Genomic DNA, 71,812 nt, shown 5'->3' on the forward strand with positions numbered 1-71,812 from the left:
TAACAGAGTATCAACTGGGAGGCTCAAACCACAGAAATTTATCTTCTCAGTTCTGGAGGCTAGATTCCAAGATGAAGGTGCCGGGAGGGTTGGCTCCTGGTGAGAGCTCTCTCTTGGCTTGTGGATGGCCACCTACTCCTTGTGTCTGCATGTGACCTTGCCTTGTGTGTGGAGAGGGAGAGGGAGAGGGTGAGAGAGAGGGAGACAGAGACAGAGACAGAGACAGAGACAGACAGAGAAAAAGAGAGAGGGAGAGGGAGAAGGAGAGGGAGAGAGAGATCACTGGTGTTTCTTCCTTTTCTTACAAGGACACTTTTAGAGCCCCACCCTTATAACCACATTTAACCTTAATTACTCCTAAAAAGTCCTGTCTGTAAATACAGTCTCACGTGTGTGTGTATGTATGTGTGTGTGTGGGGTGGTGGTGGTGGTTAGGGCTTCAACCTATGAATTTTGGGGGGATATGATTCAATCCACAAAACTGTGTGTTATTTAATATCTAGGAAAAAATAAATTTTAATGAAGAAAAGATATCCTGGTTTCTCCCTAACTTCTGAAGGATTTTTTTTTTTTTATGGATATAAGATTCTGGACTGACTCTAATCTTTTCTCTCGATACCTGAAAGATGTACTACGTTCCATTGGCACCCATGATTTCTGATAAGAAATGAGCAGATATCTGAAATGTTTGTTCCCTTAGGGATGAGGTATCATTATCTCTCATTGCTTTCAAGGATTTTTTCTTTGCCTTTAGTTATCAAGAATTTGATCGTGATGTATCTTGGCCCTAATTTGTTTGAGTTGATACTGTTTGGAGTTTCCTCAGCTGCTTCTTCTTTTTTTAAGTTTATTTCTTTATTTTGAGAGACAGAGCAAAAACAGGGGAGGGGCAGAGAGAGGGAGAGACAGAATCGCAAGCAGGCTCCGCACCTCAGCACAGAGGCCCGATGCGGGGCTCGAACTCACAAACTGAGATCATGACCTGAGCAGAGATTGAGAGTCGGACGCCTAACTGATTGAGCCACCAGACACGCCATGGAGTTTCCTCAGCTTCTTGAACTCATATGTTCTTGTCTTTTCGAAATTTGAGAAATTTTAGCCATTTTTTCCCCTCTGAATAATTTTTCAGTTCCGTATTCTCTATCTCCCTCTGGAATTTAGTGACAGATATCTTAAACTTTTTTTTTTTTTTTTTTTTTTTTTGTGCTCCCATAGGTCCCTGAGACTCTGCTAATTGTTTTGTAGTTTATTTTGTCTGTTTTGTTCAGATTGGGTAAATCATATTGTTTTGTCTTCGGTTCACTGATTTTTTCCCCCCTTTCTTCTTTCTCTATCCTGCTAGTAAGCCCATCCAGTAGAGTTTTTATTTCAGGTTTTGTATTTTTCAGGCCTCAAGTTTCTGTTATCTTTATATCATGTTTCTTTTTTTCCCCCGTTTGATGGATAGTGCTGTCATTTCATTTTTTAAAAATTTAAATTCAAGTTAGTGAACATGCAGTGTACTCTTGGCTTCAGGAGTAGAACCCAGGGATTCATCTCTTATGTATGGACACCCAGTGCTCATCCCAACAAGTGCCTTCCTTAATTCCCGTCGCCTCCCACCCAACACCTCTCCAGAAACCCTTAGTTTGTGCTCTGTAGTATTCCATTGTACACACACACACACACACACACACACACATGTCCACATCGATGGCCATTTGGGCTCCTTCCATACTTTGGCTATTGTTGCTAGTGCTGCTATAAACATAGGGGTGCATGTGCCCCTTCGAAATAGCACACCTGTATCCCTTGGGTAAATGCCTAGTAGTGCAATTGCTGGGTCATGGGGTAGTTCTATTTGTAGTTTTTTGAGGAATCTCCGCACTGTTTTCCAGAGTGGCTGCACCAGTTTGCATTCCCGCCAACAATGCAAAAGAGATCCTCTTTCTCCGCATCCTCGCCAACATCTCTTGTTTCCTGAGATGTTAATTTTAGCATTCGGATAGATGTGGGGTATATATCATCTGTTTCTTCATCAAAGTTCTCTGTTTCTTTGCTAAGACTTTCCAGTTTTTCATTTGCTTCAGAAAAGTTTGTCATTGCTCATTAGAGCATTTCTTTATGATGGTTGCTTTAAAATATTTGTCAGATAATTCTAACCTTTGTGTCATCTCGAGTTGAGGTGTTCCTGGTTCTTGGGAGGACAGTGATTTTTAAAACGGTGTCCTTGATATTTGTGATATGTTTTGAAACTGGATTTTGTTAAAGTCTTCTGTTTGGGCAGACTTCTCTGATATCATGCGAGGAGTCAAGGGAAGATTTGCTGGCAAGTGAGGGTGGAAATCCAAGGTGCCAGTGCAGAGCCTGACGTGGGGCTCGAACCCAAGAGCATGAGATCGTGATCCGAGCTGAAGTTGGACGCTTAACCACCTGAGCCACCCGGCCACCCCAGCTGTGTTTTGTTTTAACATAAAGCTTTTCCTACCATGTACTTTGCTCTCAACTTATTCTTCAGTCAGTGATGTTTTGGGAGAGTTTTTGGATGTCACTGAATAAAGATCCACGCCTTTCTTTTTGGCCACTGTTCCAAATATAGAGATTACAAAATACATTATATTTTGCCTTTCTCCTTTTTTAATGCACATGTAGATGGCCTCTCCTTTCCCATTGCTACAATAATGCTGCTGTGAGTGTCTCAGAAATACCTGAAGGAGAACTTTTGTAAATTTCTTTAGCAGACCTATCGGGTGGTTTACACACTGGGTTGCCAGAGCATATACATTTTACATTGTAATGAATTTTGCAACTCTTCTATTCAATGAGACTGTATCAAATTACCCAGGTGCTATAGGAGAGGATCAACTTTCCACATGCAATCAAACCTACCCCTGTCATATCTTTTTTTTTTATTTTTCATTTTTAACATGAAAAATTTGCTGATTGGTGGCTTACATGACCTCTCTGCTCATTTAGAAGGAAATTAACAGAAGAAAGTCACAGGAACTTAAAATTGTCATGTCCATTATACACTTGTGGATAGGGGAAAAGTCAAAGACATCCAGAATATAAGCTAGTCTCTCTGAAGGATACACAGTTTCTTTCATTGATAGAAGGACATGGCCAGTCTGGGCGATCTGTAAAGGACACTTCAATTTTACAATTCTGTTTCTACGTAACCATTAGGAGGCTTAGGGTTTACAGACGTCTTGAAATCTTTAAAAAATTTTTTATTTAAATTTTAATTGGCCAAAATACAGTGCAGTGGTTTCGGGAGTAGAATTCAGTGATTCATCACTTTACATATAACACTCAGTGCTCATCACAACAAGTGCCCTCCTTGGTACCTGTCAGCCATTTAGCTCATTCCTCACTCACCCCCATCCATCAACCCTCAGTTTGTGCTTTATCGTTAAGAATCTTTTGTGGTTTGTTTCCCTCTCTTCTCCCCCTCTGTATATTCATCTATTTTGTTTCTTTTAAAAAATTTTTAAAAAATGTTTATTTTTGAGAGACAGAGCGTGAGCAGGGGAGGGACAGAGAGACAGGGAGGCACAGAATCTGAAGCAGGATGCGGGCTCTGGGCTGTCAGCACAGAGCCCGACGTGGAGCTCGAACTCACAAGCTGTGAGATCATGACTTGAGTCAAAGTCAGCTGCCCAACCCACTGAGCCACACAGGTGCCCCTGTTTTATTTCTTAAATTCCACATATAAATGAAATCATATGGTGTTTGTCTTTCTCTATTTGACTTATCTTGCTTAGCATAATACATTCTAGTTCCATCCATGTCATTGCAAATGACAAGATTTCATTTTTTCTGATGGCCGAGTAATATTCCGTTGTGTGTGTGTGTGTGTGTGTGCCACATCTTTATTTGTTCATTGGTAGGAATCCTGAAATTATACATTATCAAATGTTTTCATCCCCCTGCTTTGTTGGGTAAACAATTTATCTTAATGCCATATGAATTTGTATCTTCATTAACAGTGTTTTTACAATTTTCACATCTTTGTATTTTCATGGTGCTTTCTGTGAATTATATACTCCTATCTTTTGCACACTCTATTTTAGTTATTGTATTTTTCTTATTGACTTTAAGGCGTTAAGAATATATTGTGTGTATGTTTGTATGTACTCCATCTAGATATCTTTTGTAAAATAATGCAAATGTTTTTATTATATAAAATGAGTTCAGACTCTGAATATGGTGACTTATCAACATAACCTTTCCCCCCCCTGAAAACCTTGTCACCTGCTTTATTTCTGGAGAAGGGTAAAGGAAGAAAATATTCACTTGAATTTCAGGGGCAGTTAAATTGGAAGCAAAACTACCAACAATTTTAGACTTTTAAGGTTATTCTTGTCAAAGGGAATACTGAAACTTCCTAGTTTGAAAACTCAAGATATAAATATTTTCTCAAAGCAAGATCATCCATTTTCACAGGGATACAAGAATAAAGAACAACAAACCCAATAGCACTGGATGGGGTTTTAACACAGAAAATAAGGCCAAGTTTCTCCTTTCAAATGCAGATTGTTTAGAACAAACTGAGGGTTGATGGAACAAGGTGTGTGGGAGATGAGCTAGATGGGTGATGGGTATTAAGGAGGTCACTTGTGATGAGCCCTGGGTGTTGTAAGTGATGAATCACTAATTCTACTCCTGAACAATATTGTACTAACATTCACTAAAATTTAAATAAATTTAGGGGCGCCTGGGTGGCGCAGTCGGTTAAGCGTCCGACTTCAGCCAGGTCACGATCTCGCGGTCCGTGAGTTCGAGCCCCGCGTCGGGCTCTGGGCTGATGGCTCAGAGCCTGGAGCCTGTTTCCGATTCTGTGTCTCCCTCTCTCTCTCTGCCCCTCCCCCGTTCATGCTCTGTCTCTCTCTGTCCCAAAAATAAATAAACGTTGAAAAAAAAAATAAAAAAAAAAAATAAATAAATAAAAAAATTTAAAAAAGAAAAAAAAGCAAAGGCTTTTTTTTTTTTTTTTTTTCTTTTAAGTAGGCTTTAAGTCCAGCACAGAGCCCAGTGCAGGGTTTGATATGCCCACAGTCATGAGATCAAGACCTGAACTGAAATCAAGAGCTGGACACTTAAGCGACTGAGCTGCCCACGTGCCCCTCAAATGCAGATTTTAATTGACATATGCTTATCAATCACAGTTGTATTCCTTCTTTTTTTAAAAATTATTTTTTTTTTTTTTTTTTTTTTTAAATTTTTTTTCAACGTTTATTTATTTTTGGGACAGAGAGAGAGACAGAGCATGAACGGGGGAGGGGCAGAGAGAGAGGGAGACACAGAATCGGAAACAGGCTCCAGGCTCCGAGCCATCAGCCCAGAGCCCGACGCGGGGCTCGAACTCACGGACCGCGAGATCGTGACCTGGCTGAAGTCGGACGCTTAACCGACTGCGCCACCCAGGCGCCCCTAAAAATTATTTTTTTAAGTGATCTCTACATCCAACGTGGGGCTTGGCCTCACCGCCCCAAGATCAAGAGTCATGTACTTCACGGACTGAGCTAGTCAGGTGTCCCTGGAAGTAGTCTCTGCTAATTCAACTCTTCTCTCATCCTTAACAGGAACCCCAGGAACCTGAAGAGCATGCGTGTTATTAACCAGATACAATCTGGCAGCTCCTTCCGAACTGGAATCTGACTGCTAATAGACTGGCATAGCTCAGGACTGCTCCCAGAAGCGGGAATCTGTAGCTAAGTTGGCAGGTGGGACAGATACTGAGGGTGCCACCGGGCAAACAGTTGACCACTGTGTAATGGGTCCAGGAAGATGTGAACTCTGTTTGCCGTATGGTTTTGGGCCACCATGGACAGGGGTACCCTGGAACACCAGCGTCACTTGATGATTCTGTGTGTCCACATTCACCCTGATAACGAACAGTGTAAGTGCCAATCCTATTACAATTGCAATAAAGAAGAAATTGAGAGTGGTGTCACCATAAACTTATAATTTCGTTTTGGTCCAGGTTTTCAATTATTTACTGTATGAGTTTTGCTTTAATCTTGCCTGGGATGTTGTCCTTCATTTTCTAATATTTTAATAATCTTGGTAGATTTTGATGTGCCTGGAATTTGTTCATTCCCAAGTGGATAGCCTGTTGTCCTGACACCATTTATTGAGAGAATTTGTGACTTCCCTGACTTCACATTCAGTGTTTCAAAGGTTGAATTGAAATGCTATTTCTATGGAACGTCACATTGCTGTAGATGATGTATTCTTTACGTTTTTTTTCATTGACTCATTTTCTATTCCTGGAACAACACCACATGTTAAAAACTGCCATGGTTTTGTTTTTATAGATGTTATGACACAAATCCCTGTGTTTTCTTTCAAATAACTTTAAATCTGGGCTTGAATAAGGAGAGACTTTACTTAGAAGGACTATTGTTGTAGGGAGAAGATTCTCAGAAATCCATGACTATCTCAAAATCATATGGAAAAATATTTTTATTTTATAGGGTAAAGGAAGAAGCAGGCGGAGATAAGCAGCGTCTTTGGAGGGGAAGCTGGACAAATAAGAGGAAATTATCAGTGTGTTTTGGCAAAAAGAGGGTCCTGCTGTGGTCAGCCAATTCCCAGGAGAGGCTGATGGCAAGGGTATGTTCCACTTTTTGGGTACTTGCTCAGGCTTGAGGGTAAGCAGAAGTCAGGGGCCTGTAGGAAAGAGAGAAGCCTGATTAAAGTTCAGTCAAGAAAAAGCAAAGAGCAAGAAATGGCCCATTGTGAGCACCTGATTGCTTATTCTTCTTTGTAAGTGGCCTATCTCTTCTGTCACATTTTTTCTTCTAAATACACTTTATAGCCAGTTTACTAAAGTCCATGAAAATGTCTTGGGACTTTGACTGCTATTGCATTGACTGTGTAGATGAACTTGGAGGTAGTAACTTTTTTACAGTATTAAGACTTTTCCATCACTACTAACACAACTCTCTCTCCTTGTGTAGGTTATGATTTCTTTCAGTTACACCTTACAGTTTTCTCCTTGAGAACTTCATGAGTTTCTTATGGGACTGTTCTTAGGTGCTGTTGAGGTTTTATTTTATTTTTTTAATTTTAAGTTTATTTATTCATTTTGAGACAGACAGAGAGAGCAAGGCGGGGAGGGGCAGAGACAGAAGGAGAGAGAGAGAGAGAGAGAGAGAGAGAGAGAGAGAGAGAGAATATCCCAAGCAGGCTCTGCACTGTCAGCACAGAGCCCGATGTGGGGCTTGAACTCATGAAATGCGAGACCATGACCTGAGCCGAAATCAAGAGTCAGATGCTTAACCAACTAAGCCACCCGGGAGCTCCTGTTGAGGTTTTATTTTTAAATTTTATTTATTTATTTATTTATTTAGATGTTTGTTTATTTTGAGAGAGAGACAGACAGAGAGACAGAGAGAGTGTGAGCAGGGGGAGGGGCAGAGAGAGGGAGACACAGAATCTGAAACAGGTTCCAGGCTCCGAGCTGTCAGCACAGAGCCTATCACGGGGCTTGAACCCATGAACCATGAGATCATGACCTGAGCTGAAGTTGGACGCTCAACTGACTGAGCCACCCAGGCTCCCATTATTTTTAAATTTAAACAGCTCTTTGTATTTTTATTTTATTTTTTTATTAAAATTTTTTCTTAATGTTTATTTTTGAGACAGAGAGAGAGAGAGAGAGAGAGAGAGAGAGAGACAGAGCATGAGCAGGGGAGGGGCAGAGAGAGAGGGAGACAGAATCTGAAGCAGGCTCCAGGCGCCGAGCTCTCCACCCTGCGCGGGGCTCAAATTCACAAACTGCGAGATCATGAGCTGAGCCCAAGTCGGACCCTTAACTGACTGAGCCGCCAAGCGCCCCTCAGCTCTTTGTATTTTAAAATTTATTTTTCCTGGGGCGCCTGGGTGGCGCAGTCGGTTAAGCGTCCGACTTCAGCCAGGTCACGATCTCGCGGTCCGGGAGTTCGAGCCCCGCGTCAGGCTCTGGGCTGATGGCTCAGAGCCTGGAGCCTGTTTCGGATCCTGTGTCTCCCTCTCTCTCTGCCCCTCCCCCGTTCATGCTCTGTCTCTCTCTGTCCCCAAAATAAATAAACGTTGAAAAAAAAAAAAAATTTAAAAAATAATAAAAAAAAAAATTTATTTTTCCTTTGGTAGAAAAACCATTGCATTTTGAATGTTGCCCTTGCTTTCAGCATGTTATAAAATACTCAGTATTTTCCAGTGAATTCTCTGAAGCTTTCTTGGCAGACAATTACACACTCTTTCTTTCCGCTCCGTTGGGTTGAACTTGGAGATAGCATAAAGAATTGTGAGCTGGTTCAACTATTGAGTTTCAAAGTAGTTTGAAACGGGGGCACCTGGCTGGCTCGGTAGAACATGCAACTCTTGATCTCAGGGTCGTGAGTTCAAGCCCCACATTGGGTATGAAGCCTCCTTAAAAAAAAAAAAGGTAAAACAAATCATTTTGGAATCAGTAGTTAACATGGGGACCGTGTGATTGGTCCATAAGTCCTGCTTCCTAAGCAAAGGAGAAAGTCCAACGATTCCTCAATCAGAATCTGCAGTTTAACAAAAGATACCAGACGTTCTGTAGACAAAAGCAATTTCAAGCATTGTGGGCAAAACACTAGTTAAGAATTAGGGTTGGGATATGTCATGCCTTATGCTTTGCTTTTCAGCAACTGTATTCTTGCCTTCACCTGGAGTGGGCACCTCATTTAAAACATTAAAACATTTACTTTTGATAATAAGTAAGAACATGAATACAGTTTTGTTGTAAAAATACGACACCACAAAGCACAAGAGAGATCTGACTGATCCTCACCTGACCTAACCTCCCTTAAATAGGTTTTCTCTACTATTACTGAATTATAATTTGTTCCGCCAAACGTAGGATCTATGACTTAATTATGAGAGTTAAACAAGACTCTATCCATGTAAACATTCACATGTTACTACACTTAAGCTTTTAAAGTTATATAGCATGGTACTACAGACACCCAACAACCTGACCTCACTTTTTATAGTATGTGGAGATTTTTCTGTGTCAACATAGGTACCAGTGATTGGGTCTTTGTGTCTGTGGACTGGCATTCCTTAAAACTGAAATAATTTCTCATCTTGCCATGTATTTTATTTTGTTTTATTTTATTTTATTTTATTTTCAGAGAGGGAGAGAGAGAGAGAGAGAGAGCAGGGGAGAGGGGCAGAGGGAGAGAGAATATCTTTAGTAGGCTCTGCACTGACGCTGGGATCATGACCTGAGCCCAAATCAAGAGGTGGAGGCTCAACCAACTGAGCCACCCAGTGCCCCAGCATCTTGCCCCTTCTTATTGACGGTTTATTTGAGTGGTTTGTGTTTTCCCGTCTTCCAATGCCACAGTGAACACGCTGAGGCCATCTTTTCCCTTGAGGTCCCTACTTCAGCGACTTTTAAGAACAGAGAAGACTGTGCTCCACTGGCTGAAGAGGACCTTAGCTGGACTGAGCTCTTTGTGGCCGATTCCTGGAAGTTGGAATCCGCAGAATCTGGAAACGGGAAGTGTGTGCCTAGAGGAGCCTGGACACCAGAAACTCTTGTCTCCTGAATCTGAGACTGTGAATCTGCAGTAAGTAGACTTGAAGTGTCAGTGTTGGGGGGCCAGCAATCCAGGAACATGATCAGGAACTCAAGGCTTGGGCACTGGGGATTCTGTGAAGCCGGGAAGTAGGCGTTCCGAATGTGGGGGATGTGAGGAGTTGGAAGAATGGAGAGCCTGAAAAGGAATTGGGGACAGTCAGACAATGGGAGAGACTGTGGTGGGCCAAAGGGATCGCCCATAGCGGCAGTCTCTGGTGCAGGGGTCCTGATGGGGGAATGCGAACCTGATGGAGGGGACGGGGGTAGGAGTCGGGGTGGAGTGGGAGGGGTGGGCTTCTGGAGGAGCCGGATGGGGAAAATCTGGAGCAGTGCCGGAAAGAGTCAGGGAGGATAGTGAGAGGGTTTTGAAATGAGGAAGCTAAGACGTATGCTATAAAACAGTTGTCTAAAGTGAAAACACCGGCAAATAGCTGAGCCAGCATTTAAACTCAGGTCGGTACAAACTGAATTTCCCAGCTGTAAACACCCTAAGAGTGTGGGAGAAGGTCAATCTGGGATTTCTGCTTGGGACTTTGTTTTGTAGGGTGTTTTGTTTTTGTTTTTGTTTTGAGAGAGAGAGAGCATGACAGCACGAGTGGGGGAGGGGCAAAGAGAGAATCCCAAGCAGGCTCCAGCGAAGAAAGAGCCCATCTCAGGGTTCGATCCCACGACCCTGGGTTCATGTCCTGAGCTGAAATCAAGAGTCAAACACTCAACTGACCACCCGGAGGGAGAGAGAGAATCCCAAGCAGACATCACTTTCAGTGTGGAGCCTTCGGTGGGGTTTGATCCCGCGACTGTGAGATCATAACCTGAGCTGAAATCAAGAGTTGGATGCTCAACAAACTGAGCCACCCAGGAACCCCTAGACGTGAGCACTTTAAAGTGAGAATGAGATAGTTGTACACATCATGTGAATGTCTTTCTTTGTGCTTTATGGCAACTTTGAATTTTCTTTTTCTTTTTCAAATCGCAAGTATGTGGATATTGTCTTTTTTAAAATAATGTTATCAACGTATATATACAGCAACGTAGGGAAAACCTCCCCTACCTCCCATGGCTGCCTCCTCCAATACCTAGGCACATGTGGATGTGCATTTCCCCTCCTTTACAAAGCCACTCATGATCTGCACTTTGAAATGTACCCAATAACTTTGCTAAATGCTAACATATATACATTTATGTATAAATATCTTAAAATCTTGTACCAAACTATGAGAACAGAAGTGTTCTTAGGACCCAGCCCAGTAGAGTGGTTGAAATACAAAGGAGATGGAGCAAGCTCACGTAGAAAGATAGCGATATTCCAGGGAGTGTGGACACATGGAAGCCAGAGGCCAAGAGGAGTATTGTGACACGGAGGAAGCCAACACAGCATCCAGTACACCAAGAGTTCCAAATGCTGCTAAGACCGCTAAGAGGACCAAAAGATGTTCATAAGTAGAGACCATGGGTGGCCTAAGACAGAGGTCTTTTGGTGGAATGATGGAGGCAAAATCCAGGTTTGAACATCGAGAGGAAGAAGAAGAAGGAAGCATAAATAAAACATTACTACCTCTTGGGGCGGCTTGGTGGCTCAGCTGGTTCAGCATCCGACTCTTGATTTCTGAATCAGGTCATGATCCCATGGTCGTGGGATTGAGCCCTGAGTCGGGCTCCACACTGAGCGTGGAGTCTGCTTAAGATTCTCTCCCTCTGCCCCTCTCCCCCAGTCACACACACACACACACACACACACACACACACTCTCTCTCTCTCTCTCTCTCTCTCTAAAATAAAAAAAAAAATTAAAATAGATCAGAGTAAGTGAGACATGTAATGTGTTACAATGCAGCTGTTGAGAACATGAGAACCAATATACCAGAGATAAAATGTGTGAACCGTAATGTTAAGCCACTGGGAAGTCAAGAGGGTCAGGAACCAAAGTACAGGTAGAGGGATTGGCCTTAAAAACTAGGAGGCATATTTTGTCTATGTGCGGTCACAAGAGGGAATGAGGACACAGTGAACTAGATGCCAAATGGCTGCTGTTTTTGAGAGTGCAAAAGTAACCTTGTTTCTTCCTGCTGACTTGTGTTTTCTCTATGAAGAAGTCAGTACGCACATCTGCCGGGAGGAGGAAAGAGTTTGAAGGATGAGATTTTGATGAGTAGACCATTTGGGAAGGAACAGTTTTAGAGGGAGGACAGGCAAGTTGGGGAGAGATGTGTAGACGACTTGCCAGGCAGGGTGAGGATGGGGGGTGGGGAATGAAGTTGGGAGAAAGTAGAATAGGCTGAAGACCTTGCATAATTTATATAAAGCCCGTGAGTCTCTCTGCAATGACCTGGGAGAAAAGATGTGCGTGGCTCTGTGCACTTTGAGCATTAACGATCTGCTCCACACCATTCATTTCTGATTAGTTAGCTGACCAAGCTTCCTTCTCTGCTTACAAGTATCTACATTTGTATCTTCTCACCAAGCACAATTAGAAAACCTATGCAACATTTTGCACAAAGTCGGTGCTCCACAAACGTGGGGAAAGAGGACAGTCATGTGCAAGGGTCACTGTGAACATAGAAGCTCAGCGAGTGAAAGTATAGGAAGAGCTCGTTTCAAGACAGGGAAGTGCCTTCAAGTGAGTCCAGGCATGAGCCTTCCTAGGGCATCGCCTGCTCTCTGCCCAGGTTGTCCAGTGAGGCAGGCATGAGACGCCCAAGCGGATCGGCTAGGGAAGTGCTCTGGGAACACTGCATAATCTTACCGCACTGTGCTTGGAGGCATCAGACACGGTCCCGCTTGAGAGCGTGTAATTCTCAGGCTCAGCTTTGGCTTTCCTGACCCCTCTGAACCATTTCCCGTACTGCTCCCGGACCTGCAGGGGCGAAGCACGCTCTGGGTCAGCTCACTGGGTGGGGTGGGGACAGGAAGAGTCCTGGATGGGGGCCAGACCGTGGTACCTGCTGGCTGAGGAGGCAGTACACCAGGAAGATGAACGCTCCCTGCAGGCTGTTGATGATGGTGAAGAGGTAAGCCATGACGCGGGCAGCTGGCCCCACCTGCAGGAGGCCCAGACACCACGTGCAGCCCAGGATGAGGAGCTGAGCCGTCGCTTTGAATGTCAGCATCCTGGGTAGGAGGCGAGAGGAGGCTCGTGATGCACCGGGAGCAACAGCCCCCTCCCCACCCCACCTGTTTTCAAGTCCACTCCACGGATGCTTCCTACTGAGTAGCGACCAACTTGGATCTTTATCGTCAATGATTCCATAAAAAGAAATGGTGTTTGGGTCAGGGATGACAGTTTGACTAGGACTAGGGATGGTAGTGACACTCCAGAATGTGTTTCAAAAAGGTCACGATGTTTCAGGAAGACCCTAATTTTGCTCAGCTGACATTGTCGAGAACATTCTGTGCCCCTGGCCCTAGGCTGGGGCTTGGGCATTCAGAACAACCAAGACAAGACTTCTGTTTCCACAGCCCTTAGAGTCTGGTGGCAAGACAAAAACAAATGATCACTTATAACATTTGCAAAGTGAGGTACTTCTGCCCAGATCCCATCCAGGGCTGTTCCTGTCCCCACCTTCTCCATGACCTGACCCAGAATGTGCTTTGCCCAGAATAGAGGCCACTGATTCTGTGCAAAGTTGAGGAAAGGAAAGGACATTCCCAAACTCTTAGACGAAGTGACATGTGGTTGATGAACCTGCGTTCACGTGGGGCAAGAGAAGGGGAAGGCAGGGGGCATAAAATGCATGAAGGCATGACCATGAAAGGGTGCGCTGGGTTCTGGGAACTGTTATGTGATGTTTTGAGTGTGTTGTAAGGATAGAAATGTTCTCAGGACCTACTATGTAACGCATGGAAGCAATCCCTGTGTATCAGGGCAAAGTCCATTCTCTCTGGACATCAGATCCTTGGAGCTCTGAGGATAATGCTCTGGATGGGGAATATTCCTGTGACTCATCCTCACCTGGTGTTCTGGAGGGTGGACACATCTCTGTTGAGGGAGGAGAGCTTGTTTCTCACAATCCAGAAGGTCATCAGAAAGAAGGCCAGATTAATCTGCAGAAAGCCCACAGGCGTGTTAAATTCACTCCACATCTGGTAAGCATCCTCCTAGCTCATCCAACACCTAACTCGGCAGGTAAGAAGCTTTGTCTTTTGTAGGAGTCCTAGAAGACTAGACCAACCACCCTGTAACTCAGGCATGTGTTTGCCCTGTGACTCTGGCGAGCACTCCGATGCAGTTCACGTGGAAACTCCAAATTTTAGCACTGAAAGTCCCAGGTCTCAGGAAACATGTTAGTCCTGTTGTTACAATGGAAATTCCTGCATCCTGGGGGGGGGGGGTCTCTCATCAGTCCTGGGCCAACTGGAATGATTGCTCCCGCTGCCTGTAACCCTCCTGGTACACCTGGTCTTTGAATGACCGTCACTTGGGCAGGCAGGAGGCTCTGATGTCACGTGTTACTCACGGAGAAGATGGTGCAGACGGGGCCCAGGAAGGTCCATACAAATCCTTTGTCTGTGTGGAGCCAGCATCTAAGAGAGAGATGAGAAGTGAGTCAAGAGAACATTGGCCTTTGTGGATAAAGAATCACTAGAATGTATAACATATAATGATTGAATACTTCATAATGAACATTTAAAATAATTAAATCCTAAGGACTTAAAAACAGTTCAAGGAACGCAAAATTCCACCAGAGACATGTCTTTGGAGTGGGCACTGACCTTTCCTCTGCCTATCATGTTCGAGGGAAATTAAATCGCTATTGGTTCTATGATGGCCACAGTTGTGCTGGAGAAGATAGGGGCAGTGGGAGTTGGCACTTACCTGGTGGGTGTTCCATAAAGGGAAGGTCTGGATGCAGCAGAAATGGCCACGATTAGAGCCGGGACTCCATAGCCCACAGGGAACATGAGTCTGTTCATGAACCTGCTCACACTGGAGTAGTTGACCACCGTCAGGTTGCGTGCCATGAGGAAGAGGTGTAGACCGTCCAACAGCATCCAGGTGAAGGAGGCCAGGTAGAGATAGTGTAAGGCCCCCGCGATGATGGCGCACAGCAGCTGGGGGAGGAGGAAGGAGTCACCAGGAGGGACTGTCAGGGAGGAGGGTGGCCCCAGGACCCCTCCCATACCTTGCCAGCGGGGAGAACTCATATATATATATATATATATATATATATATATATATATATATAGGGTCGAGTTTTTGAGAGAGGATTGTCTTCTGCTTCATCAGTCAACGTGAAATAGGCTATTTACCCCTCCAGCCTCCCTGTCGCCCAACGATATTGTGTTAAGGTATCAGTGCAGCAGGGCTCCACGAACTGAGCATCCCGTGGCTCGGGGCAGGGGGTCCTCTGGGACAGTGTCAGTACCTTGATCTTGGTCTGGTCGATGGCCGTGAGGAAGAGCAGGTGGGCCAGGAAGAGGCAGATCGAGAGCTGCAGGTGGAGCGAGGTGCTGGTGTTCTGGATGGCTTTGCACAGGAGGAAGGTGAGGGCTGCCAGGAGGAGGCACAGCAGAGAGAGGCCCAGCCCCACGTAGGTGATCACAGCCAGCACGGGATCCTCCTGCTCAGACCCGTGAATGAGATCACAGTCACCTCTTTAAAAGCATAGGCTAGAATGGTAAAACTTAAACACATTGATAGTAAGGTTGCAAAATGGAACTTTTGGAACTCTCATACACTCCTGTGTGAGAATGTAAAAGGTAACAACTACTTTGGAATGGAGTTTGGGAGTTTTTTTTATAAAGTTGAACATACATTAATGTTAAACACACACTTACCATAGGACTCAGCAACTCCATTTCTGGGTATTTACCAAGAGAAATGAAAACGAATGTCCATAAGACCAATGTTTACGCATTTTCATAACAGCTCTATTCATAATAGCCCAAACTGGAAGAAATGCAAATGCCCATTAATTGGAGAACAGTTTTTGGTATAAAACAATCTGTGGTATAGTAATATGTTGGGATGCTATATAGCAATAAAAAGGAATGAATTATGTTTACACTCAGTAATATGAGAGAATCTCATAGAATGTTGAGCCAAAGAGCCAGGAACAAAAGAGAACAATTCCATTCTACTGAATGACTCTAGGACAGTCAAAATAAACTATAGCAACAAAATGAGATCTGTGGTTTCCTGGGGTTTGGGATGGGAGCACTGAGAGACTCCTGAGGGGCTTTCTGAGGTTACGGAAAAGTTCTACCAGCTCAGTGACCTTTAGAGCATGGGTTTTTTTACAACTGTTAAAACTTACAAAGTGTATGCTTATAATCGGATTTCTATTGCAAATATATCGTATGCCAATAACATCAGTTAAAAAAATGAGTCACTTGAGTGTGTGATGCTAGAAGTAAAGCTTGTATAAACGCAGCTGTACCTATGTGATAGGATAATCCTCCTTCAAGACATCAAGCCTTTGAACCTACTAGGGTTGTATTTCGATGCTGAAATTTGTGTATCACTATGTTTATTAGCTTTACAGGTTGCTCTCCTGGAAATGATGCTTCAGTCCTACCCATCCCAGTGACCTGAGAGCACCTTCATGAGTATTTGTACCAGGTCAGCTAGAAAATAATCATATTCTTGGGCTGGGAAAAATAACACAGACCACAAAAACACAGACAATTATCTGTTTCCCCCACTCCCCTCCCATCTCTCCCCATTGCTAAGGATTCATTACAAATTGTAGTACTTATCACGTTTTAAAGGAAATCCTTGTTTGAAAGAAAAAGTCAATTGTTCTGGTATTGAAAATGGTGGCCCAAAGGGTGCATGTGCACATGTGCTCACATGTACATGCATGCACGCACACACACACACACACACACACACACACCTGTTCTTGGAAATAATTCAAATGTCACAAATGTAATAAAACCAAAACTGCCATTTCCACTTTCTCTAAAACTAGGGAATAATTGGAAGAGAAGCTAAAATCCGAGAAGATTGACTAGAAGTATACATTGGAGGAAACCAGAATAATCTGTGTCATGATTACAATAGTGGGAATGATGTAGGCAGGAGTTTCCATCCACCAGTTGGTTTAAAGAAGTTTGGCTCTGGTTGTGGAGGAAAACAGGTTTTGTACATGAAAACCCTACTGCTGACATTTAATTTTGCTTAGATAAATTTTTATTTTTTTTTAATGTTTATTTATTTCTGAGACAGAGAGAGGCAGAGTGTGAGAGGGAGACACAGAATCTGAAACAGACTCCAGGCTCTGAGCTGTCAGCACAGAGTCCAACACGGGGCTTGAACTCACGGACCACGAGATCATAACCTGAGCTGAAGTCGGACGCTCAACCAACTGAGCCACCCAGGCACCCCTAGATAAATTTTTAAAAGTTACATAAAAATCACAAAACCCTGAACATGTTTTTACATAAATATCTTGGAAATAACTCCCCCAGGAAACACCATCTGCCTTAATCATAAGTGATCAAAAGGATCTATATAACATATCACAAAAAAATAAAAAGGAACAAACACAAGATCTATACAAAATATCACAAAAAAATTAAATGGAACAAACACAAAATCTATACAGAATATCACAAAAAAGGAGAAAGAGAGTAAAAAATTTAAGTAAGGAATACTCACCAAATAATTGTTAACATGGGCAGATAAAAGTTGTGACATTATTTACTCTGAATCAAAGCATGTAAGGAAGCTCTTGCCTTTATAAGCAAGAAATGAAAGCAGAGATACAAGGCCTCAGAGAAGAGAGATCTTGTGAAGTTGTGCATTAGAAAAACACAGTAAAGAAGTGGAAGAAAAAAAACCCCTGCAGTAATGAAGACAAAATTTGAAGAGCTCGTATTAAGAATGGACCCTACTGAAGTGCAGTTTAAGAGATAGAACAGGAATGAAAAAAATGGGCTAAATTAATATAAAGAAAGAGGCAAAAGGAAATCAGAAGAACAAGGAATATGAGAGCGAGGTAAATGAGAGCCACAACATGCAGAGTTGGTCTTCAATGAAGAAAATCAAATCAATGAAGAGAACAAATGTTGGAACGTATATTTCAAGGCGTATTTTCAAAAATGAAAGAAGAGTCAAATCTCAACACTTAAAAGAAACACTTTGAATGGTTGGGTGGGGGGATTAGCCAAGAATGACTGTATCGTTACCCAACTTTATTTTTTTTTTTTTAAATTTTTTTTTTTCAACGTTTATTTATTTTTGGGACAGAGAGAGACAGAGCATGAACGGGGGAGGGGCAGAGAGAGAGGGAGACACAGAATCGGAAACAGGCTCCAGGCTCTGAGCCATCAGCCCAGAGCCCGACGCGGGGCTCGAACTCACGGACCGCGAGATCGTGACCTGGCTGAAGTCGGACGCTTAACCGACTGCGCCACCCAGGCGCCCCTACCCAACTTTAAAATGTAAAGGAATCCATTGGGTGGCTACTGATATATGGCAATATTATATGTGTGTATTAAATGTATGTATCTCAAAGTTAGAACTATTACTCTGACATAGCAATGCTATTGCAACTTTGCAGAAACTGAAGCCTGCAAAAAATGTTTGTCGTTGGAGATTTGCTAAAGTATGGAACATCCACAGAATGGAAAGCTGTGTAATTTAAAGATGAATGGTCAAGTTCTTTGTGTACTGATACAGAATCTCTTAAGTATTTGAAATGGAAAAAATGCCTAAGAATGAATATGTAGGCAATGCCTGGAGTGCAAATAAAATTACACATTATATGTATTTGCTTGTTTATACATAAAATATCTCTAAAAGTGCTCAGAAGAAACTGAGATTTCTTCTAAGAAGAACCCTGATCACTGGGGGCCATGGGCGGGAAAGAGACTTTTCAATGTTACTCCTTCAACCATGTGAATATTTTTCATCTCTTCAGAAATGTAACCGGGAAAACTTGTACACCACATTTTATTCCTTGCTGAAATGGCGGGAGGAAACACGCTGTTTTGGGGGTGCTATTTGAATTGGTCTGGATTCCCATGAGGCCTGGCCATTTAGTTAAAAGAGTTCTCATTTTGATCTGCCTGCTGTCACCTGGGAGGATCTCAATTCCTGGTGCCACCACCTACCCCGCCTCCCCCACCCCAGAAGGAGTAACCCTGTCACCCGGCCAGGAAAGGACGATGGTTTGGTCCTCGATGCTGATCTCCCTGGGTCCCTTCTGACCTCTCCCATCACATCCTTTCCTTTCTGGTTGCCTGTAGTCTCTAGCATCCTTGTCTCCATGGCCTCTCTCAGGGATCTCACCTGAATGTGGCCGTGGGCCATGAGGACAGCAAAGCTGCTGAGGTGGGAGCACTGGCAGGTGGTGCTGGCGTCTCCGGTGGCCGCCATCCTGCAGCCCGTGGTGGACCAATGACCACATCCATCCTGACTGTGCTCCCAGAAGACACACAACACCTTCTGCGTTGGCCTGGGCGTCACTGACTGTAGGAAGAGAGCGTCGGTGGGAGCTGGAGACTCTTATCCAAAGCTGGTTTGCAAAGGGCTTTCCTGGGGGAAGGAGGTGCCCACGGAGGAGGCCCCCAGGACACAAAGGGTGTTCTCGACAGTGAGGCTGAGCCCCGGACCCAGACCAGTTCCTTGCCCAGCCACAGCCCCATTCCACCAGGACTCACATGGTGGGAGAAGATGAAGGTGACGGGGGAGCTGAGGTTCTGGGTGTCCTTGTTGCTCACAAAGGCAGAGACGACATCTGAGAGCAGGACAGGGGAGCCTCCTGCCAGGAAGTCCCTGTGTTCACGCAGAACTGTCTGCTGCTTAGAGTCCAGGACCAGGGGCGCCTCAGCCAGTAACTTGCTCATCCCTGGAGTGGAGACGAGGCCCGCCACAGAAGGACCTGCAGGACAAGGCCAAGATTGACATGTCAGGGTCGCTGCCAGGGCCCCTTTCTCCTCAAATGGATTCTCCCCTGTAGCCCCGCCCACCCTACACTTTCCTTTAATCTTTAATTCCGTGTCACATCCTGGCTGTCTGGTCCCATCGCAAGGTCTCAGGGGCCTTCCCTTCCCCACTGCAGTCGTTACCCAAGTCATTGGATTCCTGTGCCACATCCCACTTCAGCTGCATCTTTGCCTGGCTCTGGCCCAAGGTGACATCCCGGATTCCTTGGTCCTGCACCGTCAGAGACAGTCCTGTAGTGGTGGCAATGGCACGAGGGATGGGAGAAGTCAGGCTACAGCTTGCAGTGTTGGAATTAGATCTTTTTGGTATGCTGATAAACCGCATGAATTTTAAGTATGAAATAAGAGTGATGTGGCTGGTTTAATACTGTTATTTGAGAGAGAGAGAGAGAGAGAGCGAGCAGGGGAGGGGCAGAGGAGGAGGGCAGAGAATCCCAAATAGGCTCCATGCTGTTAGCACAGAGAGCAACATGGGGCTTGATCTCACAAGCCGAAAGATCACGACCTGAGCTGAAATCAGAGTCAGACTCTTAACAAGCCACCCAGGCATCCTTTGACTATTTTTAAAAGCTGAAAACCAAAATGTTTCCAAAGATTGCACTTTTTTAGAAAATTTTCTACTGAATTTGCATAATCTCAAGGAAAGGAAGAAACTGCTAACAGACAAGGCAAGGCTTTTGTTGCGATGGCAATTCTAACTCTGTGGGTAGTAAGCTCTGTAGTAGTAAGGAATTCCCTGAACTCGCACCCATGGGTTAACAAGGCAGGGTGAAGTTGCCCAGTGCGGAGCTAATTAGCAAAAGAAAGGTGCCTTGTTGACCCTGAGGTAGCATGCTTTGTCTGTCTTGTCCCCTAGGCAAGTTAAGATAAACAGACTGGCGCCTCATGCCTGCTGTAAACAACTGGCACCAGGACTTTGTTTTTTTTTTTGTTTTTTTTTTTTAATTTTATATATGAAATTTATTGTCAAATTGGTTTCCATACAACACCCAGTGCTCATCCCAAAAGGTTCCCTCCTCAATACCCATCACCCACCCTCCCCTCCCTCCCACCCCCCATCAACCCTCAGTTTGTTCTCAGTTTTTAACAGTCTCTTATGCTTTGGCTCTCTCCCACTCTAACCTCTTTTTTTTTTGTTCCTTCTGACCCAAACCCCTAACACCACATATCTTCAAAACCCCCTTTCCCTCACTCCCATGAGTTAATGTTCACGGTTTCATTGTCTCTTCCTGCACGTCCATCACGCTTGTAAGCCTTCTGATCCTAATAAAAATGGAGCAAGGACCCTTACTCGGTGCTCTTGTCTCCTCCCCGGACACTAGTCTCTCTCACATTTTAATCCTGCATCCGCTTTCTTGCTGGACAAGAGAGAACTCCAGACCCGGAGTCTACGACATAACTCTAAATCACAGATGCTCCAAATTTGAATATAAACAACACTGCTGTTAAATCTGATGTAGGTATTTGCCACTCGAAGTCTGACAAGGTCTGGTGTCCAGACTATATAAAGAGTTCTTGGGGCGCCTGGGTGGCGCAGTCGGTTAAGCGTCCGACTTCAGCCAGGTCACGATCTCGCGGTCCGGGAGTTCGAGCCCCGCGTCAGGCTCTGGGCTGATGGCTCAGAGCCTGGAGCCTGTTTCCGATTCTGTGTCTCCCTCTCTCTCTGCCCCTCCCCCGTTCATGCTCTGTCTCTCTCTGTCCCAAAAATAAATAAACGTTGAAAAAAAAATTTATATAAAGAGTTCTTACAACTCAATAATAAGACAAATAACCCAATTAAAAAACCCAAAGATGAGCTCGAGCCCCACTTGGAGCTCTAAGCTGACAGTGCAGAGCCTGGGTGGGATTCTCTCTCTCTCCCTCTCTTTCTGCCCCTTGCTCACTCACACCCTCTCTCTCTAAAAAAAAGGTTTTAAAAAATAAATAAAATAAAAAACCCAAAGAATGCAAAAATACTAATTCAAAGGGATACATGCACCCTAACGTTTATAGCAGCATTGTCTACAGTAGCCAAAGTACGGAAAGAGTCCAAACATCTACCAACTGATGAATGGATAAAGAATAGGTGTCACACACACACACACACACACACACACACACACACGAACATTAGTCAGCATAAAAAAAGAATGAAATCTTGCCATTTGCAACGAGGTAGATGGAGCTAGAGTGTACTATGCTAAGCAAAATAAGTCAGTCAGAGAAAGACAAATACCATATGGTTTCACTCATAGGTGGAACTTAAGAAACAAAACAGATGTTCATAGGGGAAAAAAAGAGAGAGGCAAACCAAGAAACAGACCCTTAACTATAAAGAACAAACTGGTGGTTACCAGAGGGGAGGTGGAGGAGGGGATGGGTGAAATAGGTGATGAGGGTTCAGGAAGGCACTTGTGATGAGCACCAGACATTGTATGGAAGTGTTGAATAACTAAATGGTACACCTGAAACTAATATTACAATGTAGGTTAAATAACTGGAATTTAAATAAAAGCTTTAAAAAATGGGCAAAAGACTTGAATAGGCATTTCTCTAGAGAAGATATATAAAATGCCAGTAAGTACATGAAAATATCCTTAACATCATTAGTTATTAGGTAAGTGAAAATGAAAACCAGAATGAAATACCATTTCGCACCTGCTAGGATGGCTATAATATCACCTGCCCTCCCAAATAGCAAGTGTTTGCAACGATGTGGAGAAATTAGAATGCTTATCCATTGCTGGAGGGAATGTAAATGGTCCAGCCACTTTGGAAAGCAGCCTGGAAATTTCTCAAAATATTAAATGTAGAGTTACTAGATGACCCAGCAATGCCACCGTCAGATATCTACCCCAAAGAAAGGAAAACATACGTTCGCACGATTTGTCTGTGAGTGTTAATTCATAATAGCCTCAAAGCAGAAAACCTAAATGTCCATCAACTGATAGAAAGATAAATAAAATGTACATAACGTTATGAAGGCATGCCATTTGTCAATCAAGTGGAATGAAATACTGATATAAGCTACAACATGGCTGAACTTCAAGATGTATGCTGAGTGAAAGAATCCAATAACGTAAGGTCATAGATTGTATGATTCCATTTATATGAAATGTCCAGAATAGGCGATCCATAGACACAGAAAGCAGGTTGGTGGCTGCCAGGGGCTGGGGGTTGCGGGGAATGTGGAGTGACCGCTCATGCATATGGGGTTTCTTTTTTGGTGTGATGAAAATGTCTAAGATTATTTCATGGTAATGGTTGCACACCTTTGTGAATATGCCCAAAACATTGAATTATACACTTCAAATGGGTGAATTTATGTTGGGTAAATTACATCTCGGTAACACTGTTGAAAAACACCTGATTGAGGTAAGTCTTCCTGGTAATTGCCATCTACATATGGTGAAATTAGTCTGGAAATGCTTTCTTTGAGCCCCAGATAAAACCATGAATAAAATGATTGCAGTTCTTTCCAAATGCATGCAAAAGGAGTCCACAAAGATGGAAAGATATTAAACAATGACCAGGCTATTTGAGGATGCAGGAATCAGAATCAAATATTTGTGGCCAGCTTTTAATTCTCTTTGCCATCTCCTAGGTAGTATGGATGCTGAAAAATCTGGGAAAAACTGCATAGAAATAAGCATGCGTTTCAACAATGAAACCATTGGTACAATGTTATTTAAGGTTATACTTAAAATTAGATCAGATAATATTATGTAATTTTCAACTTTTCAAGATTAATTGCATTTTTTTCATTTCCAGGTAGTGTTGAGTTTATTTTTGGATACCTTATTTTTATGAACCTCATTGTTGCAATTTTCTGTTGTAATTATATAAACGATGTAATGATAGACTTACTGATATTTGTATATGCTTCTTTTTACTTATCCTTAAAAAAATCTGAAACTTTTGTGCTTAAAACAAATAAAAGACTGAGTTCCACAGGAGTTTATTTTACGATAGGAGAATATTTTCTGAATTATTTTAAATAAAATCCTGAGATGTGAGTGTGGCCACTTGGCTCCAGTAGGACGGTCTCTAGGAAGAGGGGAGAGTGAGAAGGTGAACAGAAGGAGCAGGAGCCTGAAGCATACTCAGATACTTACCTGTGCCTGCAGGAGCATGCGCGGTCAGTGGCCCATTGGGCAGCAACTTGCTCAACACTCTCAGGACATCCTCCAGGCCAACGAGCAGGTGAGTGGCCACACAGTGCTGCTCTGAGGGGGCCAAGGTCTCCAGGTCCCCTGGGGTCTCCAGCAGCTCATCTACTTCCTGCATGAGGTCCTGGGGGATGGGACAAAGAGCCAGTGGGCAATGGATCAAATGGGTTGCATGAAGACCTGGCCATTCAGCCCAAGAGAACGGACCCTAGACATTGGGTATTTGGAGGGTAACAATGGCACTGAATTAGATTCCTTGGATGGTCCTTGTTGCTTAGATCTCAGCCACTTAGAGGTCAACCTGGGTCAGAAAGGCCAAGGATGACATAAGCCCAAAGCCCAGAACCAGCCAATAGGGAAATAAATTAGTGCACCTGGGTGTCTTTAAAAGTGCTTCTAGATAGCCTCTCCACCATGGGTGAGGGACCAGTTGCAGTGCCAACTACATAGGAGCTTGTCTACATCCCTACCAAAGTGACCCAGGTCTCTATGGGATTCCCACACCTGGCCTCTTTCCTGGTTCTGACTTTACCTGGATGGTGTTCTTGGCCAAAGCTGGCTTGAAGTCTTGGGATAACTGCTGGACCTTATCAAAGAAGCGGGAGAGACTCTGGGGAAAGGGGACATGGGGGCAGGTCAGAGAGCCTGAAGTGGGAGTTTGGGGAGAGGGTGGACACAAGATGGTTGCTGAAGATCTTTCTGCTTCTAGTCTTCTGCTGAGGCTCCACTCACCTGGCTGTTGACTCCAGGAGGTGATGTCCATGAGGGGAAGGGGACTTCTGCAGGGAAAAGAGGCAGAAGCACCACTAGTGTGTGTGTGTGTGTGCCTGCATATACATGTGGAATGCATGTATGTGCATGGTTTCTGTTTTGTGAAGGCATGTGTTCACACGGATGTTCATGTGCAAGAGTGTGTGTGCACACACATGCACATGCATCTGTGTGCATCTGTGTGTATGCATGTGTGTATGTTGGACTATATACCTTCACAGATGGTGAAGTTCAGACCATGTAGAGGCCTGGATCTGGCCACCCAGTCATGGTGACAGTAGCATTTGTAGCTGCCCTTCACATTGATGCAGTGGGTGGTGTTGTGGCATTGGTGTTTTCCGGAGCTGCATTCGTCCACATCTAGAGACACAAAAGAGAAGGATCAGTCCCCTGTCCAGGCCTTGATAAGGCCTCTCCTATACTCAATAAGTCCAGCCTTACTACCTTCCATCATCTTCTTCAAGGTCAGGCATCGAAGATTCCATCATAACTTCAATGGACAGATACCATCTGGTGATAGCACTCTCTACTCAACCACCACCTCAGACAGAGCAGGGGTTGGCAAACCATGGCCCACAGACAAATCCAGCTGTTGCCTATTTCTGTAAAGGATTTTTTTAAGTGGCTAGGAAAAAAAAATCAAAGGAAGAGCTGTCTTTTTTGACCCATGAAAATTATATGAAATTAAAATTTTAGTATCCATACATAAAATTTTATTGGAATGTAGCCACTCTTATTCATTTATGTGTTGTCTGTCTGTTTTCACACTATAATGGCAGAGTTGAGTAGTTGTGATAGGGACCTTGTGGCCCAAAAAACTCAAGATATTTATGATGTGGCCCTTCGCATAAGGAGTTGGCTGGCCTCTACATTCAAGCAAGGTTGCCAAGATGAGAACTTTGTGTGTGTATGTGTGATATTCAGATCAGAGCTGCTTGTGGATGGTGAGTGTGGTAGAGAGAATAATGGCCCCTTCAAAGACATCCAAGTCCTTATTCCTGGAGCCTATGATCATGTTATCTTTCATCCAAAAGAAAATTTTGAACTTGGTGATTAAGTCTCTTGTTGGGGAATTATCCGGATGATATGGGTGTACTTAACATAATCACAAAGGTTCTTATAAAAGGGAGGGAGAAGGTCAGAGAGGAGAGGAGATGATGCATATGATGTTGACTTTGAAGAGAGAAAAAGGAGCCTTGAACCAAGGAATGAAGACATTTTCCAGAAGCCAGAAAAGGCAAGGAAACAGATTCTCCCCTAGAGCTTCTAGAAGGAACCACTTAAAACTTCTAACCTTCAACACAGTAAGAGAATATATTATACTGTTTTAAACTACTAAGTTTGTTATATTAGTAATAAGAAATTAATATAGTGATTCACCCAGGAGCCTGGGAATCGCTTCCAGCCAAGTGATGTTGGTATCTGCCCTTCGCGTTGCTGCAGGAGTCTGATGGGTAATCGGGAGGTATGCATAGTCCGCTCAAAAAGCCTCTAACCCCACTGGCTAATGCCACCCCTCACTTTTCTGTGGCGCCAGCTCTACCCTTCAGGGCTCTGGGCGTACACACACCTCAGCATTGCCTATAGCCTGTTGGGTGGGTGGTAGACCTATTCTAAATGCCACACCCAGAAGGAACTTGCTTTGGCCCCAGAATATCTCAGGCATCCCTGCTATCTCCCCACCCAAGGGAAGTTCCTTCTCAGAGCAGTTTGTGGTTGAAAAATGAGGAAGGCATGTGATTGTGGTCACAGCATTGAGTAAATGTGACTGTCCTCAAATCCACTTGGCTGTAAACTTATCTTTCCGTCTTTTCTAATTAGGAGAGAAATTTGATCCTCTTTTGTTAACTTAGAAACCAGGAGAGTGGAGCTAGGACAGTACTTGATACAGCTTTTTCTGTTTGTAACCTAGACAGTGGGGTAGGAGATGCTTCTCTCAATTTAAGGTCAGAGATTTTTCTACTTTAGGGATGGTGAGTAGCTTACAAACAGCATCATGCTCCCAGTAAGGCTGACGTTTAAAAGTGATCCCATTTCATGTAAAAAATTTTTAATTACATATTTTTTTGGAGAAAGAATGAGAAACAGAGAGAGATCACCTATGAGAATGAGTGAGTGGGGGAGGAGCAGAGAAAGACAGAATTTTAAGCAGGTTCCATGCCCAGCACAGAGCCTGATGCGGGGCTTGATCTCACTATTGTGAGATTGTGACCTGAGCCTAAATCAAGAGTTGGACACTTAACTTTACCCAGGCGCCCTGAAAGTTGAACCATTTCAGAGCAAATACATTGCTGTCACATTTTAATATGAAATGATTTGAATCATTGAATATTAAATTCAACGTTGAATTTAGTTTACTTTTCTCTTTGTGGATACTAAACATCCCTTGTCTCTTAGTCATTTCTGATAACTTTCAAACATGGGTCAAACAACTGTGTAAATACAAAATGGCTAGTGTGAAAATTAATAATGGATTGAAAAGTCCTCAGTTAATATAAGTCTATGAAGCTTTTCTTACAGTTTTATAAGATAAACAACTTAATATTCAGGTTTAAAAAAAAAGTTAAAAAAAAAACTTCATCTCTTCAAGGGTAGATAAGGAAACCAAGACCAGAGATTGTAAAAACTTAGCCAAAATCAAGGCCAAGTGACAAGACCAAGGTGTTACCACAACTCACACCTTGTGTGATGATGAACTCTTTCCAGTTTTTCACTTACGTGTTATTTCCAGAACGCCTTCTATGTGCTAGGCACTGGGGTACAGTGGTGAGAAACACATTGTTTTCCCAAGACGTGGATGGTTTGCCAAGAGTGACTATTGACTTATATTGTATTTGTATGTTGATCTGTCTGCTTACTGGAGTAAAAACTCCAGGAGACACAGCCTGTGCTATATTTAGTGTTGGAGTCACAGTGCCTGGCATAGAGCTCAGAGCAATGGTAGGCAATCAAATCACACCGATGATGAAATTATTGTTTAAATACTACCACAAAGTAGTATTTACTTTTTTGGACTACTGCTTGAAAAGTTTTAAGATGAAAATATATGTATGGAAACATGCTTGAAATTAAGAAAAAGGAAGATAGGGGACAAACAAAGCCATTGGCATACTATAAGTACCATCCCGTGGCATATTTTTCTATTTAAAACAACTTGGGAAGAATTCTAGTTTATCAAGAGATATCTCATTTAGCTCTATTTTTAATTATTCCAATTGGAAACAACCCAAATGGGTGAATGGATAAACCAATTCTATACAATAGAATATTACTTAGCAATAAAAAGGAATGAACTAGTCATCATAATTAACATTGGAACTCTGAAGAAATATCTATATCTGAGCTCCATGCCAGGAGTGGTTCAGAACATCTCAGGTAGGGAGGGATACCAGGCATCTCTATTTAAAAAAAATTTTTTTTAAATGTTTATTTTTGACACAGAGAGAGACAGAGCATGAGTGGGGGAGGGGAAGAGAGAGAGAGGGTGACACAGAATCCGAAGCAGGCTCCAGGCTCTGAGCTGTCAGCACAGAGCCCAACGCGGGGCTTGAACTCACAGACTGCGATATCATGACCTGAGCCCAAGTCGGACGCTCAACCGACTGAGCCACCCAGGCGCCCTGGAATCTCTATTTTTTAAAATACAGGGTGATTCTAACAGAAAGCCAGAAATGAAAGTTACTATACGCATCCCTCTAAAACAATGATCTGTGGAGGTGCCTGGGTGTCTCAGTCGGTTAAGCGTCCAACTTCAGCTCAGGTAATAATCTTGCAGTTCATGAGTTTGAGCCCCACATCGGGCTCTGGGCTGACAGCTCAGAGTCTGGAGCCTGCTTCAGATTCTGTGTCTCCCTCTCTCTCTGCCCTACCCCCACTTGCGCTCCGTCTCTCAAAAATGAATAAATGTTAAAAAAATGAAAAAATAATAACACAACGATCTGTGGACTAAACTGTGACATGTGAATCTAGAAGTAACTTTACGCAGTTGTATTATTAGCCAAACTCAAGATCTGGATAAATAGATCCAGATAAAAGAAAACAGTCATTGTAAATGCAAAATAACTGTAGCCAATTTTCTTTCTGGAAAATAGACGTATCAAAAGCGGGGGGAAAAGGAATGTGCTATTGATACACAAAACAATATGGATAAACCTCCAAAAACATGACACTGAGTAGATGAAATCTGACTTACAAGGCTACATATTGTATTACTGCATTTATATGACATTTTCAAAAGACAGTGCTGCAGGTGGAAAAAATATCTGTATGTGAGGGGTTGCCAGGGCAGGTGGCGTAGTGCCTATAAAGAAACAGGATGAAGGAATGTTTTGGAATAATGTAATTAATTGTTTTGGATCCTGAATGTAGTGGTGGTAACCCAGATCTGTACTTATGTTAAAATTCATAGAACTGTCCACCAAAAAGAAAAACAAGTTGATAAAAAAGGGCTCCGAAGCTTATTATTGTATGGCTATCCTGTAATATGTGAAACTCTTCTCCATTAATGGAAGTCATCTGTTTCCAAGCCTTAACTATTGTATACAATGTTGCAATAAAGAATTTTCTAGATATACCTTCACAGGGCATTGTAAGTCTGGACAAGTACAAGAAATGGGAGGAAGGAGCCCATGAGAGACCCAAGAGTGCTCTCTTCTGGACTCTCAGACCTATGGAATAATTGACAGGATGAGGTTGGTCGTGGGCATGGGGGAAATGTGTGACACAGAAGCCACTTACCTTGACAAGTGTTCTCTTTCTCGCTTTGGAATTTGGTGCCTCCTGAAAGGAGCTCGTGCCCAGGGGCACACTCACAGTAGTAACTCCCCTCCACATTGTGACAATGTGCAAGGCTTCCACAAGACATGTATAAAGGTGGGCCACACTCGTTGATATCTGGAACACAAGTGAGAACTTCTAACAACGTCTAAAATTCTGGTAGGATAGGTAGCAACCAGATTCAGATGATTTGACCCCTTGCATTTTCTTTCTGAACAAAATAACGTGTTTATGGGAGAAAACTGGGAAATCAGAAAACTCCAATGACATTTAAATATCCCACCACCGAGACTGCAACAGTTTTTTAAAAATGGAGAATAGTATAATAAGTCCACATGTATCTGTCACCCACCATTACTGATTATGAAAAGAACACTATTACATTTTCATCAATTTCCTGTGGACTCAGAACACAGCTTTTGGAATATACAAATTCTTCCGGGGTTTTAGAATATTTTATGCCTACTTTTCCACATCAAAACAAGAAATAATTTTAATGCCTATAGATGTTCTATAGTAGGGATATTTCATATTTTATCCAACTCTTGACCAACTGGACAGATATCAGAATGCAACAGTTTGAACCATGGGCCCAGCTTCTTCCTCTTCCTTTGGACAAATGGTTTCACCTCTCAAGGCTCAGTTTCCTCATTTATAAAATGGTGCCAACATTGACTTTCTCAAGGGGCTGATTTGAACTTCTTCAGGGACGGCGTTTCTTTGAGAGATTTGTGGAATTCACATAACCCTATCTGAATTCCAGCTCTATGACCATCTGTGTGAGTGTGAACAAAGCACCTCTCAAAGTCTCAGCTTCCTTATCTACAAATCAGAAGTAATAACAGTATCCATTCATCTGGTTATTATGTAGTTCAAATTAATTTTAATTTCGGAAATAGTGCTTTACAAATGGCAAATGGCCATCTGGCTTGAGGTTGCATGTGGATATTTTTGGATGGAGGAACTGAGATTATGGCTTATAGGGAGTTCCCGGCAAGTTAGCTCTAGGGTTGGTGGAACACTCAGAATCTCTGTTGGCTGCATGGTTCTTCCTGACCTCCCCCTTCAACAGGCTGCCTCTGTCTTTGACCAATTAACAGCCAACAACAACCACAACAGCAAATGTATTGGCTTCTTCTCAAGTGCGATGCACTGTTCTAAGTGTTTGACATGTGTTAATTTATCATTTACGTATTTTTTTCTTGAGGTGACATTCACATACCAAAACCAACTGTTTTGAAGTGAACAATTCACTGGCATGTATTGCATTCACAATGTTGTGCAACCACTCCCTCTCTCTAGTTCCAGAACATTTTTATGACACCAAAAGAAAACCCCTTTAGGTAAAGGGGATTAATAGTACAGTTCTCATAATGAGCACTGAATAATGATATATAGACTTGTTGAATCACTAACTTGTACACCTGAAACTAATATCACACTGTCTGTTAACTATGATGGGATTAAAATAAAAAAATTAAAAGTAAAGAACTCCCTTTCCCATTTAAGTGGTCACTTCCCTTTCTTCCCGCCCCCAGCACCTGACAACCACCAATTTGCTTTCTGTCTCTATGGGTTCCATTTATATGTTGATTTAAAACACGTAACTAAATGGGTTGATATTATCATTGTCCCTGATTTACAGAGAAGGAAATTGAGGACCTGCTTGGTCTTGCACAGCTGATCAGTAAAAAAATCTGGAATTCAGATAGTCCAGCTCCAAATCCTCAGCTCTTAACACTGTACTCCTTGACCATGAGGCCTGATTGCCTGTCTCTTGGCTTCTCTCTCCTGCCCTGGACAATGAAATCAAGTGCTGCTTCAAGGGCTGAGGAGTCTGTGATGACTCCTCTAAGGACCCCCTCTGTGATGACCCCCTCTACGATCTCTCAGTCTCTTTACCTGTACAGACCTCCGAGGAGGTGCTAAAGATGACCTTTCCAGAGAGTGAAGTGAATCCAGGATCACAGCGGCAGGAGCTGGCATTGGTACAGTGGGCATTCCGTGGGCACCGAGCACAGGGAGCTGTGGGGGAATGGACATATGGGTTTGAAGGCTCTCAGAAGATGCCAACTCCCAGTGGGGCATAAGGAGTTGGAGGGAGGAGAAGAAAGCAATGCTTGTTTTCATACAAGGAATTGTCCTTGGTAATGGACTGGAAGTCTGGGGGAGAAGCAGGGTCAACTTCTCAAAGCCTAAGAAGAGAACTCCCGAGAAAAAGCCCTTGCTAGTGCAACGTCCCTTCCCTCAGCTTCAGGTAATGGGTAGAGTCTGTTTGAGCACACTCACCTCCATTTTTGTGGGCAATAGCTCCCAGTGGTATTAGCAGGACACAGAGCCCTAGAACACAGAAAGAAGGTAAATATGGCTGAGGAATGAAATCCAAACCTCCCACACAAATAGGTGCTACAACCTGGTTAAGGTGACTCTCTCCTATTGCCCCATGGCTTCTAAAGCATCCCAGTGTTTCCTTCTGGACAGGTTCCTAGACTTTCCCACAGGACCTAGGGGGTGCATGTTTTCCCTTTTATCTTCCAGAAGGCTCCTGAGGAATTGATAGCAGTAAATTTTTAGTATAGGAATCAAAATCTACACAAATGGAAAGTAACAGGCACATCAATTCCCATCAATTTTACGAGATACATCTTATGAGGAAATTTTCAGATCTGCCTGTCTTCATTCAGATATTAATATCTGTTCTTTATAGTCAGGATATTTCTTCTTTTGAAGTGGTTTGAATCCATTTTCACTTCCAGGCTGGCCTGAGATCGCACCACTGTTCTTGGAGTTGATTGCAACTAAATTTGAATGAGTTCTGCCACTCTTTGGCTCTGTGACTTTGTGCAACTTGATCTAGATTAAAAAGTTCTTTTTTCAGTTTAATAGAAAACTCTAAGTAGAAGAATAGTCAACTCAACCCGTGAGGATCAATCATCCTGCTCCAATCATCATCAACTTATGGTTACTTTTATTTCATCCACACCTCTACTCAGCCCCTGCCCCCACTGGATAACTTGGAGGCAAATTTCAGGCACCATATTATTTCACAGGATTTATTCTAAAAACAAAACCATTTGCAGGTAATAATAACAAAAATATGTAGATCATAAATTGAGAAATACCCAAATAAGTCTCACATTTTCCCCCAGCTGCAAATTCAAACCACTTCCTTCTTTGAAAGATTAATAGAATTAAAAAGTGTCCTTTTTTGGGGTTATTATCTTCCCAGAGAATAATGCAAGAGCAAGCTATGAATCAAGCAAAAGACAAAGAAGTTTTTCCAAAGGCATAGAGAACACTAAAATGGTCTTAAGATTCTCACAATTCTACCTACCTGGATGAAATGCAAAGTATCTTCCCTTCATGGTACAGAAACATGAAGCCTGAGCAGTGGGGGAATTCAATCTTGAGCTGTGGGCCAATAATATTTCCTGTTGAAGCAAAAGTATGCCCTAGAAGAACTGACTAGCTAGAAACAGCTAGCCTGAATGCTTTCTTCCCTTTCCCCCACCAATTTAAACTTATCAGATCTCCCTGTTCTCCTTTTTATTTTTTGCCTAGCATTAGTACTCTTTGGATGGCCAGCCTCCTTGCTGATTCTTCTTCATTTCTAATGATGAAAGAGCGAGTGATGGTGAATCTAATTAAAGGGTCTTTCCAAAAGAGTAAATCTGTGGGTCCCCGGCCAATGATGCAGTTCAGCATTGTTGAATAAGACTACTGCCTAGCTAACATTCACCGACTACCTTCTACATCCTGGGATTTGAGCCGTATACGTTACTTTTTTTCATTCTTGCTTTTCCCCATTGTCTTCAGTCCAGTGATGCTGTTTAAACAAGAATGTGTTGAGGTGGGAAGGCTGCAGAATTGATAGCTGCTAGTTTTATATAAGGCACATACACCCCTTAAAATTTTTGTAAGATGGAAATAGTTATTCTTACCAGGGTGTTGGGAGGATTCAATGAGAACAAACAGGTAAAGCACATGACACATTATATGGTCTACTGGAAATACCTAACAAACAACGTTCTTCCTATCCTCCTTTGTGAAAGGCAGCTAATAATGCAAATATTAGTTATACCCATTATTTCACCAACAGGATGTTATCTTTATTAATTTTTTTAATTTTATTTTTTATTTTTTAAAATTTACATCCAAATTAGCATATAGCGAAACAATGATTTCAGGAGTAGATTCCGTAATGCCCCTTCCCCATTTAGCCCCTCCCCCCTCCCACAACCCCTCCCATCACCCTCCGTTTGTCCTCCATATTTATGAGTCTCTTCTGTTTTGTCCCCCTTTCTGTTTTTATTTTCTTTTTGTTTCCCTTCCCTTATGTTCATCTGTTTTGTCTCTTAAAGTCCTCATAGGAGTGGAGTCATAGGATTTTTGTTTTTCTCTGACTCATTTCACTTAGCATAATGCCCTCCAGTTCCATCCACGTAGTTGCAAATGGCAAGATTTCGTTCTTTTTCACTGCCAAGTGATCCTCCGTTGTATATATATACCACATCTTCTTTATCCATTCATCCCTCAATGGACATTTGGGCTCCTTCCATACTTTGGCTATTGTTGATAGTGCTGCTATAAACATGGGGATGCATGTGTCCCTTTGAAACGGCACACCTGTATCCCATGGATAAATGCCTAGTAGTGCGATTGCTGGGTCGTAGGGTAGTTCTATTTTTAGTTTTTTGAAGAACCTCCCTACTGTTTTCCAGAGTGGCTGCACCAGCTTGCGTTGCCACCAACAATGCAAAAGAGATCCTCTTCCTCCGCATCCTCACCAACATCTGTTGTTGTCAGAGCTGTTAATGTTAGCCATTCTGACAGGTGTAAGGTGGTATCTCATTGTGGTTTTGATTTGTATTTCCCTGATGGTGAGTGATGTTGAGCATTTTTTCATGTGTCGGTTGGCCATCTGGATGTCTTCCTTGGAGAAGTGTCTATTCATGTCTTTTGCCCATTTCTTCACTGGATTATTTGTTTTTTGGGTGTTGAATTTGATAAGTTCTTTATAGATTTTGGATTCTAACCCTTTATCTGATATGTCATTTGCAAATATCTTCTCCCATTCTGTCGGTTGCCTTTTAGTTTTGCTGATTGTTTCCTTCACTGTGCAGAAGCTTTTCATTTTGATGAGGTCCCAGTAGTTCATTTTTGCTTTTGTTTCCCTTGCCTCTGGAGACCTATTGAGTAAGAAGTTGCCGTGGCTGAGGTCAAAGAGGTTTTTGCCTGCTTTCTCCTCTAGGATTTTGATGGCTTCCTGTCTTACATTTAGGTCTTTCATCCATTTTGAGTTTATTTTTGTGTATAGTGTAGGAAAGTGGTCCAGGTTCATTTTTCTGCATGTTGCTGTTCAGTTTCCCAGCACCATTCGCTGAAGAGACTGTCTTTATCCCATCGGATATTGTTTCCTGCTTTGTCAAAGATTAGTTTGCCACATATTTGTGGGTCCATTTCTGGGTTCTCTATTCTATTCCATTGATCTGAGTGTCTGTTTTTGTGCCAGTACCATACTGTCTTGATGATTGCAGCTGTGTAATACAGCTTGAAGTCCGGGATTGTGATTTCTCCTGCTTTGGTTTTCTTTTTCAAGATTGCTTTGGCTATTCTGGATCTTTTCTGGGTCCATACAAATTTTAGGGATATTTGTTCTAGTTCTGTGAAGAATGCTGGTGTTATTTTGATAGGGATTGCATTGAATATGTAGATTGCTTTGGGTAGTATCGACATTTTAACAATATTTGTTCTTTCTATCCAGGAGCATGGAATCTTTTTCCATTTTTTTGTGTCTTCTTCAGTTTCTTTCATAAGCTTTCTGCACTTTTCAGTGTATAGGTTTTTCACCTCTTTGTTTAGATTTATTCTTAGGTATTTTATGGGTTTTGGTGCAATTGTAAATGGGATTGATTCCTGATTTCTTTCTGTGGCTTCATTGTTGGTGTATAAGAATGCAATTGATTTCTGTGCATTGATTTTATATCCTGCAACTTTGCTGAATTCCTGTAACATTTCTAGTAGTTTTTTTTTTTGTGTGGAATCTTTTGAGTTTTCCATATAGAGTATCATGTCACCTTCAAAGAGTGAAAGTTTGACCTCCTCCTGGCTGATTTGGATGCCTTTTATTTCTTTGTGTTGTTTGAGTGCTGAGGCTAAGGCTAAGACTTCCAATACTATGTTGAATAACAGTGGCGAGAGTGGACATCCCTGTCTTGTTCCTGACCTTAGGGGGAAAGCTCTGAGTTTTTCCCCATTGAGGATGATATTAACATTGTGTCATTCATATAAGGCTTTTATGATCTCGAGGTGTGCTCCTTCTATCCCTACTTTCTTGAGGGTTTTACTAAGAAAGGATGCTGTATTTTGTCAAATGCTTTCTCTGCATCTATTGAGAGGATCATGTGGTTCTTGTCCTTTCTTTTATTGATGTGATGAATCACATTGATTGTTTTGCAGATATTGAACCAGCCCTGCATCCCAGGTGTAAATCCCACTGGGTTGTGGTGTATAATTTTTTTTTTTTAATTTTTTTTTTTTTTCAATGTTTATTTATTTTTGGGACAGAGAGAGACAGAGCATGAACGGGGGAGGGGCAGAGAGAGAGGGAGACACAGAATCGGAAACAGGCTCCAGGCTCTGAGCCATCAGCCCAGAGCCTGACGCGGGGCTCGAACTCACACACCGCGAGATCGTGACCTGGCTGAAGTCGGACGCTTAACCGACTGCGCCACCCAGGCGCCCCAATTTTTTTAATGTATTGTTGGATCTGGTTGGCTAATATCTTGTTGAGGATTTTTGCATCCATGTTCATCAGGGAAATTGGTCTATAGTTCTCCTTTTTAGTGGGGTCTCTGTCTGGTTTGGGAATCAAGGTGATGCTGGCTTCATAGAGTTTGGAAGTTTTCCTTCCATTTCTGTTGTTTGGAACAGCTTCAGGAGAATAGGTGTTAATTCTTCCTTAAATGTTTGGTAGAATTCCCCTGGAAAACCATCTGGCCCTGGACTCTTGTTTTTTGGCAGATTTTTGATTACTAAGTCGATTTCCTTACTGGTAATGGGTCTGTTCAAATTTTCTATTTCTTCCTGTTTCAGTTTTGGTAATGTATGTTTCTAGGAATTTGTCCATTTCTTCCATACTGCCCATTTTATTGGCATATAATTGCTTATAATATTCTCTTATTATTGTTTTTAGTTTTGGTGTGTTGGTTGTGATCTCTCCTCTTTCATTCTTGATTTTATTTCTTTGGGTCCTTTCCTTTTTCTTTTTGATCAGACTGGCTAGTGGTTTATCAATTTTGTTAATTCTTTCAAAGAACCAGCTTCTGGTTTCATTGATCTGTTCTATTTTTTTTTTTTTTTTTTGGTTTCGATAGCATTGATTTCTGCTCTAATCTTTATTATTTCCTGTCTTCTGCTGGTTTTGGGTTTTATCTGCTGTTATTTTTCCAGATCTTTAAGGTGTAAGGTTAGGTTGTGTATCTGAGACCTTTCTTCCTTCTTTAGGAAGGTCTGTATTGCTATATACTTTCCTCTTATGACTGCCTTTGCTGCGTCCCAGAGGTTTTGGGCTGTGATGTTACCATTTTCATTGGCTTCCATGTACTTTTTAATTTCCTCTTTAACTTCTTTGTTAGCCCATTCACTCTTTAGTAGGATGCTCTTTAGTCTCCAAGTATTTGTTGCCTTTCCAAATTTTTTCTTGTGGTTGATTTTGAGTTTCATAGCCTTGTGGTCTGAAAATATGCACAGTATGATCTTGATCTTTTTGTACTTGTTGAAGGCTGATTTGTGTCCCAATATATGGTCTATTCTGGAGAACGTTCCATGTGCATTGGAGAAGAATATATATTCCACTGCTTTAGGGTGAAATGTTCTGAATATATCTGTTAAGCCCATCTGGTCCAGTGTGTCATTCAAAGCCATTGTTTCCTTGTTGATTTTTTGATTAGATGATCTGTCCATTGTTGTGAGTGGGGTGTTGAAGTCTCCTACTATTATGGTATTATTATCAATTAGTTTCTGTATGTTTGTGTATAATTGATTTATATATTTGGGTGCTATCACATTTGGAGCATAAATGTTTACAATTGTTAGGTCTTCTTAGTGGATAGACCCCTTAACTATGATATAATGCCCTTCTTTGTCTCTTGTTACAGTCTTTATTTTAAAGTCTAAATTGTCTGATATAAGTATGGCTACTCCAGCTTTCTTTTGTCGGCTGTTAGCATGATAGATGGTTCTCCATCCCCTTACTTTCAATCTGAAGGTGTTTTTTGGATCTAAAGTGGGTCTCTTGTAAACAGCATATAGATGGATCCTGTTTTCTTATCCATTCTGTTACCCTATATGTTTTGATTGGAGCATTTAGTCCATTGATGTTTAGAGTGAGTACTGAAAGATATGAGTTTATTGCCATTATGTTTCTTGTAGAGTTGGAGTTTCTGGTGTTCTCTGGTCCTTTTTAGTCTTTGTTGCTTTTGGTATTTATTTATTTATTTATTTATTTATTTATTTTCTCCCCTCAGAGAGTCCCCCTGAAAATTTCTTGCAGACTTGGTTTAGTGGTCAAGGACTCCTTTAGTTTTGTTTGGGAAACTTTTTATTTATTTATTTATTTATTTATTTATTTTTTTTTTTTTTTTAAATTTTTTTTTTCAACGTTTTTATTTGTTTTTGGGACAGAGAGAGACAGAGCATGAACGGGGGAGGGGCAGAGAGAGAGGGAGACACAGAATCGGAAACAGGCTCCAGGCTCCGAGCCATCAGCCCAGAGCCTGACGCGGGGCTCGAACTCACGGACCGCGAGATCGTGACCTGGCTGAAGTCGGACGCTTAACTGACTGCGCCACCCAGGCGCCCCTAATCTCTCCTTCTATGTTGAATAACAGCGTTCCTGGATAAAGAATTCTTGGCTGCATATTTTTCCAATCCAGCACATTGAATGTATCCTGCCACTCCTTTCTGGCCTGCCAAGTTTCTGTGGATAGTTCTGCTGCAAACCTGATCTGTCTTCCCTTGTAGGTTAGGGACTTTTTTTCCCTTGCTGCTTTCATGATTCTCTCCTTGCCTGAGTATTTTGTGAATTTGACTATGATATGCCTTGTTGATGGTTAGTTTTTGTTGAATCTATTGGGAATCCTCTGTGTTTCCTGGATTTTGGTGTCTGTGTTTCCCCTGGTTAGGAGTGTTTTCCACTATGATTTGCTCACATAACCCTTCTACTCCTATTTCTCTCTCTTCCTCCTCTGGGACCCCGATGATTCTGATGTTGTTCCTTTTTAATGAGTCACTGATTTCTCTAATTCTTAAATCATGCTCTTTTGCCTTAGTCTCCCTCTTTTTTTTTTTTTTTTTTTTGCTTTCTTATTCTCCATAAGTTTGTCCTCTATGTTGTTGATTCCCTGCTCTGCCTCATCCATTCTTGCCACCACGGCCACCATTCGACATTGCAGCTCTGTTATAGAATTTTGTATTTCATCCTGATTAGCTTTTACTTCTTTTATCTCCATAGAAAGGGATAAATGGAGATATCTATTTTTGATCCCAGCTAGTATACTTATTATTGTGATTTTAAATTCTGGTTAAGACACCTTGCTTGTATCTGTGTTGCTTATGTCCCTGGCTGTCGTTTCTTCCTGCTTTTTCTTTTGGGATGAATTCCTTCATTTCATCATTTTGAAGAAAGAAAAGGAATTAATGAGCTAAAAAAATTAAAATTAAAAGATTGAAAACAACACACACCACACACACACACACAAATCAAATAAATGATGCTAGATCCTAGGTCTTTTTTGGTCTGGGTGTTCAAAGGTGCTTGATAGATTAGAGAAAAAAGGGGAAAAAAAGGAAAATGTTGGAAAATTTGAAAAAATGAGTACAATGAAATAGAATAAAATGAAATGATGGAAGCAAAATTGAATTTGAAAAATTTACAAAAAAGTAAAAAACACAGTGGAAAAAATTAAAGAAAAAGTTTTTAATAAAAATTGAAAGTAAAAATATTTTTTTTCTCTTTCTTCATTCAAGAAAAAGAAAAGAAATGAAAAAGAAAAAAAAATAAAATTGAATAGATGGGTCAGCAAACAGACTGAAATACGATTGAAGTTACACCGGTTACATTACGTCGTTACGTTCTCCTGGAAGTGGAACTATGAAGCGCTTTACAGTCTGTAAACTAAGCAGGAAGAGAGATTTGTGTTGTTCCTGAACAGCGAGGTTGGCCCAGTTGGGCGGGGCTTAGTGTAACGGCTCTGTTCTCCACTAGATGGCGCTGCTTAGCTTACGGGGTGGGTTGTTCTGAGGCATGTAGGTGCATATGCGCATGCGCGGGAAGGGTGAAAATGGCGTCATCCAGCTATCCAATCTCCAGTATGAGAACTGTGTTCTCCCGGATCAGCAATCACCCACCCGTCCTTTGTCTCCGGCTTCCGTCCACTCCCTGCCTTTACACTGTCTGTGAATAAGCCGTCAGGTTGCCAGGCGGCACCTGCCTCCTGATTTTTATCTCAGATGTGGCTGTTTTTCCCGATCCCTTATTTCTGAGGGACTGCGGCTTTGACCCGCTCAGACTTTCTGTGTGAGGGGCTCACCGAGCACTGGCTGGGTGCCGGCCGCCCCCAGGAACATTCGCGGGACCGTGCTGCTGCCGACGCCCAGAGACCGCGGCCGGGTGCCAGCCTGTCCCAGAGAAAGTTCACGCGATCACGTAGCAGCAGCGTTTCAGGGATTATGGCAAATCACAACACACATCCGGCACCAGGCTTCACCCCCAGTGACCTTGTTCCAGCACCAGCGAATGTGGCTGTCTCCGCTGTCTGCTGGCACTTTGCCTGTGCGGGGGCTACACAACCTCTACCAGATGTCCTCCCAGCAGGGGAACCGCCTCTGCCATGTGGCCTGAAGACCCCTGACTCCACTCTGCCCTGGGGATTCGCCCTTCCCACCAGGTATGAGCTGCGGAGTTTCAGACTCTGTGCTCCCCCTGTTTACAGAGTCTCAATAGAATTTTACCCCTCTCCTTTCTCCTTTCTCCCTTTTTGGTTCAGTCCCTGTGGCTGTTTCCACTTTTCCACTGTCTCTCCAGCTGCTTTGGGTGGGGGGCGCTTTTCCCATACTCTCCCCCCTCCATCTCTGTCCTCTCTGCACAAGCAAAAACAGCCCCCTGCCCTCTGCGGCTTCTCTCTCCCCTAGTTCACCTCTCCGCGCCGTGTACCTGCTGAATTCTGTGGTTCAGGTTGTGCAGATTGTGGTGTTAACCCTCAAATCAGTTTTCTAGGTGTGCAGGATGGTTTAGTGTTGGTCTGGGTGTATTTCATGGACGCGAGACACACAAGAAACTTCCATGCTCGTCCACCATCTTGGTTCCTCCTGAATTATGGTTTCCAAAAAATTTGTCCATTATCTCTAATTGTTTTTTTTTCACAAAAGTCACCACTACTTTGATTTCTAAAGGCATAGATAATGTTGCCTTTTAAAAACCTTTTATAATTGAATGCAAGCAACATGTTTCTTCTTTCATTCTGTTATGTTTGTGAGATTCAGCCGTGTATTAGCCTGTAACTGTAGGTTATTCTTTTTTATTGCTGGGTAGTATTCCATTGTATAAAAACACTATAACTTATTTATTCATTTTACTGTTCATGATCACTTGGGTCATTTCCAGTTTTTATTTTTTTGTTATTATAAATGAAGCTTCCATGAACATTTTTGTATACTTTTGATGCACTTATGAATATGATTTTGGGGTGTTCATAAGAGTGAAATGTTGGGTCACAGAGTAGATAATAATTTTGTTAGACATTGCTAAGCACTTTTCTAAAGTGGTCCTACCAGTTTATATTTCCATAATCACTGTGAGAGTTCCAGTGTCCACATTTTCTGTAATCCTTCCTTTCTTCCTTCCTTCCTTCCTTCCTTCCTTCCTTCCTTATTTATTTTTTATTTTGATGGAGAGCACAAGCAGGGGAGAGGGGCGGAGGGAGGGAGGGAGAGGGAGAGGGAGAGAGAGAGAATGAATCCTAAGCAGACTCTTTGTTCAGCATGGAGCCCGACACAGAGCTTAATCCCTTGACCTTGGGATCACGACCTCAGCTGAAACCGAGTCTGAGGCTCAACTGACCGAGCCACCCAGGCACCCCTTATTTTTCTTCTTTTAAATTTTCGCTATTCCAGCAGGCATGTAGTGGGTGTGTAGGGTAGTGTTTTCTCATTTTTACAAGTTCTAAAAAACAAAAATTGTTTTGGACTAGCGTTAGATTTCTAGAAAAGTTGCACAGGCAGTATAAGGAATTCCCACATACCCTTCACTCAGCGCTTTCTGTGTTAAGCATCTCACGTAACTATTACACATTCATCAAGAATAGAAAGTTAACATTGATTAAAACCATAAGAAGTATGTTACTATTAAATGCACTACAGACTCTATCTGGATTTCACCATTTTTTCCCCATTAGTGGCCTTTTTCTCTTTCAAGATTAAATACAGGAGACTTCTTTGCATTTGTTTTTTTTTGTGTGTGTGTTTTATTTGCACTCTTCTGATGACTAAAGATGTTGCATAGCTTTTCATGCACGTACCGATCATTTGCATATCCTCCTTGGTGAACCTCAAGCCTTTTCCCTGTTCTCCTTTTTGTTGTGTTTCTTTTCTGTTTGTGGGAGTCTTTGTATATCCTGGAGTCCTTTGTAGGAGATTGGTATTGTGAACTATCTCATTCTCATTCTCTCGATGCTGTTTTTTGATGAACAGAAGAAATTCTCCATCTTATTGAGTAACATTTCCTTTTGCGGTTGTATCTTTTTAGAGCAGCTTTATTGCGGTGTAATTGACATATAGTACACAACATTTATTTTTATTAAAGATTTTTAATGTTTATTAATTTTTTTTTGAGAGAGAGAGAGAGAGAGACAGAGCACGAATCGGGGAGAGGTAGAGAAAGAGGGAGGCACAGAATCGGAAGCAGGCTCCACCCTCTGAGCTGATTGTGGGGCTCAAACCCACAAACTGCAAAATCATGACCTGAGCTGGAGTCGGATGTTCAACTGACTGAGCCACCCAAGTGCCCCTAACCTTCACACGTTTAAGTACAATTTGATAAATTTTTCTTACCTTCTTAACCTTTTTGAAGTGTACAGTTCATTAGTGTTATATATATTTACAGTGTTGTGTAATGAATCTCCAGAACTTTTTCATCTTGCAAAATTGAACCTCTCTACCCATTAAACCTCAATTCCCCGTTACTCCCTCTTCCAGCCCCTGGAAATCACCATTCTACTTTCTCTTTCTATGACTTTGACAATTTTAGATACCACACGTAAGGGTGATCATGCACTCTTTGTCTTTTTATAACTGGCTTATTTCACTTAAGATAGTATCTCAAGATTCATCCGTGCTATAGCATCTCACAGAATTTTTCTTCCTTTTTAAGGCTGAGTAATATTACGTTGTATTTGTGTACCTCATTTTGTTTAAGCATCAATGGACACTTGGATTGCTTCCAACTCTAAGCTACTGTGAATCATATTACTGTGAACACGGGCACGCAGAAATCTCTTCAAAAATTCTGCATTCAATTCTTTTGGATATATATCCAGAATTAGGATTTTCAGATCATATGATAATTCCATTTTTAATATTTTGAGAAATTGCCAGGAATTACTGTTTTCTGTATGGCTGCTTTTATGTTTCCAGGAACAAGGTTTCTCTACATCCTCACGAAGGATGTATAAGGTGATATCGCTTTGCAGTTAAAAACATTTTTTTAATGTTTATTCATTTTTGAGAGATGGGGGGAGGGGCAGAGAGAGGGGGAGACACAGAATCCGAAGCAGGCTCCAGACTCTGAGCTGTCAGCACAGAGCCTAATGTGGGGCTCGAGCCCATGAGCCATGAGATCATGACCTGAGCCAAAGTCGGATGCTTAACTGACTGAGCCTCCCAGGCGCCCCTCTCTGGTAGGATTTTGGTGGTCTCACATTTAGGCCTTTCATAATTTTGAATTTATTTTTGTGTACGGTGTAAGAAAGTCGTCCAGTTTCATTCTTCTGCATGTTGCCGTCCAGTTCTCTCAGCACCATTTGCTAAAGAGACTGTCTTTTTTCCATTGGATACTCCTTCTTGCTTTGTTGAAGATCCATTGGCCACATATTTGTGGGTCAAGTTCTAGGTTCTCTCTTCTATTCCATTGATCTGTGTGTCTGTTTTTGTACCAATACCATACTGTCTTGATGATTACTGCTTTTTAAGACAGGTGAAAGTCTGGGGTTGTGATGTCTCCAGCTTTAGTTTTCTTTTTCAACATTACTTTGACTATTTGGGGTCTTTTGTGGTTCCATGCAAATTTTAGGGTTGTGTGTTCTAGCTCTGTGAAGAATGCTGGTGTTATTTTGATAGGGATTGCATTGAATATGTAGATTGCTTTGGGTAGTATTGGCATTTTAACAATATTTGTTCTTCCTATCCAGGAGCATGGGATTTCTTTTTTCACCCAATTTCTTTTTCCAATGAGTTTTTCCATTTCTTTGTGTCTTATTAAATTTCTTTCATAAACTTTGTATAGTTTTCAGTTTTATTTATTTTATTTATTTTATTTATTTATATTTATTTATTTATTATATTTATATTTATATAATTATATATATTATATTATATATATTTATTTATATTCAGTTTATTTATTACCTCTTTTGTTAGGTTTATTACTAGGTATTTATGGGTTTTGGTGCGATTGTAAATGGGATTAATTCCTTGATATTTCTTTCTGTTGCTTCATTATTGGTGTATAGAAATGCAACTAATTTCTGTACATTGGTTTTATATCCTGAGACTTTGCTGAATTCCTGTAACAGCTCTAGCAGTTTTTTTGGGTGGAGTCGTTCAGGTTTTTCATATAGAGTATTATGTCATCTGCGAAGAATGAAAGTTTGACTTCTTCTTTGCCAATTTGGATGCCTTTTATTTCATTTTGTTGTCTGATGGCTTAGGCTAGGACTTCCAACATTATGTTGAACAACAGTGGTGAGAGTGGACATCCCTGTCATGTTCTTGATCTCAGGAGGAAAGTTCTCAGTTTTTCACCATTGAGGGTGATATTAGCTGTGGGCCTTTCATGTATGGCTTTTATGATTTCAAGGTATGTTCCTTCCAAACCTACTTTCTTGAGGATTTTTATTAAGAAAGTATGCTATCTTTTGTCAAGTGCTTTTTCTGCATCTATTGCCTGGATCATATGGCTCTTATCCTTTCTTCTATTAATGTGGTGTATCACACAGTTTGATTTGTGAATACTTAACCAGCCCTGCAGCCCAGGAATGAATCCTACTCGATCATGGTGAAAAATTCTCTTAATGTACTGTTGGCTTCGGTTTGTAGTATCTCGTTGAGAATTTTTGCTTCCAGGTTCATCGCTGGTCTGTAATTCTCCTTTTTAGTGGGGTCTCTGTCTGGTTTGGGAATCAAGTAATGTCGGCTTCAAAGAATGAGTTTGGAAGCTTTCCTTCTGTTTCTATTTTTTGCAACAGCTTGAGAAGAATAGGTATTAACTCTGCTTTAAATATCTGGTAGAATTCCCCAGGGAAGCCATCTGGCCCAGGACTCTTATTTGTTGGGAGCTTTTTGATAACCAGTTCAATTTCTTTGCTGGTTATGGGCCTGTTAAAATTTTATATTTCTTCCCATTTGAGTTTTGGTATGTGTGGATGTCTAGGAATTTCCCCATTTCTTCCAGATTGTCCAGTTTGTTGGCATATACCTTTTCATAGCGTTCTATTAAAATTGTATTTCTCTGGTGTTGGTTATGATCTCTTCTTTTTCACTCGTGATTTTATCTCTTTGGGTCATTTCTCTTTTCTTTTTGAGAATTCTGGTGAGGGGTTTATCAATTTTGTGTATTCTTTCAAAAAACCAGGTCTTAGATTTATTTATCTCTTCTACTTTTTTTTGGATTCTATATCATTTATTTCTGCTCTAATCTTTAGTGTTTCCCCTCTTCTGCTGGCTTTGGGATTTATTTGCTGATGCTTTATAGCTCCTTTAGGTGGAAGGTTTGGTTGTATATTTGGGACCTTTCTTGCTTCTTGAGATCGGCCTGAAATGCATTGTATTTTCCTCTTAGGACTGCCTTTGCTGCATCACAAATGGTTTGGACTGTCATGTTTTCATTCTCATTTGCTTCCATGTATTTTTAAATTTCTTCTTTAATTTCCTGGTTAAGTCATTCATTCTTTAGGAGGGTGTTATTTAACCTCCACGTATTTGGGGACTTTCCAAATTTTTTCTTGTGGTTGATTTTCAAGTTTTATAGTGTTGTGATCTGAAAATATGCATGATATGATCTCAATATTTTTGTTGAGGGCTGTTTTGTGACCAGTATGTGATCTGTTTTGGAGAATGTTCCACGTGCACTCAAGAAGAAAGTGTATTCTGCTGCTTTAGGGTGAAAAGTTTTAAATATATCTGTTAAGTCCATCTGGTCCATATGTCATTCAGAGGCATTGTTTCCTTATTGATTTTCTGCCTAGATGATCTGTCCATTGTTGGAAGTGGAGTATTAAAGTTACCTACAATTACAGTATTATTATCAATAAATTTGCTTATGTTTGTAATTAATTGATTTATATATTAGGGTGCCTCCATGTTGGGGGAACAGATATTTACAATTGTTAGTTCTTCTTGAGGGACAGACTCCTTAATTATGATATAATGCCCTTATTCATTGCTTGTTACAGTCTTTATTTTAAAATCTAGTTTGTCTGATGTAAGTATGGCTACTCCACCTTTCCTTTGACGTCCGTTGGCATGATAGATTCTTCTTCATCCTCTCACTTTCAATCTGCAGGTGTCTTCATGTCTAAAATGAGTCTCCTTTAGGCAACATATAGATGGATTTAAAAAAAATTTTTTTTTCCAACGTTTATTTATTTTTAAGACAGAGAGAGACAGAGCATGAACGAGGGAGGGGCAGAGAGAGAGGGAGACACAGAATCGGAAGCAGGCTCCAGGCTCTGAGCCATCAGCCCAGAGCCCGTAGATGGATTTTTTAAAATCCATTCTGATACCCTATATCTTTTGATTGGGGCATTTAGTCCATTTACATTCAGAGTGATGATTGAAAGATATGGATTTAGAGTCATTGTGTTATCTGTACATTTCATGTTCGTGGTGATGTCTCTGGTCCTTTGTAGTCTTTGCTGCTTTCCACTCACAGAGTCCCCTTTAGGATCTCTTGCAGGGCTGGTTTAGTGGTTATGAGCTCCTTCAGTTTTTGTTTGTCTGGGAAAGACTTTATCTCTCCTTCTAGTCTGAATGACAACCTTGCTAGATAAAGAATTCTTGGCTGCATGTTTTTCCTATTCAGCACATCGGCTATTTCCTGCCACTCCCTTCTGGTCTGCTAAGTTTCAGTGGACAGATCTGCTACTACCCTTATGTGTCTACTCTTGTAGGTTAAGGACCGTTTGTCCCTAATTCCTTTCAGAATTCTCTCTTTATCTTTGTATTTTGCCAGTTTCACTATGATATGTTGTGGTGTTGTCCTTTTTGTTGATTTTGAAGGGAATTCTCTGTGTCTCTTGGACTTGGATGCCTGCCTGTTTCCTCCCCCAGATTGGGGAAGTTATCAACTATAATTTGTCCAAACAAACCTTCTGCCCTTTCTCTCATTCTTCTTCTTCTGGAACGCCTATGATACCAACATTGTTTCGTTTCATGGAATCACTTAGTTCTCTAATTCTCTTCTCGTGATCTAGTAATTTCTTTTCCCCTTTTTTTCAGCTTAATCATTTCCATAGTTTTACCCTCTATGTCGCCTATTCTCTTTCCTGCTTCTTCCATCCTTGCTGTCGCTGTATCTAGTTTATTTTGCATCTCAACTACAGCATTTCTAAATTCATTGTGAGTAGTTCTTAGGTCTTTGATCTCTGTAGCAAGAGTTACTCAGGTGTCTTCTATGCTTTTTCAAGTCCAACTATTTGTCTTATGGCTGTTAGTATTCTAAATTCTTGTTCAAATATATTGTTTGTATCTGCTTTGAGCAATTCTCTGGTTGATTTCTTCTTGAATTTTCTTTTGGGGAGAATTCCTCCATTTTGTCATTTTGGCTAAATTTCTATCTTTTGTGTATTTAAAAAAATTTTTAATGTTTATTTATTTTTCCAAGATAGAGAGACAAAGAGCATGAGTGTGGAAGGGGCAGAGAGAGGGAGATACAGAATCTTAAGCAGGCTCCAGGCTTTGAGCTGTCATCACAGAGCCCGACGTGGGGCTTGAACTCACAAACTGTGAGATCATGACCTGAGCTGAAGCCAGATGCTTAACCGACTGAGCCATCCAGGCGCCCCATCTTTTGCATGTTTGAAAAGCTTGTTATGTGTCCTGCACCTGAAAGTACTCCTATATTAAAAAGTGCCCAGGGCCTGGCACTTTAGGAAGTGTTTTTGGTGAATGTTGCATGAACTCTGTTGTTGCATTTTGGCTGCTCTATCTCACTGGTTAGTCCCCTGCAGAGCTCCCCCTTGCTTATAGTGGTGGAGTGTTTGGACCTTCAACCAGGTGTGCTTTGATTGATTTATTGAAGTAACCCTTGGGGCGCCTGGGTGGCGCAGTCGGTTAAGCGTCTGACTTCAGCCAGGTCACGATCTCGCGGTCCGTGAGTTCGAGCCCCGCGTCAGGCTCTGGGCTGATGGCTCGGAGCCTGGAGCCTGTTTCCGATTCTGTGTCTCCCTCTCTCTCTGCCCCTCCCCTGTTCATGCTCTGTCTCTCTCTATCCCAAAAATAAATAAACGTTGAAAAAAAAATTGAAGTAACCCTTGAAAAAGAAAGGAAAGGGGGGTGGGGGAAGCCTGATCCCATAAAAAGAGAAAAATAAAAAGAGAGAAAATACCAAACAGAGAATCAAAAACTGTAAGGCTAAATCCAGAGAAAGAGAAGGGAAAATAAAGAAGAAGAAAGAGAAAAGATGGAAATGAATAGAATAAAAATGCCTGGTCCACACACACACACACACACTAGATATATATATATATATATATATATATATATATATATATATAATGAGAATTGACTAGAAACAAATCAGAAACTATGAGCCTGATTCTAAAAGAAAAAAACAAAAGGGAAGAAAGAAAAATAATAAAATAAAATAAAATAAAATAAAACAACAAAACAAAACAAAACACAGTTGTCTATTGGTGCCTGGGATTGGCGGCTGTGCTGGTCTGGAGGAGAGGCCGGCTGCCTTGGGTCAGTCAGTCTTGCTCCAGTAAGCAAGCAGTTGTGAAGCATGCAGGTATGGGGTTTGGTGTAAGTGAGTCCTGCCTCCACTGGAGGCTGTTGTGCTGCTCCCTGAAGCCCCACTGTGTTGGTGATGGGGGGGCGTGGAAAATGACAACACCCTCCCTGGACCAGGTGTCTCAAACCACACTGTTCAGGCGGTCTTCAGATAATGGTGAGGGAAGTCAGCTTGCCCTGCTCCACAGTCTCCCATTCCTCCTAGGTGCTCGGGCTGGGATTCAAAACCCAATGTCTTAAAGGACCCTGCACTGTGATGACCCTGTTCTGAAGCTGATTAAAGGCCTTTGGATGGCACCAGGGTCTTTTGTCCTTGGGGAGGCAATAAACCTTCCCAAAATTCTCCAAGAAGGGGGCTGTTCTCTCCCAGTGTGCCCCTGAGATCGCCACACTGTACTATGTGTTCAGGGGCTGGCTCCCTCCTCGCTAGGAGTGTGCAAGGCTTCCAGCTCTGTTCCAGAGAGAGTCGCACACCTTTGTACCTCCAAGTTTCAGCTCCAGAGGCTTGATCCTGTTGAGCTATCTCCCTCCAACCGTGGAGATCCTTCTGCCACTCCTCAGATAAATTTCCTGGGAGTTCCAAGTGATTTGATCTCAATACAACTGTGTTTTAAAAAAAAAAAATTTTAGTGTTTATTTATTTTTGAGAGACAGAGAGAGACGGCATGAGTGGGAGAGGGCAGAGAGAGAGAGAGAGGGAGACCCAGAATATGAAGCAGGCTCCAGGCTCTGAGCCCAGAGCCCGGAGCCTGACGCAGGGCTCGAACTCACAGACCACGAGATCATGACCTGAGCCGAAGTTGGACGCTCAACCGACTGAGCCACCCAGGCACCCCTCAATACAACTGTGTTTGAGGGACAAGAAAATCCTGGTCCCTCTACTTCTTTGTGATCTTAACCTGACCTCCTCAATTTCTTTTAATGTTAAGCAATATTCCATTGCCTGGGTGTGCCATAGTTTATTTATCCATTCACCTACTGAAGGGCATCTTGGTTGCTTCTAAGTGCTTCATTGGCAATGATCAATAAAGATGTTATAAATATGTATGTACAGTTTTTTTTTTGTGTGGACATGTTTTAAATTCATTTGGGTATTTACCAAGGAGCAGATTGCTGGGTCATATAGTAAGAGTATGTTAAGTTTTGTACCATTTTGCATTCCTGTCAACAATGAATCAGAGGTGTTATTTTTCTACATCTTCACCAGTACTTGATGTTGTCAGTGTTTTAATTTCTGCCACTCCAATAGGTTTGTAGTGATGTCTCATTTTTCTTTACATTTTATTAATAATTTATTTACTTTTTAAATTTACATCCAAGTTAGTTAGCATGTAGTGCAACAATGATTTCATGAGTAGATTCATTAATGCCTCTTACTCATTTAGCTCATCCCCCTCCCACAACCCCTCCAGCAACCCTCTGTTTCTTCTCTGTACTTGAGTCTCTTATGTGTTGTCCCTCTCTCTGTTTTTATATTATTTTTGCTTCCCTTTCCTTATATTCATCTGTTTTGTATCTTAAAGTCCTCATATGAGTGAAGTCATATGATATTTGTCTTTCTCTGACTAATTTTGCTCTTTGCTCTAATACCCTCTAGTTCCATCCACATAGTTGCAAATGGCAAGATTTCATTCTTTTTGATTGCTGAGTAATACTCCATTGTATATGTATACCACATCTTCTTTATCCTTTCATCCCTTGATGGACATTTGGGCTCCTTCCATGCTTTGGCTATCGTTGATAATGCTGCTATAAACATTGGGGTGCATGTGCCGCTTCGAAACAGCACACCTGTATCGCTTGGATAAATGCCTAGTAGTGCAATTGCTGGGTCATAGGGTAGTTCTATTTTTTGAGGAAGTTCTACTTTTTTGAGGAATCTCCATACTGTTTTCCAGAATGGCTGCACCGGTTTGCATTTCCACTAGCAGTGCATAAGAGATCCTCTCTCTCCACATCCTCGCCAACATCTGTTGTTGCCTGAGTTGTTAATATTAGCCATTCTGACAGGTGGAAGGTGGTATCTCATTGTGGTTTTGATTTGTATTTCCCTGATGATGAGTGATGTGGAGCAGTTTTTCATGTGTCAGTTGGCCATCTGGATGTCTTCTTTGGAAAAGTGTCTATTCATATCTTTTGTCCATTTCTTCACTGGATTATTTGTTATTTGGGTGTTGAGTTTGATAAGTTCTTTATAGATTTTGGATACTAACCCTTCTCCCATTATCTACTCCCATTATCCCAAATATCTATCCCCATTCTGTCAGTTGCCTTTTAGTTTTGTTGATTGTTTCCTTCACTGTGTAGAAGCTTTTTATTTTGATGAGGTCCCAATAGTTCATTTTTGCTTTTGTTCTTTCTTTTGGGGTGAATTCCTTCCTTTCATCATTTTGGAGGAAGAAAAGGAATAAGGCAAAAAAAAATTCACATTAAAAAATTAAAAACAACACACAAACAAGTCAAACAAAGGATGCTAGATCCTAGTTGTGTGTTGGTATGGTTGTTTAAAGGAGATTGATAGATTAGAGAAAAAAGGGAAATATAAGAAAAAAAGGAAAATGTTTGAAAATTTGACAAAATGAATATGATGAAATAGAATAAAATGAAATGATGGAAGTAAAATAGAATTTGAAAAATTTACAAAAAAGTAAAAAACATAGTAGAAAAATATTAAAGAAAAACAATATTATAGTAGTAATCAGAAAAGATTCAACACATTGTGCACCCATCAAAACATCAACTCTTGCAATGAATTTTTTTTAAAAACCCAACTCCTTTTAAAAACTGTAAAAACATAGGATGAACAATTTATGTAATATCTAGTGTGTGTGTGTGTGTGTGTGTGTGTGTGTGAAAGAGAGAGGGAGAGAGGGAGAGAGAGAGAGAGAGAGAAGAAGAGAGTGGTAAAGAGAGAGGGAGACACTCTCAGGAATTTCTTTTACCAGAGAGTCACTTGAAAAACTAAACACATATCAGAAAACGACTTGGTGAACGTTCAAAGAGGAAGTACTGACTTTATAGAAAACTATTATTCAAATACGAAAGCCTTGTGAACCTTCTTTACTGTGAACTAATAATATGGAGTGCTATCAGAGTATGTCAGGAAGGAGAAATACCTTTGAAGTCTATTAAGCAGAGCCTTGAGGGCTGAGTGGGCATGAGCCAGAGAACTCCATGGACTGGCTTTGTCTCATGGTAGGCTCTCATCAAGGAGGCCCTCATCACACGTGTCCTTCTTCCTGTCCATCGACAACTACTCCCTTCTCTTATCTCATTAGGCCTGTGGTTGATAATGCTCACCACTGTTACCAATCTCAAAATTCTGTGTGATCTCTAGTACTTTACATACACCATGCTCAAGATTTCATAATTAATTCCCCTATTAAATTCTCCTCAAATTATCCAAAATAAACACACCCATTTGTGGGGCACCTGGGTGGCTCAGTCAGTTAAGCTCTGACTCTTGATTTTGGCTCAGCTCATAATCTCATAGTCTCTTTGAGCCCTGCCTGCATTAGGCTCTGTGCTGACGATACCGAGCCTGCTTGGGATTTTCTCTCTTTCCCTCTCTTTCTGCCCTTCCCCCTCTCAAAGTAAATAAGCAAACAATGAATAAAAGGATTTTAGGGGTGCTTGGGTGGCTCAGTCAGTTAAGTGTCAGACTTCAGCTTAGGTCATGATATTACAGTTCATGGGTTTGAGCCCCACATGGGGCTCTCTGCTCTCAGCACAGAACCCACGCCAGAATCTCAGTCTCTCTCTCTCCCTTCCTCCCTGGTGCTCTCTCTCTCAAAAATAAATAAACATTTATTATTATATATATATTTAAAACATTTTTTGAGAGTGGGGAGGGGTCAGACAGAGAGGGAGATACAGAATCCGAAGCAGGCTCCAGGCTCTGAGCTGTCAGCACAGAGCCTGATGTGGGGCTTGAACTCACAGACTGTGAGATCCTGGCCTGAGCCGAAGTCGGACGCTTAACCGATTGAGCCACTCAGTCGCCCCAAAAAATAAATAAACATTAAAAAAAAGCTTTTAAACACACCCATTTGTGGTTTATATATACAATGGAATCCTACTAGGCAATGAGAAGGAATGAAATCCTGCCATTTGCAGCAACGTGGATGGAACTGGAGGGTATTATGCTAAGTGAAATAAGCGAGGCAGAGAAAGACAGATACCATATGTTTTCACTCATATGTGGATCTTGAGAAACTTAACAGAAGACCATGGGGAGGGGAAGGGGACAAAGAGTTACAGAGAGGGAGGGAGGCAAACCATAAGAGACTCTTAAGGACTGAGAACAAACTAACGGTAGATGGGGGGGTGGTGAGGGAGTGGGGAAAGTGAGTGATGGGCAGGGAGGAGGGCACTTGTTGGGATGAGCATGGGGTGTTGTATGGAAACCAGTTCAATGATAAATTATATTAAAAAAACCAACCAACCAAACCAAAAAGAATAAATTATGATGACATGTTAAAAAAATCCTTATTGATATGGGGGAAAGACAACGAGCATTTGAAAAAATGAAAATGGTGATTTTGAGTATGTACAACACAGCTATCTGAAGAGGTTAAGTCTCTGTCTACATAAATGGGAAGAGAGATCGGGGCAATGATATAAATGGGGATGTATCAGAATATAGGCAATTGGGAGGCAGCAGAGCCGGGGGTTCATGATGACCGTAACAGAGAGGATGATAGATGGCCACAAACTGGTCATACGCCATTACAGTCAGAAAAAAGTTGTCCAGCTCTCCAAAAGGCAAGAAAGAATATACTGGGATGATGCAGTCTACATAAGTAAAGACATCGTTCCATGTCTGGAAGTTGAGCAGCATCTTTGGGACAGTGGTGAAGGGGAAGCAAATGTCTGTTGAGGGCAAGTTGGCAAGGAAGAAGCACATCGGAATGTAGAGGTGAGAATCTGAGGTGATGGCCAAGATGATGAGCAGGTTCCCAAAGACAGTGACCAGGTACATTGATAGGAACAGTCTGAAGAGCAGAGGCTGCAGCTCTGCCTTTTCTGAAAATCCAAGGAGGATAAATTCTGAGACTCGTGTTTGGTTTCCTGGTTCCATGTAGCTGGTATGACTGCCAGGAAGGGGGGGAAACAATTATTTAGCGAAACAGGCAGTTATTAACAACTTAAGACACCATAGTTTGTATGTGACACCCGATTAATTCATTAATTCCCATATTTTATCTATGGATCTGCTGTTTTTTTTTAACCTTTATTTATTGTTGAGAGAGACAGAGAGAGTGTGAGCAGGGGAGGAACAGAGAGAGAGGTAGACATGGATTCTGAAGCAGGCTCCAGGCTCTGAGCTGTCAGCACAGCCTGACGTGGGGCTCGAACCCATGAACTGTGAGATCATGACCTGAGCTGATCAGCTTACTCAACTGAGTACTCAGTTGAGACACCCAAGCACCCCTTGGTCTATTGTTATTTAGTCTGATTATCAAAAGGACCCCCCATGTGCCCCATCTTTTCTTCTGTGCTTTGGCCAACAAATATTTTTAAGTATTTATTATGTACCAAGCATTATTAATGGCAGTGAAAAATCCATGCCTGAAGTGTCAGGAAAACAAATTTTTGCCTTCAAAGAAGTTATATGTAAGGGTGTTTGCTGGGGGTGGGAAAGAAAGTATCAGTAAGTCAGTGGTGGTAAACATTTTCAGGTGAAATGATACTAGCCAAGGAGATTAGAGAAAAGAACATAAAAATTGACAACACTTTAGCTAGGCGAGGAGAACAAGAGATGGCTCAAAATTAATAAAAGGATAATTGAAAGAGGAGACATTACAATTGATAGCATGTACACACAAAGGATCATAAGAGAATACTGTGAACAGTTATATGCCAACAAATTAGATAATTCAGAATATATGGATAAATTTCTAGAAACACATCTTACCAATAGTGAGTGACGAGTCAATAGGAAACCTGTAACAGACTAATAAGCAAGGAGAGTGAATCTGATAGTAAAAAAATCTCCCGACAGGGAAAAAGCCTAGGACCAGATGGCTTTACAAGTGAATTCTACACTAAATGGAACAGCTTGAAAGGGTGGATTTTATGGCATATGGATGATATCTTAATAATTTTAAAAGTACATGGAATATTTAATAAGATAGTGCTTAAGTTAACTCCTTGTACTCTATGTGGTCAATTTCTTCTTGAAACCTTACATATCATGTCTTTAATAAAATATTGTGTCAATGCAAGCACTGCCCCCCCCCCCCCCACCAAACAAACACAGGATAAGTTACTGATACAAATTAACTAGAGATGCATCAACACATAAACATCTTTCTCCCAAACCACGGAATGTCAAAGTCTGTACCCAGCAGGGTTTCCTAAGTCAGGAAGACTGCTGGCAGAATATTAAACTAAAGCCAGTATGAGTAAGTTGGTGAAAGTGTAAAACCTCAGACCTGTGTATAGTTTAGTCTTAAGAATCTCAGAGAATGCGTGCACCCTTGGTCAGGTCACCCAACTGTGAGGTCCCTGAGCTCTTGTAGACCTGCTGTCAGGCACTTTTCAGGTATCACTTAATTAAATCCTCTAGCAGCCTTGGACTACACGGGGTTGTCTCCATCGGAAGACGGTGAAACAGGTGTGGCACAATTTGTTTAAGGTCACACAGCTTGTAAGTAGCAGAGGCTGCACCCAACCTCAGGAGGGACACTTGGGAAACCTGCCCTCTTTCTACTTCATCTCTGTTGAGGGCATGGCTGTCTCTTGATGCTTCGCAACAGGTTTCAGCTCTGCCCCTTGGGTCCCATGGAATGTACCTCTTTCACAGTCCAACTCAGCTGATGTTGTGAGGCCAGAGGGAGACATGTTTGGGCCCTTAAACCCCAAAATGCTGAAAAATTTTGGAGCACCCATCCTTGGAATCCTTCTGGTTTGTTGATGTCTAATGAGATACCAATATAATCAGTCACCCCTCCACGTACTTGCCAGGACTTCTGCCCTTGGAAGATGAAGACATACATCACCTTCCCCAGCTCTCTCTGGAACTCATTAGCAACACATTGGCTTCCTAGGGCTGCCATAACAAATTACTGCAAACCGGGTAGCTTAAAGCAACAGAAATTTCTTCTGTCACAATTATGGATGCCAGAAGTCTGAAATCAAGGTGTCATTAACATTGGTTCTTTTTGGAGGTTCTGGGGATGGATTTGTTTCTTGCCTGTATCTTAGCTTTTGGTACCTATTGGCAACCTTGGCATTCCCTGATCTGTAGATCCATCACTCTGATATCTTCACATAAATACCCCTTTTCTCATCTGTGTGTCTCAAATCTCTTTCTTCCTTGCTCTCATAAAAACACTTACTGGATTTAGAGCCCACTCTAAATTCAGAGTGATCTCATTTCTATATCCTTAATTACATCTGCAAAGACCTTTATTTCAAATCAGGTCACATTCATAGGGACAGGGCTTAGGACCTGGGTATGGCTCTTGGGGGCATACTTGATCCACTACAAAGACCTTTGTGTCCCGGGTCCCAGGGAGGTATCTGAGAGCCTGGTGTCTTGATCCCTGGCTGTGGACCTCAGGCAAGTCCCTTGGTCTTTCTGAACCTGTTTCCACTTCTGTAAAATGGCCATGTGGGTATTTACTGGGAACAAAGGAAGTAGAATGGAAACCATAGCTGCCACATAGGCTAGCAGAATGACATGATGGCCAGCAGCAGCATTCTGTTACTGGGCAACCAGATTCAGAGGCTTAGACCTCTTTACTCAGATAGGAGGAGAATGCCAATAGGGGTTGCTGCAGGATTCATTGGGCCCTAACCACACCGTCTGGGGTCAGCAGTGCCCTGTAGTACCCACATCAACAAGGGATCCATGCTTGGCATTTAAAAGGGATTAAGAAGGTGTAGGTAGCTGTTGTATGTGTGAGGGGAGTGCGAAGGACACAGCACTTCTCAGTCCTTGATTTAAGGTGCACAAATCTCCTGGGAATCTTGTTAAACATAGATTATGATTTCGTTAAAAAAATTACTATTTGTGGGGCGCCTGGATGGCTCAGTCGGTTAAGCATCTGACTCTTGATTTCTGCTCAGGTCATGATCTTACGGCTTCGTGGGTTCAAGCCCTGCATCAGGCTCTGCGCTGACAGTGCAGAGCCTGCTTGGGATTCTTTCTCTCTCCCTCTGTCTCTCTGCCCCTCCCCGACTCATGCTGTCTCTGCCTCTCTCAAAATAAATAAACTTTAAAAAATACACAACTATTTGTAATTTCTTAAGAACACCTTACAGTGTAACCAATGCTTGCATTTACCCCTCTGAAGATTTTTTTTGCTGCTATACATTTACCCTCTTCTCCACATGGAGGAACTCTACTCTTCCTTCAAGGCTCAGTATAATTATGAACTCTGTGAAGGCTTCGTTACCTTCAGTAGTGGACTTTTGGATACACTGTCCCAGGATTACAGTGCCCTGTCAGGAGGTTTCATTTATTTCTACATACCTTACTCTGTTTAAACTTTAAGCTCTTGAGACAATACCTTATGCTTTCTTTCAACCCCAGACCACAGTTTAATGCCTACCGTGCAGTAGTTACTGAATAGATATTCGCTGAAAAGCTAAAAGGACAAATGGCAGAATGAGGCTAGACAGATATTTCTATCAGTGTGGGATAATGGAGAAGCAGTGAAACAAGATGGAATATTGTTGAGGGAAGGAGGGCCCATGATTGAGAACCAACACCAGAGAAGACAGATTCAAGAAAAAAGTTTATTTAAGTTTATTCCATTATTTCCTTCTAGAATCAAGGAAGGTAACTTGTCAGGATAGTATATTAAACTTTTCTTGACTTGTTATCCCTGTTGGTGACCCTAAAATGATTAATATTTAAAAGGCCATACCACATCTCCCAGCACCTGTGAAGATGGGGTTCACCTGGAAATGGTCAGAAAGGAGTCTTTATGTCAGTGATCCAGTTTCTTCCTTGGGTGATAGATGAAGTTAGAATCTCTGTCCCCAGGAAGGGCAGGGAGATGGACCCACTCATAAGGCTTCTGGAAGAGGCATTTGTATTTCTTAATGACCTGAGTTTGGTTACATAGTCTCAGGTAGATGTAGGGAAAGAGATTGCATTTTCAGTGTTTAGCTTCAAGAACTGAACTCCCACAGAGCCTTGTTAAATAAAATGTTTTAGTGCCTCTATAAATCCCAAGAGATTTGGTTCTGCAGAGGTTAACAAAGCCAAAAAAAAAAAAAACCATGTAAACAGTCTTGCCAATTTTGCCCACTGGGAAGCAGCTACAAGTCTCTATTTTTTCTATCTCATGGGACCCCCCCCCCTTTTTTTTCCCCTGGAGAAGAGTTTGTCTCCTTTTCTTTTCTTTTCTTTTCTTTTCTTTTCTTTTCTTTTCTTTTCTTTTCTCTTTTTCTTTCTTTCTTTTCTTTCTTTCTTTGATCTCTAGAGGGCAGAGTATCTCTGATCGACTGCCCTATCCATCTGTTGGGTGCATTCCTTCTCCAAAGAGCTAGAGAATACAATTGAACACTTTTAGCTGAAGCCTCAGGATATTGCACCAATGCTCCCAAGCACATACAAAAAAGCCACCAACACAGGCATGTTAGTATATGTATGCATCATGACTTCCATTCCAATTAATTGACAGTGGGCCCAGTGAAAGGGAAAGCCATCCAGTAAGAGGCAATAGGAAAAAAGGCTTATAGGATGGCCTCATGTACCTCATAGACATAGTCTCTAGAAGTGTCTACACAACTTAGGGTCATTGCTAATGCAGAGACAGCTCATCACATTTTCAGCATCAGTAAATGCATGCAACCTACCATGGACTGGTTTGCATTGATGCTCAGAGATTATTACATGATATCATAAATATGTATTTCATATGATATACAGTATTAAGGAAATTGCATTTTTATTTATAAAGACAAATTACCAATGCCATGAATAAAAGATGGTACAGTATCTTCAACCTTTAGACACTAAAAAAGATAATAAGAGAATATTATGGACAAACATATGCATATAAATTCAACATGATGCATGAAATGAACTGATATGTTGCAAGAAACAAATTACCAAATCTTTCCCATGAAGAAATAGATAATACAAATAATAATATATAAAGGCCTAATATCTATTTAGTTAAAAACTTTCTTTTTTAAAAAATATTTATTTTTGAGGGAGAGAGAGAGAGAGAGCACAGGGGAGGGGCAGAGAGAGAGAGAGGGAGACATAGAATCTGAAGTAGGCTCCAGGCTCGGAGTTGTCGGCACAGAGCCCGACGTGGGGCTCAAACTCAGGAACTGTGAGGTCATGACCTGAGTCAGAGTGGGATGCTTAACTGACTGAGACATCCAGTGTCTAAAACTTTTCTGAATAAAAGTCTTCAAGCCTAGATGTTCTGTTTTTACCTTTCAGTTCTAGGGCAATTCAACGTCAGACTTTCCTTGTGTTAGAAGAAATAGCACTTTGAAGAATTATGCAAATACAGCAAAATGTGGCACAAAAACAGACACACAGACCAATGGAATAGAATAGAAACCCCAGAACTAGACCCACAAACGTATGGCCAACTCATCTTTGACAAAGCAGGAAAGAACATCCAATGGAAAAAAGACAGCCTCTTTAACAAATGGTGCTGGGAGAACTGGACAGCAACATGCAGAAGGTTGAAACTAGACCACTTTCTCACACCATTTACAAAAATAAACTCAAAATGGATAAAGGACCTAAATGTGAGACAGGAAACCATCAAAACCTTAGAGGAGAAAGCAGGAAAAGACCTCTCTGACCTCAGCCGTAGCAATCTCTTACTCGACACATCCCCAAAGGCAAGGGAATTAAAAGCAAAAGTGAATTACTGGGACCTTATGAAGATAAAAAGCTTCTGCACAGCAAAGGAAACAACCAACAAAACTAAAAGGCAACCAACGGAATGGGAAAAGATATTTGCAAATGACATATCAGACAAGGGGCTAGTATCTAAAATCTATAAAGAGCTCACCAAACTCCACACCCGAAAAACAAATAACCCAGTGAAGAAATGGGCAGAAAACATGAATAGACACTTCTCTAAAGAAGACATCCAGATGGCCAACAGGCACATGAAAAGATGTTCAGCGTCGCTCCTTATCAGGGAAATACAAATCAAAACCACACTCAGGTATCACCTCACGCCAGTCAGAGTGGCCAAAATGAACAAATCAGGAGACTATAGATGCTGGAGAGGATGTGGAGAAACGGGAACCCTCTTGCACTGTTGGTGGGAATGCAAATTGGTGCAGCCGCTCTGGAAAGCAGTGTGGAGGTTCCTCAGAAAATTAAAAATAGACCTACCCTATGACCCAGCAATAGCACTGCTAGGAATCTACCCAAGGGATACAGGAGTACTGATGCATAGGGGCACTTGTACCCCAATGTTCATAGCAGCACTCTCAACAATAGCCAAATTATGGAAAGAGCCTAAATGTCCATCAACTGATGAATGGATAAAGAAATTGTGGTTTATATACACAATGGAATACTACGTGGCAATGAGAAAAAATGAAATATGGCCTTTTGTAGCAACGTGGATGGAACTGGAGAGTGTGATGCTAAGTGAAATAAGCCATACAGAGAAAGACAGATACCATATGGTTTCACTCTTATGTGGATCCTGAGAAACTTAACAGGAACCCATGGGGGAGGGGAAGGAAAAAAAAAAAAAAAAAAAAAGGACGTTAGAGTGGGAGAGAGCCAAAGCATAAGAGACTGTTAAAAACTGAGAACAAACTGAGGGTTGATGGGGGGTGGGAGGGAGGGGCGGGTGGGTGATGGGTATTGAGGAGGGCACCTTTTGGGATGAGCACTGGGTGTTGTATGGAAACCAATTTGTCAATAAACTTCATATAAAAAAAAATACAGCAAAATGTAAATTTACCTGGGATTTTCCATATTTCAATTTTGTATGTAGGGTTTGTATCAATAAAAGGTTTTATAGCTCACATAACTTAATATTCTTATGTTTCATGAAAAAATAGAGAAATAGAACAGTGTGCCTTATTTTTATAAAATACAAATAGCGTTCATAACATTTTAAATTTAAACAGGAGTAATTTGGGGACATCGGGAAAAAAGAAAGAACAATAGGAAGAATAAAAATATGGTTCAACTGTCTCTGAGGCAATATTTATCCTTCCTACTTTATCCACATCCTCTCCTAATCTGGACTGTTTAGAGAAGACGGTTCATTATTTATCTCCAGCTTTGGCTGGACTGTACTTCTAGACTCAATCCCATCAACCATACTCTCTTGCCTCTTGAAAGATAAAGTTAAGACAGTCAAGACTTATCACCCTTTTGTTTCTAGGTATCCAGAGTCTTCAGATAAAGAAGAAAATGACAACTTTAACCTACAGAAATAAAACCTAAATAATTCTGATTCTGCTAAAAATAACAGGTAGTGTTCTCCATGAAAATATAAACTACTTATATGTTTTGTTTCTAACTCTATGTTTTGTTTTGTTTGCAACTTTAAAATAACCAAAGCCCACCTAAGAAGTCTGATGCAAACAATCTATCAATGTTCCTTTAGGAAAGACTACCAAAAAAACAAAAAACAAAAACCAAAAAACCAAAAAAACAAAAAAACCAAAAACACCCACAAAAAATAAAAAAAGCAGTGGGATGGATTTGGCCCACATTCTGTAGTCTTCAAACCTATGATCTACAGTTAAGTGTAAGAATATGGATGAACTTTGGGGCACCTGGGTGGCTCAGTTGGTTAAGCAACCAACTCTTGATATCGGCTCAGGTCATGATAGCACAGTTTGTGAGACAGAGCCCCGTGTGGGGCCCCATGTGGGGATGAGAATATGGAGCCTGCTTGGGATTCTCCATCTCTCTCTCTCTCTCTCTCTCTCTCTCGGCCCCTGTCCCTCCCTCCCTTCCTCTCTCTCCCTCTCTCTCTCTCAAAATAAATAAATAAAAAAAACATTAACAAAATAATATAGATGAATTTTGAATCATAATTATGAGTGAAAAAAAGCAATTTGCTGAATGATATATACAAAGTGATGTCATTTACTTATTTAGAAGTGAAATTCACATAACATAAAATTAATCATTTTAAATATAATAATTCAGTGACAGTATATTGACCTCTGTCTAGTTCTAGAACACTGTCATCACCAGAAAGGAAATTCAGTACCCATTAAGTAGTCACCTTCCCTTTCTTCCCTTCTCTTACCTCCTGAAAACCACTACTCTTCTTTTTGTCTTTATGGATTTGCCTATTCTGGATATTTCATATAAACAGAATAACATAATATGTGGTACTTGGTAGCTGACTTCTTTAACTTATAGTATGTTTAAGGTTTATCCACATTGAGCATGTATCAGCACTTGTTTCTTTTGTGTTGTTGAATAATATTCCATTGTATGGCTATGCCAAATTTTCTTTCTTCACTCATTGATTGATAGATATTTGGCTGGACGTTTGGCTGGACATTCATTACTTGGACATTTCCACAATTTACTTATTGTGAATGGTGCTGCTATGAACATTTGTGCACACGTGTTTGCTTGAATACCTGATTTCACTTTGGGTGTGTGCTTAGGAGTGGAATTGCTGAATCACATGTTGATTCTATGTTTAAAATTTGAAAAACAGCCAAACTCTTTTCCGTAATGGCTATATCATGTCACCTTCCCACGTGCAATGTATGAGGGCCATATATTTATTAAAGTATTAAAAGCCCAAACCAAACAAAAAAGCGAACAAAGTCCCCTAAATTAAAGGAGTAGAGGATGCAAAGCATGCGACTTTGTAGGTGCAGGGTATCCATGAGCGTTGGAGCCTTAATCCATATTTATCTCAGACTCCCCAGCAGGCTTCATCCATTGTGTTCCTCTATCCATGGCTTGGTCAGGTAGTTATGACTTACATGCATGGTCCTTTGCCATGGGTGAAAGTGAATTCTGGAATTTCACCCTAAAAATTCCCAAAATCTCACTGAAGCCAAAGTATAGTCAAGGCAGAACTGTCTATGAGAAGCCTCTTCCTCACACCATATCTGCCTTCTCTAACAAAGAACAGGGACTTCACTTCTTGGTCTATGCTCCATGGAAAGAAGAATTGCTCAGGATCACTTAACAATTGAATACTTTACCAAGTGATTTTCACCGTTTCATTTAACAAATAGGAACAATCAAAATGCCCCGGACACCGGTTTAGGTATAGAGGAATAAAAATTTTGTGCACATTTATATTTTGGCAGTGTGAAGTCCTATAGAAAGCATAATGTCAACATTGTGTCTCAAATTCAATATTTTCTTAATTTTCCAATTTATCTGTCAGTGACAGTCTTTTGCCTTTGTTAAAAGTTCTTGAGCATCAGTTCACTCTGGTCTCAGTGTATTCACAATATATCATCACCCTCATCATCATCCAGGTGAAAGGACTAGGTGCCTTATGTAGGTAGTCAGCATTAGGGAATGGTTCCGAATCCTTGAGACCAATCACAGCCAACTATCCCTGTCAGAAAAAAAACCCCTTGAGTTTCTTCTTGTGTGTTGCAAGGAATTCTGTCACCTGGCATCCTAATTTGGCATGTTTCAACCTTGTCTATTTTTGGTATGAGGGATGAGAAATGGATTTCTGAAGGAGGACTATGCCCGATTTGCACATGTATATACACTCTGTTCATACAGGTAACATTCCCTCATCCTTTTGGTTAGGACTTCAGTGGCTTCTCCTCACAAACATTTTCCTTCTTCTCTCCTAATATCCCCCAACAGATTGGATTCTTCTATCATATGCACACGCAACTCTTAATTCTTCTCATTCTCAGTGTGGAAGTCTAACAAAGAACAATCTGCTGTGAACAGCTAACATGCATATGGCCTTTCTGATTTGAATGATAAAGTCATCTTTATAACTAAAAATATAATTCCTTGAATATACTTGTATATTGTTATATGACATGTAATATTATGAAATGAACTTTGAGCATCACATATGAGCCCATCTCATAACAGAACCTGTTCCTTTCTTTTTTTTCATTTTTCGAGTTCTTTTTTTTAATGCCACTATAATTAATATACTGGTTTTTATTAGTTTCAGGTTACAGTATAGTGATTCAACAATTCTATACATTACTCGGCGCTCATCATAAAAGGGTACTCTTTTTTTTTAATTTTTAACGTTTTATTTATTTTTGAGACAGGGAGAGACAGAGCATGAACAGGGGAGGGTCAGAGAGAGGGAGACACAGAATCTGAAACAAGCTCCAGGCTCTGAGCTGTCAGCACAGAGCCCGACGCGGGGCTCGAACTCACGGACCGCGAGATCATGACCTGAGCTGAAGTCGGCCGCCTAACCGACTGAGCCACCCAGGCGCCCCAAAAGGGTACTCTTAATCCCAGAGCCTGTTCCCTTCTACACAGAAACCTAAAGAGATGATGACCAGTCTTTGCCTCTTGTGACCCCCAACATGTATAGACACTCCCAGAGTCCTTGCTTGTAAAACCATTTTATAGGCCCTTCTCCCTAGGCTTTTTTGACAGGGATAATTTTTCATTTGTTTTGTTCCAATTGCCAACTGATCAACATGAGAACAATGGCAAAAATACAGCGGTGAGCCTGTGCGAGGTTGTGTGTGGTCAGAAGTATTTTCACAACACCAGAATGTTCAACTGTGTTCTTTAGATCTTCGGAGAAGGAATGCATTGTAGAGATGGATGGGGCAATCGTTAAGGGTACTGCATGCTAGGGGGCGCCTGGGTGGCTGAGTCGGTTAAGCGTCGGACTTCTGCTCAAGTCATGATCTCTTGGTTCGTGAGTTCCAGCCCCATGTCAGGCTCTGTGCTGACAGCTCAGAGCTCTGGAGCCTGCTTCAGATTCTGTTTCTCCCTCTGGCTCCTCCCCTGCTCACACTGTCTGTCTCTCTCTTTCAAAAAATAAATAAACATTAAAAAATTACAAAAAAAGTGTACTGCATGCTAGACATAATACCTACATAGAGGAGACATCCTGTTGGAGGGAAGGAGTCCAATAGGATAAAAAGTACACATGGAGCTCCAAAGATATCTCCCAGTAGTCAAACCTGTGTAAGTTTTATTCTGTTTTTCTCTTCTACCTCCAGAGAACTAAATATCCAAGGAATAGAGAGACAAAACAGGATACTTCATGAATGAGGCTCCGTGGGAATTCATCCCCCAAAGCCACAGAAACTGTAAAATGCTTTGCTACCCCACCCCAAGACTACTTTACCAATGTCAGATGATGAGAAAACCCAACATTGTCTTCCTCTGGAAGCTCACGAGTGGTTCCATCTCACTGCCCTTGCTGGGGGCACAGCCCCCAACTCCATCCATTACCTAAGGAGGAAACTGAGTCAATGAACTCAAACTGTGAGCCGATACTATATAGGTGAGCCACAGCATCTTTACAGATGTTGGGAGATGTGTGACATAGCACAAGGGACTCCTTTTATTGGTCATAACCTTGGGGGGAACCAACAGGGATAACAAATAAAGGAAAATTTAATAATATAAAACTCTGCCATGTTACCATCCCTGGTTCTGGATAAAGATTCCATATACAGTAAAATATTTTTTCCCTTAATCTGTTTCATCTAGTGTTGGCTTCTAATCATTGGACCTTCCTTCCTCAGTAGCATTTCTTCTAATTTTGTTGCTTCTCCTTTCTTTTCCATTGATGGAAATGCCTGTCTAACCTTATTCCACCATTTGCCCTTTTAGTTCTGTAAATATTTATTTAGTAATTAGTGCATGTTAGGCACTAACATTGAAGGACAGAAGGAAAGCATTAGACATTGTTCCTTCTTTCAAGGGGCTTGTAGTTTAAAAAGGGGAAACAAATAAAAAAATCCTGATAGGGCACTGAAGTAGATCCAAAAGTACTCGACTCTTTCTGGGGAGGTGAGTGAAGTCTTCACAGACAAGCTTGTATTTTTAATTTTTACCAGGCAGAAGTGGGATTCTTCCAGTGGAGAAAGGGAACGAGGTGGTTGGGAAACAAATGTGGGGATTAATGCAACTGTAATGTATGCTTAGGAAGTTACTCATAGTTCTTTTGTTTTAAATTTATTTATTTAAATTCAAATTAGGGGTGCCTGGATGCCTCAATCGATTAAGCGCCCGATTTTGGCCCAGATCATGACCTCCTGGTTCGTGGGTTTGAGCCCTGAGACAGGCTCTTCTCTGACAGCTCAGAGCCTGGAGCCTGCTTCAGATACTGTGTCTCCCTCTCTCTCTTCCCCACCCCCACTCATGCTCTGTCTGTCTCTCTCTCAAAAATGAATAAACATTAATAAAAATAAAAAAAAGGCATTCAAGTTAATTAATATGCAGTGTAGTATTGGTTTTGGGAGTAGAACCCAGTGATTCATCACTTCCATATAACACCCAGTGCTCATCCCAAGTGCCCTCCTTAATGCCCATTGCCCATTTAGCCCATACCCCACCGACCTCCCCAATACCCGACCAATAATGAGGGCAGAGGGCAAAGAGTGAAACATGAGGTGGGCCAGCTAAATAGCAGCCGGATGACAGAGACCTTACATTTTCATTGGATTAACACTTCATTCTGAAATCAGTGGAGTCAATGCAGAGCTTATAGTAGGTTATGTTCACAATCGGGCTCATTGTGTGGAAAGATCACCTAGGTCAATGTGAGAGAGAGAGTATTGCTGATTGTCAATGTCATACAGAGATAATGAATAAAAATAGCACAATGGAGGTAGAGATGGGAGGTGGGGAATGAATATGTCAGTAACTGAAACAGTGTATCCAAAAGTTCACTGATTAATGCTAGGCATACATGAATATTTTTATTCATTATTTTATTTAATTCTTTCATAACTATGACGTTGAGGTTCTTATTCTGATTTTATGGGGAAAGAATATGAGACTTACAAGAGGCATATAATGGAGACTGGAGTCAAGCTCAGATCTTGCTGTCTCTAAGGTGTTTGCATTTCACTAATTTTAATTTTTAACAGACTTTATTTTATAAACAGTTTTAAACTCACAGAGATATTGTGAAGATAGTGTACAAAAACACCACACCCAGTTTTCCTTATTTATATTTCCCATCCAGGAGAACATATTGCATTTAGTTATCCCTTCTCTTTTTAAAAAAGGTTTTTTCTTTTTAATATGAAATTTATTGTCAAATTGGTTTCCATACAACACCCAGTGCTCATCCCAACAGGTGTCCTCCTCAATGCCCATCACCTACCATCCCCCTCCCACCCCCCCCATCAACCCTCAGTTTTTTCTCAGTTTTTAAGAGTCTCTTATGTTTTGGCTCTCTCCCTCTCTAGCCTTTTTTTTTTCTTCCCCTCCCCCTTGGTCTTCTGTTAAGTTTCTCAGGATCCACATAAGAGTGAAAACATACGGTATTTGTCTTTCTCCGTAAAACTTATTTCACTTAGCATAACACTCTCTGGTTCCATCCATGTTGCTACAAAAGTCCGTATTTCATTCTTTCTCATTGCCAGGTAGGATTCCATTGTGTATATAAACCACATCTTCTTTATCCAATCATCAGTTGATGGACATTTAGGCTCTTTCCATAGTATGGCTATTGTTGAAAGTGCTGCTTTAAACATTGGGGTACAAGTGCCCCTATGCATCAGTACTCCTGGATCCCTTGGGTAAATTCCTAGCAGTGCTATTGCTGGGTCATAAGATAGATCTATTTTTAATTTTTTGAGGAACCCCCACACCGTTTTCCAGAGCGGCTGCACCAGTTTGCATTCCTACCAACAGTGCAAGAGGGTTCCCGTTTCTCCACATCCTCTCTAGCATCTAAAATCTCCTGGTTTGTTCATTTTAGCCACTCTGACTGGCATGAGGTGGTATCTGAGTGTGGTTTTGATTTATATTTCCCTGATGAGGAGTGACGTTGAGCATCTTTTCATGTGCCTGTTGGCCATCTGGATGTCTTCTTTAGAGAAGTGTCTATTCATGTTTTCTTCCCCTTTCTTCACTGGCTTATTTGTTTTTTGGGTGTGGAGTTTGGTGAGTTCTTTATAGATTTTGGACACTAGCCCTTTGTCCAATATGTCATTTGCAAATATCGTTTCCCATTCCGTTGGTTGCCTTTTAGTTTTGTTGATTGTTTCCTTTGCAGTGCAGAAGCTTAAAAAAGGTTTTTAATGTTTATTTGTGTTTTGAGAGAAAGAAACAAAGTGTGAGTGTGAGAGGGGCAGAGAGAGAGGGAGACATAGAATCCGAAGCAGGCTCCAGGCTCAGAGCTGTCAGCACAGAGCCCGACATGGGGCTCGAACACAAACCGTGAGATCATGATCTGAGCCAAAGCTGAATGCTTAACCGACTGATCCACCCAGGTGCCCCTGGTTATCCCTTCTTGGCTCCTCTTAGCTATGACAGTTTCTCAGACTTCCCTTGTTTTAATAAACTTAAATTCTGAGGAGTACTGGTCAAGTATTTTGTAAAATGCCCTTGATTTGGATTCGTCTGATGCTTTTCTCATGATTTAACAGCGTCTATGGATTTTGGAGAGGAAGACTACATATCAAGAGTGCATAATACTAACATAAGGTATTGCTGTTCACTGTGGTATTGATTACCTGGCTGCTTTTCAGGTTTCCTTACTTAAAATTTTCTCTCCTCCCCCCCCCCCATGCCCCCAACTGGGCTCTTTGTAAGGAAGTTACCGTGTACAGCTCACACTTCAGGAATGGGGAATTATGTTCCACCTTTTTGAGAGTGGAATATTTAAATAACTTATTGAATCTCTTTTGCATAAGAGATTTGTCTTTATGTTGTTTGTTTATAATTTGTTTACTTATAATATGGATTTATGGCTATTGATTTTACATGTTGAGTTATAACCCAATACCACTTCATGATGTTGCTCAAATTGTTCCCGCTTTGGGCACTGGGAGTTCTTTTGGGTAGCTTCCATGTCCTTTGCTATGTCCCCACCATGGTGGGCTTTTTGATTACCTTCTTTCTGGCACCGCAAGATGCTCCAGGCTCATCAGGTGTATTGTCCGGTCCAGCCCTAGAATTCATTATTTTTCCAAGGAGCTCATGTTTCTTCTACAGGTGAATGGTGTTAGAAACCAAGATCCAAACTCTTGGTTTGCTCATTTCTACTAGGATCTTTAGGCCCTTTCGGTTGACAAGCAAGGAAACATGTGTGTTTACTAATCTGTGTATGTACCTGTCTATATAACCTGTGTATATGTGTCAGACTCCAATCCACGACCATATCCTGCCCTTGCTTATCTGTAAACCTTACTGCAACAGTCAGAATCCTGGTTTCCCCATCTGTCATCCATTTACTTGATCGCTCTCCTCTGGTATACATATATAGACGTGCCATCATTGCTAATCCGTACAATGGTGGAAGATAACTTTATCAACCTGAGTACACTATGTAATTATGTACTGTTCTTTCCCCTTAATTTTATAGACACCACTTATTTCCAGTTTTACTTAGTTTATGACCATTTCCCTCATCCCATTCAGCGAGGTTGTTTCATACATTTGTAATATAAGTAGATAGTTTTTTTTTTTTTTCACATTCTGCATTCCATCCAGGGATTCTCTTGACTTTGTTTCCTAACTGATGTCTTTGTTTGGATACATGAAGGTTTAATTGTAAAAGTGATGTAAAGTTTCAATGGGTTTTGACAAATACATGATATCAAGTACTCACAATTGTACACAAACATTCTATGGAATAGTTTTGGTACTTGGAAAAATTCACTGGGTTTCACCTATACAACTCTTCCTTCCCTCCTACAAACTCTTGGGAACCATTGATCATTTTATTTTCTGTATAGCTTTTACTTTTCCAGAATGTCATATAACTGAAATTATACTGTATGTAGGCTTTCAGTCTGGCTTCTTTCATTCAGAAACAAGCACTTAAGATTTATCCAGCCTTTTTGTGGCTCAGTGAATAATTTCTTTTTATCACTGAATAATATTCCGTTGTATAGAGGTACCATAGTGTGTTTATATATTTACTTATTGAAGGACATCTTGGTTGCCCCCAGATTTTGGAGATTATGAATAAAGCTGCTATAAACATTTGCACACAGGCTATTGTGTGGATGTGTTTTCAGATTCGTTGGGTTTATATCTAGTAGTGCAACTATTGGATTGTATGGTAAGATTATGTTTAATTTTGTACGAACCTGCCAGACTGTCTTCCAGAGTGGCTGTGCCATTTTGTACTCTCACTAGCAATGAATGAGAGCTTGTATGGCTCCATATTTGTATATTTTGGATGAAAGTCTTTTATCAGATAAATGTTCTGCAAATATTTTCTCCCAGGCTGTGGGTTATTTTGCTTCTCTTGACAGTTCCTTTTGCAAGTGGAAGTTTTTTTTTTTTTAATTTTTTTTTTCAACGTTTTTTTTTTTTTTTATTTATTTTTGGGACAGAGAGAGACAGAGCATGAACGGGGGAGGGGCAGAGAGAGAGGGAGACACAGAATCGGAAACAGGCTCCAGGCTCCGAGCCATCAGCCCAGAGCCTGACGCGGGGCTCGAACTCACGGACCGCGAGATCGTGACCTGGCTGAAGTCGGACGCTTAACCGACTGCGCCACCCAGGCGCCCCGCAAGTGGAAGTTTTTAATTTTAATAAAGTCCAACTTAGTTTTTTCTTTCGTGGATTATTTTTTTTTGGTGTTGTATCTAAAAACTCATTACCAAACACAAGAGCCCTAGATTTTCTCCAATATTTTCTTCTAAAACTTTTATAGTTTTGCATTTTAAGTATATGATACAATTTGAGTTAGTTTTGTGAAAGCTGTAAGTTTGTGTCTAGGTTCATGTTGTTTGCACATATATGTCTGATTGTTCTAGCTTCACTTGTTGAAAATACTATTGAATATTGAATTTTCTTTGCTTCTTTGTCATAGATCAGCTCCTCTATTTGTGTGGGTCTATTTCTGGATTTTTAACCCTGTTCCATTAATCCATGTGTTTATTCTTTTGCAAACACAGTATTGTCTGGATCACCATAGGTTTACAGTAAGTACTGAAATTAGGGTATGTGAGTTCTCCAACTTTTCCCCTTCATTATTGTGTTACTACTGTAGGTCTTTTTCTTTACCATATAAACTTTAGAATTGGTTTGTTGATATCTCCAAAATAGCTTGCTGGCATTTTGACCGTGATTGCATTGAATGTACAGGTCAAGTTGGGAAGATTGATATCTTACAATGTTGCTGCTCCATGATTATAGGACATGTGTCCATCTATGTGGATCTTCTGTGATTTCTTTCATTTTTTAAATAGTTTTTCACGTTTAGGTTCTACACCTCTCTTGTTTAATTTATATCTCAGCATTTCATTTTTGAGGGTGCTATTGCAAATGGTGTATTTTTAAATTTCAAATCCCAGTTGCTCATTTTTGGTATGTAGGAAGGTAATTAACTTTTACATGTTTATCCTGTTTCTTGCAATCTTGCTATAGTCACTTATTAGTTCCTGGGGTTTTCTTGTTGGTTCTTAGGGATTTTCCTCATAGATGATCATGTCAGCTGTGAGCAAAGACAGTTATTTCTTCCTTCTCAGTCTGTATACCTTTACTTGCTTTTCTTTTTTTTAAAGTTTTATTTATTTTCAAGTTTTTATTTAAATTCCAGTTAGTTTAACATACAATGTAATATTAGTTTCAAGAGTAGAATTTAGTGATTCAGCCCTTTCATACAACACCTGGGGCTCACCACAAGTGAACTCCTTAATCCCCACCAGCTAGTTCACTCATTCATCACCCACCTTCCTTCTGGCAACCATCAGTTTGTTCTCTATAGTTAAGAGTATGTTTCTTGGTTTGCCTCTCCCCTTCCGCCCCCCACTTTTGCTCGTTTGTTTAGTTTCTCAAATTCTACATATGAGTGAAATCATATGGTATTTGTCTTTCTTTGACTGGCTTTGTTTAGCATAAGCAACAGCATGGATGGAGCTAGAGTATTATTCTATGAATACATTAAATTTTTTTTAATGTTTATTTATTATTGAGAGACAGAGAGAGACAGAGCATGAGCATGGGAGGGGCAGAGAGAGGGGAGACACAGAATCTGAAGCAGGCTCCGAGCTGTCTGCACAGAGCCGACGTGGGGCTCAAACCCACACACCGTGAGATCATGACCTGAGCCGAAGTCGACACTTAACCAACTGAGCCACCCAGGCGCCCCAGCTCTGAATACATTTTTAAGTACAAAATAGTGTATTGTTAACTCTAGGCACAGATGGCTTTCAAATATTGAACCAATCTTGCATATCTGGAATAAATTTCATTTGGTCTTCATGTCATATCATTTCTTTACACTGTTGATTTTGCTTTACTAATATTTTGTTAAGG

General features: G+C 41.2%; 2 protein-coding genes across 5 annotated transcripts; both read right to left on the bottom strand.

The window, feature by feature from the left end:
* Positions 1-6,446: 6,446 nt before the first annotated feature.
* LOC124523258 (adhesion G protein-coupled receptor E2-like) lies at positions 6,447-32,668 on the bottom strand. 4 transcript variants are annotated; one of them, XM_047095111.1, is made up of 18 exons: positions 32,504-32,668; positions 31,459-31,509; positions 31,072-31,194; positions 29,131-29,286; positions 24,607-24,753; positions 24,355-24,401; positions 24,155-24,232; positions 23,569-23,746; positions 19,598-19,705; positions 19,190-19,410; positions 18,819-18,998; positions 14,947-15,141; positions 14,397-14,632; positions 14,038-14,104; positions 13,533-13,624; positions 12,523-12,691; positions 12,327-12,437; positions 6,447-6,654 (listed from the first exon to the last, which is right to left on the bottom strand). In XM_047095111.1, the coding sequence occupies exons 1-18, from the start codon at positions 32,532-32,534 to the stop codon at positions 6,565-6,567; spliced, it is 2,280 nt and encodes a 759-aa protein (XP_046951067.1). In that variant the 5' UTR covers positions 32,535-32,668; the 3' UTR covers positions 6,447-6,564. The 4 variants fall into 4 exon arrangements, with proteins under 4 accessions (XP_046951067.1, XP_046951069.1, XP_046951070.1 ...); XM_047095112.1 differs by lacking the exon at positions 6,447-6,654 and adding an exon at positions 9,202-9,719; XM_047095113.1 differs by lacking the exon at positions 24,155-24,232.
* Positions 32,669-39,757: 7,089 nt separating this feature from the next.
* Positions 39,758-53,536, bottom strand: LOC124522893 (olfactory receptor 7A5-like). Its single transcript, XM_047094574.1, has 2 exons — positions 53,140-53,536; positions 39,758-39,849 (listed from the first exon to the last, which is right to left on the bottom strand). The coding sequence occupies exons 1-2, from the start codon at positions 53,534-53,536 to the stop codon at positions 39,758-39,760; spliced, it is 489 nt and encodes a 162-aa protein (XP_046950530.1).
* Between the last annotated feature and the right edge of the window lie 18,276 nt (positions 53,537-71,812).

The sequence above is a fragment of the Lynx rufus genome, unplaced genomic scaffold (assembly GCF_022079265.1).
Source record: "Lynx rufus isolate CCGP_SWC_20201006 ecotype Redwood Valley unplaced genomic scaffold, mLynRuf1.p SCAF_4, whole genome shotgun sequence".
Classification (NCBI taxonomy): Eukaryota; Metazoa; Chordata; class Mammalia; order Carnivora; family Felidae; genus Lynx; species Lynx rufus.

What these genes read in the sequence shown, in the direction of transcription:
- LOC124523258 (XM_047095111.1), bottom strand. Translation starts at nt 32,534, where the DNA reads ATGAAGGGAAGATACTTTGCATTTCATCCAG. An exon ending in CTCCTCGGAGGTCTGTACAG is followed by an intron (nt 29,287 to 31,071) that starts GTAAAGAGACTG and finishes CTTGTGTTCCAG; the next exon opens with ATATCAACGAGTGTGGCCCA. An exon ending in TGGCCCACGGCCACATTCAG is followed by an intron (nt 15,142 to 18,818) that starts GTGAGATCCCTG and finishes GGGTCTGAGCAG; the next exon opens with GAGGATCCCGTGCTGGCTGT.
- LOC124522893 (XM_047094574.1), bottom strand. Translation starts at nt 53,536, where the DNA reads ATGGAACCAGGAAACCAAACACGAGTCTCAGAATTTATCCTCCTTGGA. An exon ending in CTATCATCCTCTCTGTTACG is followed by an intron (nt 39,850 to 53,139) that starts GTCATCATGAAC and finishes TCTCTGGGACAG; the next exon opens with GCTGGCACCCGGCCGCGGTC.